A 60,948-nucleotide genomic window follows, 5' to 3' on the forward strand; every position below is an offset into this window, starting at 1 on the left:
CATTAAGTAAGTGCAGTAAACAGACTTTCTGCAGGGTGTTGGGAAACAAAACTCACTTTTGCATTTTTACAGTTATGTGGGCATTTGTGGACATTAAAGGAAGATGAGAGTGGCGGCATCTGTTGTGGAGATAACGGAGCATGATTGGCTTGTCCTTGAAGCGGATAAGAAACAGCTACAGCTCGTACTTGATGCTTCTAGACTTTTCATTTGATGCTGTTTGTACTTGGTGTAACTTGTGTGTGACTTTCTCTGCTGTCTAACTGTTGTGCCTCACTGCATGCCGAGCGGTTCATGTCCTGGGTAGCATGCATTAATAATGAGCTGTGTTCAAAAGTAGAAAGCGACAAAGGAGGGGAGTACAAAGGGAGATTTTTTTTTTCTATTGTTTTCATTTTCATTATATTCTAGAGCAAAACTGTTACTTAAAAAGAACCTGCTCACATTTCTAAAGAGATATCACAAAGGATGAATCAAAAGAACTTTTCAGTTCACCTTCAACGTATGCTGTCCTCAGAGAGAGTCACTCTCTCAATGTCAGCATCTAAAACCTACTTCTGACATAATACAAGCACAGAATGAAATGAAGAATTCAGCTGCTGTAACAGCTACATGTTGTATAATGTCTGGATTCTGTAGTTGGGCTGTAATTTTGAGGAAAAGTGATGCTTTCCATGATTTATCCCAGCGCGATCATTCATTCACGCCAACAGAGCGGTAGCAGAAATATTAGCAGTGTTGACAGTCAGTTCTCGCTCAGGGTTTATTCAGCCCTTCCAGGATTGCATGATGTTACAATCGCAACTATTCATGCAAATTCAGCCAATCCACCAGAATTCTGCACGACCTTGCAATTTTGTCCAATCACCACAAATTTAACCCTATGAAAACCGACCTCTGGCGGTTTGCATGATCCTATTTAAACAAATCTTAAATAAGAACCATAAATAAATCATTCATTTTTTTTAGCAGACAGGTCAGGATTCTGTCTTCCCTGTCATCACATCATGTTACCTTACATTATATGCCCTGCAAAGGTAGTATTGTAATATAATCTCTAACTTAACTTTGTAACGGCTGTAGGAGATCGTAGTTTCCATAAACCTGTATATCTCGCCATAAAAATTAAGAAATAATAATAATAACCGGAGCATCCATTGTTTTTCCAGCTGAAAGCGAAGGCTTGAAGGCTTCTGTCTCTCATATATACACTTCATGACCTTATGTTAAATTACATGCAGTAAAAGGTAGTATTTTCTGTAATTATGGCAGCATTTTCCCTGGAAATTCTCACTGACAGCCGTGGGGCATTGTTATTTTCAAATCATATATCTATCTATCTATATATAATCTATCTCTCTATCTATATATATATATATATATATATTTATATATCCATTTATCCCATTAAAGCACACTGGTGGCACCAGAGGAATAAATCAATTATAAAACCACCTTTGCACTTTGCTCATAAAAATAAGCATGGCTCAAAACACAAGTGATGTACATAGTTCATACAACTTATGGAGTGTTAGGAAGAATTATGTTTCTAAATATCCAATATGTTTTTTTTTTATTTTGTTAAATTTGTTGAACATTTTTTTAAAAGATTTTTGTATCGCTTGTATCGTATCGCTCCTTCATTTGTTTTATTTTACGACAATATTGGCATCATATCATGATGTGATCCCATGTTACTGTAACTTTAAAAAAAAACTAAAAACTTACACACTCACTGATGGAACAGCCATCAGGAGAAATACGGGTATCAGTATCTTGCCCAAGCTTGACATGTTAACTTGGAGAAGCTGGGTATCGAACGACATAACCTTCTAGTTAGTGAACAACCTGCTCTAACTCATGAGTCACAGCCGCCACAATGCACTGCTGTGCTCCTACTGTAGTCACCAAACACTGCAGTAACGTACTCCCAGTAAGTCATTTCCATGAAGAATTATTTCAAGGAATTGTCTGATTTAACTCGTAACGTCACATCATGGAAGCTCCTCTGTTTCACTGTGACTCAATCAATGATTTACAGCCCAAAGGGAACACTTTTCAAAAGCCTCTGAATGTGGGGAAGAAACTGAACGGGACTGAACAACTGGTCTATTGCACAGATGTGTGATTCAATTCCCTGACCACTAGATGGTGACAGAATTCAATTTTTTGGTAAAAGCACTGTGTTTGACATTTTCTTAAGTGTGCAGGAAATAGTCATCAACTGCAAAAACAAAGAAATACAGCTGGTTTATTTCCAATGGCTGGATTACCTGCTAACATCATTGCTGTGTAGTTTGACCTCAGTTAAACAAGGATGAAAGCACCCAGCATTTCTGTCTTCATGAGACATAACTTACCTCGCCTGCCAGTGAAGTGTACAACTTCCTTCGCTCCTTTCTACTGAGTCGTTTTGGAGGCATGTTGACTTCCTCTGATTGGTATGTACTGCAAAAGAAAAAACAGACAGGTCAGAACAGACAGAGTGTTAACGTAACAGGCAGAGATGGTTGGGAAGGAAAGGAGGGACAACAAAGATTCTGAGCTGACTTCAAACCCCACACACCATGGTGTGTCTGTGTCCACTAAAATTCCATTAAACCAGCTGCTAACATCTATTCTATTTTGCATAGGTTGTATAAAAAGTCAATTGTGTAGGATTTAAGGGGATATACTGGCTGAAATGGAATATAATATAATCAGTTTGTCTTCTTTAGTGTATGATCAACTGGAAATTCAACAAAAAAAAAATTTGGCGTCGAGGATCAAGGATCAAGACATCAGTGCAACTAAAGCCCAGGACACAGGCGCAGCCACAGACAGGACCACAGCCATGACCACGATCCAGGCGCAGCCACGATCGGAGAGGAAACGAGGGCAAAACCACTCCGCAGAAGAAGCCGAGTTAGTGTTATGCAGTAACAGAACATGAGTGTTTCAGAGGAAGAGAGTGAGAGAAGTAACAAGGGGCTCAGTGTATCACAGGAAGTCCCCCAGCAGACTTAACTTATGTCAGGCTAACTAGGGGCTGGCCCAAGGCAAGCCTGAGCCAGCCCTAACCTTAGAATGAGCCATTCATAACTACATTGGGAGAAAGTCCTTGTGTAAAGAGATCGCCATGTTGCACCGCCATGTTTGTACAATAACCCAGAGGGGACAAACCAAACACTGGCTTCAGATAGGGACATTTTTATTTTTGTGTCAGCCACCAAAGATAGGAGCCTGCGGTATCTGTAAAACACTGATTTGGAATATCAAACTTTTTTATCCAGTGTTCAGGGTTCATGTACAGTTTTACCATAAATTCCCATGACTTTGAGGCATATTTTAAAAACTATACATTCTCTGAAAGTACCATCAATACACCTTATCATTTTTATTATTACGTAATAGCTTTTAAAATATACTATTTAAAAAAGGATTAGAACTGACTAGATATAACTTAGGGACTGTTCCTCATTTATGACAAGATAGGGGGTGGTGCAAAAAAGGGGGAGGCATGTCAAATGATTTTTTGAAGCACTGGGGAAGGACAAACAACTTTAAATGGCTGTACTTTGTAGTTATTTTACTGACATTTTTTAAAGAAAACATTTTTTAAAAGTTGTATCGATATTTAAAGAGAAAAAAAATTATATCTTTTAAAAATGTCAGTAATAAAACTACATAACATATTTTTTTCAGGTTCTCTATGACTGCAAACACTTAATTTTTTGGTTTTTTTTTTAACCAGTTTTAATCAGCTGGTCCTTTTGTTTTGGAAAGGAAGAGACCTCTGTTGATAATTCAGTTCCTGGTTAAAACCTCCTGAAGTACTGAAGTAATTCTAACCAGGAGAAGTTTCAGCTGACTGTTGTAATCTTGTTGTTGCTGTTGTCATCTCTGTAATCTTCACCTCGAGACACCACTAAATCCCCCTGAATCTGACAACCTTTCATATATAAGTCCAATGCAGAACAGCAGCTCTGTCTTTGGACACACAAAGTCAGTATCCATGCTCTTTACAGGATGTACATCATCAGAGAAGACGTGCTCTCATTACAGCTCAGTCTGCTCTGTTTAACCCTTTGAAACCTGGATCGACATCAGTTTTTTAATGCTGCATTCAGACACCTTTCACAAGCTATTTGGCACTTTGCAACCAAAGCAAATTGGTTTGATTTTCTATAACATGGGGGAAAAAGCCACATCCAGCTAAGCTAACTTGCTAGTAAAATGTGACAAAAAAAATACCTAAAAAAATGGTTTAAAAAAGAGTGGAGTAGTTTCAGAAAATTATTCAAGAAAAATGGAAATGGAAATGAAAAAATGGATAAATTTTATAATTAAAATGATGTTACAGAAAAATAAAAATGTTTAGCATTTATTTAGGATATTTTCATGTTTGTTTAGTTTTTGCTTGTTGTGTTGTGTTGTGTTGTGTTGTGTTTTGGGCAATGTCTTGTTACATTGCAATTTGCCTTCTCCTCATGGGGGATTGAAATAAACCTGTCCGGTTAACTGATGGTGTCTGCACAGGAAATACAGAGTACAGTCTAACATCTCTCCACTGGGTGTCATCAGAAGATAACAAACCAGTGAATGGTCCACTGTGCCATCAACAACAGCATTGTGTGTTTGTGTAGGAGCAACATATTGACAGACATTCATGAACCAGCAATAGTAACAGTTTGATAGACACAGTTAGCTCTGTGTGAATCTGTTCCTCCACTCCAGCACTGACTCATGTTTTTAACATCTTTCCCACATGGGCCTCCTCCAGCAGAGGCCCACACTGCTACAAGCCTCTTACAATACAGTCAGGACTGACAGCCATCAGCTGCATCCAACAGCAGCAACTGCACACCATAAGTGAAGCAACTTCTAAAAACAAGCAATCCTACAGTCATAGCTACCTCACTCAGTCGCCCATTTTAAACTATCTGTTAGAGGTGGTAATATCACACTGTTCTGCATATATCATAGGATCATGGAAAGGGGGGACAGAATGTGTTGCTATAATTAAAGGGACACTTCACCGAAAACTATCAATGATTTCCTCTAGACATAATACCACACATGTGAAATTGGTTTGAGACTTACTGGGAGTTAAAGCCTCTGAATCTTTACCCCAGTGATGTCATCGGAGTACACTGAATACTTGTGCTATGTTGGTAACAATTCACCTATTTTGAGCATTTGCCACTTCATTTCCTGAATTCTGGTGAAGGTTTAGACACCAATTTATAGCAAACGAATACACAAAGTTTACGTGATAGGTGTCGATTGCTTGAGTAATTTTTTTTTTAAAGATCATTGTCTTAACCATGCAACAGAATGACATTCTCCTTCAACATCTGTAGGGTTAGGCATGGCAAAGAACTGTCTGAAGTGTAACTCAAGCTTTACAAATCTCTCTCTCCTCCACTCAATGTTTCAGCACTATGGACGCTCCATACGACCTGCTCTCATTTAGTATTTCCATCAGTGACATGTCCAGCTTCACATAGACAAAAGCTCTGGCCCCTCTTGAATTTAAAAGTAGACTACAATTACCTTTATTCACAAATAATAAACAGCTTCAATCTAAAACGGACAGCTCCATTTATAGACAACCACTACCGAAGTTGAATTATCTTGTGGCCATGCATTATTATATCAAAAATAAAAACAGCCTGCACATTAGTGCACCTTTACTAAGAAATACTGGCGACTTTCTTTCACAGGAGTTAAGCTATGTCCAGGGTGTCTTAACACTAAGGCTATGTTTAGATGAGAATGGTTCTACTAAAAACAGAGAAGTCTTTCTTTTGCATTTTTTTTTAAAAAATGTGCATTCATATGGTAACATTGTAAAAGCAATCCTCGTGTCATCACTGTTCTCTCGTGATGCACACATTGCCAGTTTACACTCTGGAACCCAGTTCCAAAAGTTTGCATTTTCAGGCCCTGAAAACAACATTGTTGTGTGAAGGAAAGGCCAAACCACATACAAGTTTAAAGTTTTATGCAAGAACCGTTGCTGTGTAAATGACCTCTAAGTCAGCAACGCTGCCAGCGTTAATACAGCTTTACAATGAAAGTAGCTGCTAGCTCCAAAACTAATGAAATATCTCCAGATGAGGTAATGCACTAATTTGCATATTTATGACATAATCGCAAATTTATTTGAAATAATAGAAGCATTTACAACATTCCTGAATTGGATTCAATAGAAAAAATCTAAACAAATCATTTGTAGCTAGATTTGTCACTAAACATATTTTAGAAATAAAGTTGCTAAGACGGTCTGCAAAGTTGCTAAATCTAACGAGAAAGTCACAAAGTTGAAAACTGCACCAAACATTTTTCTGCCGGGTTTATCCTGCTGTGCTGTGACCCTAAACATAACCTCTCTGTCCAAAACTGACCACCTCTGACGATGAGGTACAAATCACTGCACACAGTCACAGTACCGTAGAGCGGGAAAACACGACACACAATGTTTGATGGGTACATTCGAGCATTTCAAGGTACAAGGTAGATTTGTCTTTTTTTTTTTAAACATGGTTTTTAAAAAATGAAATTAAAAATTGTCCCTAAATCCTGCTACATCTTTGTGGTAAAGGAGCGGATACTTCTGTGTCTTTTTCCAGATGGCAGCAGGGTGAACAGACTGTGGCTGGGCTGGCTGCTGTCTCTCAGTATCCTCTGGGCTCTGTGCAGACACCTCACTTTACCGAGGTCACTGATGCTCTGTAGATGGGAACCAGTGATGTTCTGGGCAGTTTTAATCACCTGCTGTAGAGCCTTCCTGACCACAGCAGTTTGTGATGTTTCCAGTCAGTATGTTTTCTATTGCTCCTCTGTAGAAGTTAAGCAGGATCTTGCTCTGGCATTTAGGCTTCCTAAGTTTCCGTAGGAAGTAGAGCCTTTTCTGTGCTTTTTTTTAACCTAGGTGGTGATGTGTGATGACCAAGATAGGTTCTTAGTGATAGTGATTCCAGGGAAACTATAGCATTTAACCTGCTCCACCTCAGCTCCACTGATGTAGACAGGAGTGTGTGACTTTACCTCCTTCTTTCTAAAATCAGCAATCAGCTCCTTGGTTTTACTGACGTTGAGCAGTAGGTTGTTCTCTGTGCACACAGTTAATTTCCTTCCAGTATGAACTCTCATCGTTTGTAATACGGCCAATGATGGTGGTGTCGTCCACATACTTCACAGTAGAGTTCTCCTGATGTCTGGGAGTGCAGTCATGGGTGTACAGTGTGAACAGGAGGGAGCTGAGCACACAGCCCTGGGGGGCTCCAGTGTTGAGCACTAATGTAGAGGAGGTGAGACTGCCAATCCTAACTCTCTGGGGTCTGCATGTGAGGAAGTCCAGTATTCAGTTGCAGAGTGTTGTACTGAAGCCGAGAGTGTTACGTTTTCCAATCAGCTTCATGGGAGAGATTGTGTTGAATGCTGAGCTGAAATCAGCAAATAGCATCCTGATGTAGCTGTTCTTTTTCTCCAGATGAGTGAAGACTGAGAGAAGAGCAGTAGATATAGCGTCCTCCGTGAATTTGTTGGTTCTAAAAGCATACCGGTGAGGGTCCAGGCTGAAGGATGTTGTCTTTGATGTGCTGGAGAACCTGTTTCTCAAAGCACTTCATCAGGATGGGGGTAACAGCCACAGGGCAGTAGTAGACTAGACACAGCTGACTTTTCCTGGCAGCAGCTGTCCCATCTTCTCTGTAATCACTGACACTGAATCTTTTAGTGGTACAGAGGAGCAGACTATACTGGCAAACATTCAGCACCACTTCCATCAGCATGTCCTTATTTTATACCATCTGCTCTAGTTTTGGTTAAGTCTGATATATGATGAAAAACTTTACAATGTTGTTTGTTTTCAAAATTAGCTGACGACAGTTTAAGCCAGCCACTAACTGATGCCCTATTAAGACAGAGATAGCGCTGTAGAGCTGACATCCTTCTTTACTCCTACTTTGCATGTTTACGCAGAACCAAGCAGTGGCGGCTTCATTCCACTCCAATGTGTGGATTTAGATTGCACGCTGGCATCCCGTAAACCAAAGAGGTGTGAGAGGCGTGATGTTTGACACAACGGGGTTGACCTTTCGTGTGACTTACATGTCAGCAGCGCTCTCTAAATGGCATTACATGGCTATAACAACCATCTACCTTCTGTGTTGTATATGCTTACCCTTGGCTCAGATGGTAAGCAGTAGGGCTGTACCCAACTCAGAATTTTGTCAGTCAAATCGGATTTGGCAGTTCAACATGGTTATTTGACAATTTGTTTAGTTTTCTACACAGTTTAAAAGTATAAATGGGCTCAGCAGGACATTAATTGTGACAGCAGCACTCACATCATATAGTAAACATGCTAACAGCAATAACAACGAGTCGCAAATGCACACCATTTTTTGGTGACACTAGATATCAAACAAAAGCCAGTGACTGTTGCCTATTAACTTGCTATGAGCTGTAAAGTCACCTCTACAGTGCGGTCTCTCTCCTCCTCTGTGCAGCTTCCTGCATGTCTGCAGCTGCACATAGCAACATGAAAGTCAAGAGCACTTACACAAAACCTGACATCCAAAACGTCCCCAGAAGTACACTGCACAGAAACAATCAACTGCTCCAGTTGAAGTAATCTCAGTCGACTGAGGGTCTCTGACTGATGATTCAAGACTCCGACTTTAAAGAGGCGGCCCTAGTAAGGGGCGTCGGAATGGGACTGTTTTCACAGTTTTCGGCTGCTGCGTTTCACGGCTGCTGTTCTTCGTTGTCCAATTAGCCACTAACAGCTACCCTGCAGAAAAAAAACTGCTTGACCAGTTTAAGATGGTTAAGATGGTTCTCAACATTTTTGATGGTTTAGCTGCTCATATCAGCTTGTGATGGTCACTCTAGCTGGTTTATCCATTGAAGTCCCTGTAAAATTGAAACCAAGTCAATACCCTTGAGTCTGGAGAAATAACAGTGTCACGAGGGGGAAGTATGAGCAAAGGACAAAAATCCGTTCAGCCTGCTGTCAGGGCATATGCATAAAGATAAATGTGCGCAGCTTGACAGGCTGGTCACACCAGCATGTCCAGCTGATGGCCCACCCAGCAAGAACTTGGTCAGGAGCATCTAAGGTCATCTTCAACCAGCTAAAACCAACTAAAACCAGCTACCAGCATAAGCTCGTTTTTAATTGTTTTTTTGTTTGTTTGTTTGTTTATCAGCAGGGTTAATTCTGCACATCTATAAATTTGGGAATATTTGCTGACATTCAAAGCATGCCGAGAGGCTGAGATATAACGACATCCGTAGAAGGTCTTTCACTTAACTCAAATACACAGGGCCCTTCATTTCCCACGATGCAACTTGAGAGCACCTCTACATAGCATTGAGAGACACAGGAGACATTATAGTCCTGTTGTCACAGGCTAAAATGTAATGTGTCGAATAAGAGTGTCATCTGAACCCTCAGGGCCCACTTTAACCTTACACACACACGCATCGCACAAAATGTTCTTTTCAAGATCAAGCTTTTGAAATATTTTACATTAAAACGATTTTCTACTTTCATTGAATTTTTTTTTTTTTTTAACCAACCTCAGTCCTAATCACAATATCAGATATTCATTAATTTTTAGAATTTTAACCCTTTAAATACCAGGTTTTTTTCATGATGCCAATGCTTTTAGATGAAAAAAAAAGTTTTGCTTTGTTTTGTTTTGTTTTGTTTTATTATCACAGCCAATGAGCTGCAGCAAGTGAAAATAACATGTTTTTTTACATGCTAAATATGGTAAAAATTACATCATCAGGTGGAAAATAGTCAAAATTACAAATTCGAAGTCAAAAGCCCCAAATGACACTCAGAAGTAATACAATGCATGCTTTCATGCTTTGATGGCTGTTGGATCAAAAATGTCAGTTTGAATGGGTTTCAGTGGACCATTTTTTGTCTTAATGTAACAATTTAGTTTCCACAGTGTATTTTAGACTTATTGTAGAAGCTGAGCTGGAAATTCACTGATTAAAGAAAAATGCACAATCTTACCAAAATGTATGCCATATGCATGAACACAGCCAAAATTATTAAAAAAAAAAAAAAAAGTGAAGAATGAAAAGTGCCTAAATTGTGTCAAACAGTCCCCGAGGGTCAAATAAATCTAACTGTAACCACAGCAGCAGCATTTACTACAGCTCATTCAGCGTCCACTCTGTCCTGAGACTGGCATCAAAACGTGACCAACAGGATACAATGACTGCTGCTGGCTAACCACAGTGTGTGTGTGTGTGTGTGTGTGTGTGTGTGTGAGTGACTCCCACAGGTAAAGGTGTAATGCACACAGGTAAAGACACTTTACTGCAGAGTTCATCACCTTGCTGAGCCTCCACTGTGATGAAGACAGAACAAGTATTTCCTGAAGCTCCCCGACACTCTTCCACAGTGTGTGACAGTGACACACTGCTCCACGGTGTGTGACAGTGACACACTGCTGCACTTCCTGCCCGCGTGAACCGACCGGCGGCTGCTCAGCTGAAGGACACCGGGGAGAGAGGCTCTAACTTACCGTGGTCAGCTGCAGGAGTTTGTGCCGCCTCTCGGGGCTCTCAGCCGGTCAAACAGCCGCAACAAATTGCGACACTCTGAGTAACAATATCCGGTTTGTGCCGTTATCACATCCTCCGGTCCCACCGGCCCCGACAGCTCCCCGGCTTATCTCCTAACACTTTTTCCGCATCTTCGGTGTTTTAATTACCGGGTCCTCAGTGGTGCATGCATGGGGGTTTCTATGCTAGTACGCATGCGCGGATCAGGTCAGTGTGAAGTGTGCTGAGGTGAATGCTGCCTTCAAGAAGAGAGTCAAGTTAAGTAAAACAGACAATCCCCCGAAATACAACTCAGATGTTTTTAAACGGCAGGTCTGTGCTGGTGTCAACATATTACAGAAATGTGGAGTTTGAATAGATTCAGTGCAGTTCAGTTACTTTGGTAAAAGTACGCTGATAATATACACTGCTGTATAAAAGTCCTGCATTTTAATTTCTACTTAAATAAAATATAGTCAGAATGATTTACTTAAAGTAAAAGTAAGTTCATAATGCAAAAAACACCTCAAAATTAAAAATTAATATTCAGTTGATTGAATATTGATTGAATTGATATTCTGCCAGTTGGTTATTTAATTAACCCTTTAAAACTTGAGCAACTTGATCTGATTCCTTTCAGGAGCATCAGAAAAAGCATCAAACATTTTGCTACAAATTCTAAACACAGTGCATCTGTTTCTTTTGAATAAAGCACATTTCTATTGCTACTGTGATCTCCATATCATACCAACTAAACTTAACAAAACTAAACTAAACTAAACTAAACCAAACCACACCAAACCAAACCAAACCAAACCAAAACTAAACTAAACTAAACCTAACTAAACCAAACCAAACTAAACCAAATTAAACTAAATGTTCCAAAAACCTGCAAGAAATTAGTAAAAGTTAAAAAGATTTCCTGAGGATAGAGATAAAAGCAAGAGTAAAAACAAAAAAACAAAGAAATGACCTAAACAGAATTTAAAATCTATTATAATAATAACTTTGAATCTAATTTTCTAGTCGAAAATTTAAGTTGCTCATTGCCTTTTTTCCATGTTTTCAAAATAAACCAATCAGTTTCCCAAGGTTTCAGAGCTTTAAATGCTTTTGAAAGGTGTCTGAAAGCAGCACAAGAAAAGTGATCTCTGAACAGGTTCTAGAGGGTTAATCAACTAATTGTTGCTTGGTAATCTAATTTATAACAGAAAAAGGTATTTTATAAACTCTTCTTGTGTTTTTGTTTTTTATTTTAAACGCAAATCCTTATTTGTAAAGTAACCAAAGTGATCAGATTAATGAGGTAACTTAAAAATATTTCTCTTTGAAATGCAATGGGGTAAAAGTTACAGATGGAATGAAAAGAAAGTACTTAAGTAAAGTACTGGTGTGTCAATATATAAACTTAAGAAGAGGACTTGAGTAAATGTACTTAGTTACATTCCACCACTGAGTAGAATATGGAACCTTTTCTTAAATTCTCTTCCACGTTGACAGACGTTAACGTGTTGTCCATAACAGACATTTGTGTTCACAACTTTGTAGTAGTTGCTAAGTATAATGCTCCTAGATGTATCTCTCCTAAAAACAAGAAACATGAACATGCAACAGGATTTCCTTTGACTTGTAGTTTTAGAATTTCAGAGCTTAGATTGGACAGTGAAGGCAGCATTGTGTGTGATCCTGCAGCAGTAACAAGAGTCCTATTCACACACAGGCTGACTCAGTGTGTGTGTAGTGTCCGTTTACCATCACAGCAGAGATGGAGGGAGCAGTGGGAAGAAACCTTGGCAGGCAGCTCAAGTGTCAACACTGAGACGTTAAAGCTCACAGCCCACCACACACACTGTGATCACAGCTTCTCATCACAACAACCCCCACACACACACATACACACACACACACACACACACTGTTGACAGCTCAGAATATTAAGAAGTATGCAAGCATATGGTCCTTAGAACACACATGCTGCTTGTTTTATATTAAGAAATACAAACAAATACACCGTTAAATCAATTCATGTTGAGGCCCGACTATAGATAGACTCTGATCAATCAGCACTGGAGAATTCTCTTTATTATACCATGGTGTGGGCGAATGCTGGATTTTGATTGGCTGCAGGATGTTCACTAATTTATGGTATAGGACATCTTCTCAGTAGTCTTAGTAGGTGGGTTTCCATTAACCCTAAAACTGCACAAATTGAAATCGGGAATATAAAATACACATAATTGGAAACATGTCAATTTCGAAAAAAACCTTACAAATTTATTGCAGAATTTATTGATGTAGCAGGCACTACAAAAGGTGTTATTGCATCATATAACTCTTCAGAAGTTGAGCAGATCATCCGGAGGTTCTGAATCCACAATTCCTCTGTGAAATGGTGGACTATCACCTCCCAGAAACCCCTCATATGTGGCCGCTTCCATGTATGAGGGGCTTGCCTTTCTATTATTTTAAATTATTCCAATTATATAATTGGAAATAATGACGGCTAGCGCTGTGGCTGCAATAGAAATAAAGCTGCTAATGTTTTCAACATCTATCACCATGTTTCTTGGAATGTTACCGCCAGAGGAGAAGTCAACATCACTCAGTGGAAACGCAGTCATCACGCAATTGTGTTTTATTGACATTTCAAAAATATCTCTTAAGTTTGGCACAAATCTGCAGTGGAAACCCGCCTAATGAAATTGTGGGTGCTTCTCAAAGTCAACAATGCTTCCTTGGTAGGTCCTTCCATGTCAGGTCCTACAGAGGCCTAGCAGGACTCCTTCCCAGCATTCAGTGAACACACATTGGAACAGGCTAACAAGTGCACAGGTGTGTATCATTGAAGACGCCTTCAATTCAGCGCTACAATTTAAAAACGTGAAAGAAGATGGATGGAGCATTGGTGATTGCTCCTTTTCAACCTTTTTGTTGAAATGTTTTTTTAAAAAAAATAAATTATCATGCAAGTTAACATCAGGAATTTATCCTTAAGAAAACCAGTAAACATGTTATGACCCCCAAGCTGGAAAGCACTGATCTAATCAATCCCTTTATCCACGGCTGACTCATGTTACTGCTGTTTTCATAATCCCCATTATCACGAGTCAAATCTGTGTATGTATGTAAACTGCAGGGAGTAAAGGAAGCAGGCCTATTTCTGTCTACATGTGAATGTTTGTGTGTTTGATCACTTATGGAATGAAAGTTGATTAACCCTTTAGGGCCCGCTCTAATATCACACTTGTATCACTCTGCATACAAAATGCTCTTTCCAGAATCAAGCTTTAAAAATATTATACAATACTATTTGCTACTTTCATTGAGTTAATGTTTTGAACCAACATCAGTTCTAATCATAAATATCAAATATTAATTAATTTTCAGGTTTTTGCCATGATGCTACTATGTTTTTAGATGGAAAACAACACAAAAAATGAATTAACCATAATAAACTACATGCTCAGGAGATTTTTTTTCATTCTCACAGCCTGGGATATCTATGGTTTTTTCCTTATTTTCTTTTTCAATTTTTGTGCAGTGTCAAATACCCACAATCATACCGCTTTGTTCAGATAATAGGCTTCTTTTTTTTTAAAACCAACATCAGTCCTAATCATAAATATCACATATTAATTAATTTTTAAAATGTTAACCCTTTAAATGCCATTTTTTCCTGATGCCACTATGGTTTTAGATTTTTTTTTTTTAAACACAAAAAGTGAATTAGTTTCAATATACTACATGCTAAGTACATATTGTTTGCTGATGACACCCTGGGATATGTTGATTATTAGCAGCAACATTGATTGTGATAGTGCACCTAGTGGAAATAGCATGCATTTTCTCCTTGTGCCAAATATGGTAAAAATTACGATATCGGATGTAAAATAGTTAAAATAACAAATTCCAAGTCAAAAGCCCAGAATGACACCCAGAAATAATACAATGCATGTTTTTATGCTTTGATGGCTGTGGGATCAAAAATAGCATTTTGAATGAGATTCAATGGCGCATTTTTTTTTTGCACTTTACAATCTGAATGCAACAATTTTGTTTCCAGAGTGTATTTTAGACTCATTGTCTATGCCACAATGTTTGCCACATGCACGAACACAGCCAAAGTGGGGGGAAAAGAAGATGAAAAACGCTTAAAATGCGCCAAACAGTCCCAGAGGGTTAAAAGAAAATGTGTCAGGCCAAATGATGAATCTGGCAGCGTGCAAACATTTAAATACAGCTGGATTTGTGGATCCAAGGAAAATATTATTCTTGTCTTGGTAAATGTATGAACTGGCATGTTTGTGGCTGCATGGTGGCGCTGCTGATCGCAGAGGAGGGACCTGTGCCAGACCCGATCCTGGATTCTTCCCAGAAATGACGGTGGATGGCCAGCCTATGGTGAATACAGACCAGTTGGTCGTGACAGAGCCATGCGAATATGGAGCACGTCAGAAGGATGTCATGATAGCTGCATGTGTGCCAACATGTGCCAACACGCGCTGACATGATGTAGCGCGCTTTCTTCCCCCCGAATGTGCAAAGTGACATTTTCACTGGCACTGTCAGCCTGATCCATCCATTGTCAGTGTCAGCAGTCACATCCATATTCCGTCAACCAGAGTCCTCCCCAGTGCGCCTGCGCTCCCTCTCCTCTCCTCCTCCTCCTCCTCCTCCTCCCTCCGTCAGTCGGTGTGGTTCGGTTCTTTACCTGACAGCTCCTCGGAGGACCTTCACAGAGTCGAGCCCCGGGCTCCTCACTAGAACAGGAAAAAGGGCCGTGCGGGTCTCTGCGTCGGGAGTGTGGGCTGGATCCTGAGCGGCTGTAGTACCCGAGCATCCTGCTCCTCGCGGCGGCATGGAGCGCTCCTGATCCCGGCAGGACAGCTCAGCCTTTCTTCCCTCGTCTCATCTTGGATCTGTGTGGATAAATGAGCGGCCCGACCATGTCTGCGAGAGACAAGGGGATCCTGACCAAAGACAGCGTCAGCCTGCTGCCCTGTTTCTATTTCGTAGAGGTGGGTTCACTGCATGCTCTGTGTCCCCATCACACAGCAGCAGCGCGCGGTGAGGATGGAGGCTGAGCTGCTGGTGTGGAACTATCAGCAAACATCCATCAGCCTCACCATACATCTGTCTGTGTGTAAGATGGGCTCAGGGCTCCACTCATACGACTTCTGATATGTAGGTCACAGATTATAGTGTCGATATTCAGTACAAAAAATGTGCATATAGTGCGATCAGGTGATTTTCCTCCACTATAAGCCTATATGACACATCCCATAATTCATCTGTTACCTGCACACTGTAGTCAGCTGTGCTCATAATGGAGAGAAATGGCTGGATTTACAATAGTATACAGACACAGTGCAGTGCAGATTTGTGAATTTGTTATATGTTGCTTTTCTAATCAACTATTATATACGTCCCCAAATAAACTGATATTAACTGTGTGGTAACAGCTGCTGGACCAACCAGTGGAGGAAGAAGTAGTCATATCCTTCACTTAACCCTTTAAAACCTGAGAAAAAAACCTGCAAAATTATTTAAAAAAAAGAAAAGAAAAGAAAAAACGACCCAAAACCAAATTTCTTAAAATAATAAAAAACAACACCCCAAAAATTACAAAAAAAGGAGAAACATCTAAAGACACCTCACAGTTAAAAAAAAAATGAAAACTACACCACCAAAACTCAAAATTATCTAAAAAATAATAATAAAAGAAGACTTAAATGTGTATGAAAGTAATAGTAATTTTCCAGTAATTTTCTATGAATTGACTGATTAATTACTCAATGGATTGTTGGAGCTGTACTTGTATGAACTGTTCTGCAGTTGAATTTCATAACAAATGTCATATTTTATAAACCTTTCATATGTTTTTTTATGCAAAAATATTAATTTTAAAGTAACTAAAGTGTTCAGAAAAATGCAATGAAGTAAAAAAAATACAATATTTCCTTCTGAAATGTACTGGAGTAAAAGTATAAAGTAGCATGAAAATAAAAATACAAGTTCCTGGAATTTGTACTGAAGCACAGTATTTGAATAAATGTACTTAGTTGCCACCAGTTGGACCAACATACTGTAAATACAGGGACACACAGGGTTTGTGTTGTCATGAAAAACCTGGAATAGTTATGGAATTTTCAAATGGCCTTGAACCATTTTGGAAAACTAAATATACCCTGAAAGTGTTGAAAACGGATAGAATTTTGTTTCGCAAATCTGTACAAGACATGATGTATTCAAGGATCGTCGGTCATTTGAAAATCCAATGATAACTGCCGTTTTGACAGTTTTTGACTGTGATAAATTGTGTCATTTTGGTGATTTTTAAAGAAAACATGCCTGGAGCCTGCAGGTTTTGAAGACACGTTTTAGCTCATACTGTAAGGCTGCACATAACAGTATGAAGGTTATGTGCAGCATGCAAACATGAACTGAACGACTTCCACTGTCAGGTATGTGAGTGTGAGGTGACAGGACAGTGCAGCCATGAAGCATGTGGACTCCTCACTGACAGCAATGTCTTTTAGAACGAGTCCTCTGCTGATTTGCTAAATTTTATTTGTAAGAATGTCAGTTTTAAAGGTCTGTTGGGAAATAATTCAAATGATTTCCAACAGTTAAGCAGAGATTGCATGCAGCTTGTGGTGACTGTCACTCGTTCCCCCGCTGTGCTCTTTATACATGCTCTAATTCACCTCTCGCCCGTGGCTCTCCCATCAAACCGGCATCATATATTCCAGAGCTGCCTCTATCGCCGTGTCATGGATGCTGCTGGGATGGCTGCTTCATTCCCATGGATTCCTCTCGCAGCACTGGCTTGGTGAGGGGATTCCCTCGATTTTTGTTTTGTTTTTGAAACCTTTCATTTACATTTCGATGCACTCTCAGTACAATTAATGTGCCTGAACGAGGAATGTCAGCCTTGAGCTTTTTAAAATCGCTGCGGCTCCTGTTCACTGAAGGATTTTCAGGCCGCTATTTTTACAAACAGCAGTGAGCATTTAAACTAGGCCAACGCTGGAAGTTAATTCTACTCAGTGAACTACAGCACTTGTGCATATAATTAGGCCCACTCAGGCTCATTCCTTGAGCGTGTGTGTGTGTGTGTGTGTGTGTGTGTGTGTCAGTGGCTGGTATGCAGAGAGCCGAGGTGGTGGCCCGTTTAGCTCAATCCCATCCTGCTCTCCTGTCAGCCGTGACTGCAGTGTCCCACAGTAGATGTGGAGGAGAGATCACAGCGTGCCAATCATTGTGTCCACCTCCCCACAGAGATTTAGCTCTGCAGGCAGGATTTGCGGCTCTTTACCTGACATATGAAGGTTTAATGCTGATAGCTTCACAGTCAGAGAGAAGCACATCAAACACCAAACCTAAATGTCACTGGAGTATAAAACTTTTTGCCCTGAAATAAGGGTTTGGGTTTCATCATGAGCTGCAGGCCTGAGCTGACATCAGCCGTCCATGTTTGTTTTATGCGGTTTTCAGACATTTTTAGAAGTTTGTTGTTGTTTTTTTTTTTTTTACAGCATGATTATTCACTGTCATTACACTGCTGTTACTCAGGTTGGAAAAACAGACAACTGAAGGTTTGTAGTCAGGATTAACCCTTTCACACCGGGGTTCTCAATCTTAATATTCAAAAGTTGGAATCGCAACAATTGATGATAAACAAATGTCTTTTATTAAACTTGGTGATAACTGAATCTCTATAACATCTCCTGTCTCTCCTGTCCCTCAAACAGAGACTCAACTTCCTCTGCATCAGAAAAAGACTTTTTGTTTCTGCCCAGCAGCTGGGCCACTCAGAGGAAGGCTTCAGCAGCTCTCTCTGCTGTGTCACAGATCTCAGAGACAACATGTGTGTTGATTCAGAGGAAGATTTTAACTCTGTTTGAACTGTCTGTGCTTTGTGTCATAGTGGCGTTTAACATCTCCACTCTTCACAACTCCAGCTGTCTCTGTGCAAATCAAACACACAGACTTCATGCTGGATCGGGGCAGAATGAACACATATTTCTCCATCCACTCGTCTTTGAAGACTCAGTTTTCTTGGTGAACTTTTCTTTTCTTTGCACGTTTGGATGGTGATATCCTCACCGCATTGGCGATGTAATTTACACTGACAGAAGATGCTAAAGTCTGGCTTTCTTTTGCCCGCAGGACAGAACATGACTGCCCGTTACCCGTTTAACTAATTTTGAACGGAGGCCTGTTGGCCGACCCCTAAACTCTGACAGGTGATGACTTAAACCTCATACGCTCGCTGGCTGACAACGTTACCATGACAATAATGTCAAACATGGAAATAATTATATAGAATATAAAATATAATATGTAGAATATATTCTACAAAAGTAACTTATTGAGTTAAGTACTTATTGATGAGTATAAAACTTCTTTTGAGTAGGAAACGTCCACTTTATTACAATGTATTATTGCATTCCTAATACAAGATGTGCGCTGGGTCCAGATTGACTTCCTGAGACTTTGAGAATGTCCGATTTGTCACCTGAAATCAGTTTTCTTGTGCTGCATTCAGACACCTTTCAGCGGCATTTAAACCTAAAAAATTGTTTGTTTGTTTTCAAAAACAAGGGAAAACAACATGGCAATAAATTTCAAACTGTAAAAAAAATAAAATTATATATATTTACATAATTTTATTATGATTAATTCTAAATATATAATTCTCTCAATTATATATTTAAAATTGTGTAACAGAATAAAATGTGTTGGATTATTTTTTGTTGCACTTTCTCGAGGTCATTTTATTTCTTTTGTTGTTTTTGTTTTTACTTTACTTTTTTTGGGGGGTAATTTTCTTGTGACTTTATACTGATTTCTTGCTAATTTTGGGGCCATTTCCTCTTCCCATGATTTTGGAGGGATCAGGCCAAGTTGTTCAGGTTTTAATTTGCCTATTTTCACCCAGCTTTGTATCAAAACTATGTGGGTAGTACGTTTAAATGAAGATCGAGATATCCCTGCTACCCTCACAGTGAAACTCTGCTGGAGGTCATGTGGCGGTGTTTGGCTAGCTGTTGGGTTGTTGCTTGGGCTACAGGCTGAGCAAAAGCATCCTTTTTCTCTGTTTTCTCTGCTCATGTAGCACCAGTTTCAAAAGTAGACAGCCTGGTTTTATGTGAGGACACTCTTTATATTGGTAAAATACTTTTCTTCTCATTACTACAATATCTGTGCCCACAATATGGCAAGCAGTATGTTGTTGTAAATTTACCTAGAGCTGAGGTTTTTCAGGCCAAGAGCCCCAGAGCTAAAAGAGACAGAGCAGGGAAGCCCTAACACATATTCTATCAAACTGAGTCATGCTTGAGCTAATTCTCTGAATTTTTTTGGGTCTTGTCTGGTTTACCTGTAGCTGCAGTCAGCAGCAGTTGTAGCACGGCTAGCTGCGTTAGCTACGCTGGCTGCACTTTCTGTGCTGTTGCCATTCTGAAATGCCACAGCCTATGTCAGGATATCAACAAAACAGGGTTCTCACACTCATAAAAGTCATAGAATTTCCAACTCCTGTTTTCCAGGCCTGAAAAGGCCAAGGAATTAGTAAGATTTTGGAATGAGAATAGGCCGACATTCTTAAAGTCATGATGAAAAATTAACAGTGCAATAAGTCATTCTGGAGAAAGATATAGTTGATCATCAAGTGTCATTCCCTGGTTGTTAAATACTTGGTTTGGTAATCTCTATAAAGAGATTCAAAAGACATACACTCTGTAGCCTGTAGGACAAGATTTTGGTATTGGTAGTGTTCTGGTTTCTTTTTGTATCCTGAGCAGTATTGACCAGTTACATTTGAATGATAGGTTTCAGAACTCATCTGCTATTAGCTATTGGGATTTTACGCCTTTTTTTCTGTTGATAATTTTGGTTGTGTTCATACATATGGCATACATTTTGGCAAGAATGTGTGTTTTTGTGTAATCTTTGAATTTCCAGCTTAGTTCCAAAACAAAAGCCTTGCATTTAAAGGGTTAAATGGAAGTAGAAAAACATATGAAATTCTAATATTTTTTAAAGCTTGATTTTGAAAAGCACATTTTGTGCACAGAGTATAAGTATATGCAATATTAAAGTGGGCCCTATGAGATAAATTCATGTGCACTCACATGCGGATATCTTTTTATAGAGATTAGTGGCAATTACCAGCACACGGAACAGGAAGTCTTGGCTCGGGTATGTGCTGGCTACACCGGATTAGCCCAATATGTTGGCACTTTGGGGCTTTATCATCAACAAACAGTAGTTGACAGGTTCCAAGATTGTTGGGTTGGTGGTTTGGTTGCCAACCCTGAGTCATTGTTATTTGACGACCTGGGAATGAAACACAACAAGCAACAATTATTCCCCAGAATGCCACACTGCACCTTTAATCAGCTGGATTGAGTGGACCTTTCAAGATATGAGTTTAGTTTAAAGTTTAGTAAAGTGAACTACTGTATTAACCTTTTACTGGTGATCAATATGAGCCAGTTTTGTTGATTGTTGCTGATATATGCATAGAGCAGCAGCTGCAGATCAATGGGTGTGCTCCTGGAACAGGCTGGCTGCTCCACTTTAGTTTGGACTGAGTGCTGAAGTGCAGTGAGGCTCCACTGTGAAGCCTCAGGCTGCTTTTCCTCCAAAGTGGAACAAATGGAAGCATGAGGAGGGCTGAACAACTGTTATCTCAAACTGGGGGAAAACAAAAGATGAAATCACATGTCTAATTGTAGGCAGGGACACGGCCATTAGCCTAGATAAAGGACAAAGCAGAGGGTGCATCTGCAGAAAAGGTTAACACTGGCTTCTGTTACCCACAGACTGTTTATGCACTCAGCTCCTGTGCTGATTGAATTATAACTTTGTGAGACACAACATTTTGGTCTTTTGAGATGGTCTCTGTTTCAGATTAGAGGATGATTGACCTGCTGTGACCTGCAGAGTGATGTCAGACCACATGTTGAACATCCTTAAACCACAGCTCCTCTGGTTCATGTGTTTTCTGATGCTTGTGTGTGTTTTCAGACAAAAATTGTGAGAGAAAAGACATCAGTCAAAAGGAGTGACAGAGCGAGGACTCCTCTCTGGAGTGATCAGCTGATCAGTTTACGTCACTGAAGAATCCCTCAGTTCAGTTTCACTTTAATCCATATCAGCATCAGCATTTAAATCAGGTCAGTTTGTGAATCAGGAGCTGCAGAATTTTGAGAGAGCTGGTTAAGTACAGGAGGCTGCATCTGATCACTGGATGTGTCACATCCATTTAACCCTTTGAAACCTGAGCAAGTTGAAATTCTGAAATTACCACAAAATTAGAATAAATAAATACAAATTTTAAAAAAGTAAATAACTTCACAAAAGTGCTTTAAAAATTATTTTGGAGATGCCATTAATTAATTTGGAAGGGAGAGAATTTGGTAACATTAATGTTGATTTTGGATGGTTTATATTTTAGTATTGTTACATGTTTTTTGTGTTTGTGTTTTGGTATATTAATATTTATTGGTTTTATGATCACAGGTTTTTGGTAGAATTGGGTCACATGGATACAGGAAGTGACATTCATAAACTATACGAGTATCTGCCTCTCAACAGTGTTGGGTTGATAGAAGACAGAGCGAAGTGGGTCGATGTATTTTTGTTGACCTTTGATCGCTGTGTTGACTCTATGTTTGTCTCTTGTCCATGTTATAACAAATAGATTCCTTTTCATTCATAATTTCTTTTAATGTATTTTGGATCTTAGCAAATCTTTTTGCTGATGTGTCAGACAATAGATCAGCCTCAGCCTTTCAGCGACTTTAAGTTTGTTTTCTGTAGTCAATACAAATTAAATAATAAATTAAATTAAATTAGATAAATTATATCTTGCAGTTCATGGAACATTTCTTGCGAAGCTGCTCACTGCACTTTCTTTTCATGCTCTTGAAACAAACAAAACCGATTTTCTTACGTTTTAGAGATTAAAATGCTGGTGAAAGGCATCTGAATGCAGCACAAGAAAACTGATCTGGATCCAGGTGTTATAGGGTTAATATATTCATATTTCATATATTCTGCTGCACATCCCATTTTCAGGTCAGACCTACAAGTTGTGAGCTTTGATTAATATGTAGAGTTTCTGCTTTATGCTGAAAGGTTAAGCTCATAATATCTGATAAGCGATATGAAAGGAGTCATTTTGATAAGTGGATTTGAAATTAGATTTGAATTTGAGAATATTCTATTGAACCCTGTCTCCTTGAAGAGAAGAAACAGCCTCTGTGAAAGTGTTGACAGTGAGGTCTGTGTTTATGCAGATCAACAGGGACAAAGTGAGAAAATATGTCTGCTGTGATTTTGGATGAACTGACCCTCAAACCTTTATCTGACATACTGTGACCTTTTGACCTCTGCTGCCGAGGCTGTTTCTGCTAGGGGCTGATAAAACTGTAGCTTTTCAACTAAAACTCTGAGGACAAAGATATTCAAAAATATTCTTATGTGCTATTTTTGTCAAAATCATAAAGCAGTGCTGGGGCTGCAGCTATTGATTATTGTAGTAATTGAGTATTCTATTGATTATTTTGGCAATAAATTGAGTAATTGGATAAGATATTTGTATGCACAACATTTTTAATTACATTAATTTTGCCTTATTAAAGAGCAATATGATATATAAAAGAGAAAATAAGACAGGTCTCTTAAATGAACAGCTAATTTGTTTATTTTTTCTTTAACATTTGTATTGTGTCAATTGCAATAATATCTGTCTGCAGTGTACACTAAAAAACTTAACAAATCAAATTATGCATCTGCAGCTAAAACTAAAAAACAGTCCTGGCATACAATAATTGACTATGTTAAATGGGTGCCTTCACCTGCTTTTTTCTACTCACTGCATACACATTAGAATGAATATACACATTAGATACACATTAGAATCAATAATAATACAATGTATTTTATTATAAAATGTATCAAAAGACCTGAGAATAACTCTCAGAAATCAACTTTCAGAGCCACTTAAACAGTGTGCCCACATCAAACTTGTATAGTGCTGCTTAAATTGTCCACCTTAATGCACACTGGCTGCCTCTCCTTTCTATTTCTCCTGTATGTCAGTTTTCTCTCTTTCAGCAATGTGTTCTGCTTTCTTCATCAGCAGAAGGTTTTATAAAGTTGTTGTGTTTTTTTTTTTTTATTCTGCTGTCAGAGCTGCTGGTGAGCTGCGTGTATAGGAGGCTTGTTAATTATTGTCCAGTCAAAACCATCGTGCACCAGAAGACATCACAACGATCAGCTACACTTACAAGTTAGTACAAAACAACAGCATAAGTGGAGCTACATTAAATAGGAGAGTTGGTGTCACAATCAGTAAACATTCACAAGAGGAACACAATGCCAGAGAGCAGCTCTCTCTGCAGAACATGTGAGACAGCAGATGGGAGGGGAAGAGTGAGGGGAGACTGTCCTCCATCAAAAGCCTCATTAGCTCACAAAAATAAAAAAAGATTTGCAAAAGTGTGTTGTCATATGTACTTTAGTGGCTTTTAATACACCTGAGCCATCTACATGTGTGGGAAAAAGTTGCATGTAAAGTCTGCACAGCTCCAATACTTGGAAATCAATATGCAATGGTGGATGGGAACCCTATCCTCGCTATTTTCTATCTTTCTCCATAATTATTATTTATGTAAAAAATGGGTTAAAAGTACAGGGAAATGATCTGAAATTATAAGCTACCATGAAAAAGTGCTTAAAATATAATGCTGTAACATTATTTTAGATTATGTAATTATTATTGAATTATAATAATCATATAGTTTTTTCGTTTGTCCCTTGACATTATTTTATCCAGCTTTTTTTTTTTTTTTTTAAAAAAAAGTTCTAAATCTACTACTTTATTACAATTTGTGGAACACTGCTTCCCCCCAGTGTTTTAAAAAAAAAATGAATGAAAAGCAGAATGTTCGCTGTGAGTAACTATCAAAAGTAATTTTACGATATTAAATGTTATTAAGTATTGAAAATAAAAATAAATTCTGGTAATAAAAAAGCAAGCAGGCAGAACTTGAGAATTGTGATGTTTACTTATTTATAACATACACCGCGTTAAAAATGTGTGTGCATTACACCAGTGGAAAAACAAGGTCTTTTTACAGCTGAAATGTACTGAAATTTACTGATTTAAAGAGCAAAATCCAGTTTTTCCTTCTCTTCAATTTCTTTATTTATCCCTTCCCTACCTCCTCTGTTCCTCCTTAGTCAGTAACTAAGAAAATGTAGTGGAGTAAAAGTAAAAGTAAAAGTTGAGAGAAATACTCATGTACAGATACTTCCAAAAACTACTAAAGTACTATAATGTAATAATAATACTTTGTTACATTACACCAAAGCAAAAACACTTATATGTGGTGCCACTAAAAGTTGATTAGTCAGTAGATTATAAACATCACTTTTAGTCTGACAGTGAACACATAGAGGAGTTTTAGGAGCCAGTGAGTGATGTCATTATATAGCCTCCCTCACATGGTGGTGATTGGTCCTGTATGTGTCTGACCTGGTTACATTTATAAGTTCTCCAGAATGAAATCTTGAGGTGAAAACTGTAGGATGTAGTCCTGCTTTTGCGATGCCTTTATTTGCACCTTTGATACAAAAATGTCTGTATCATGTCTGGCTTTAACTGTGACCTGAGGGCAGCAGACAAACAGCATGAAGGGGAAGAGGCTGATAGTGAGATAGAACAATATGTGACACAGATTGAGTGTGTTTGCGTGTGACAGGAACAGAGGGAACGAAGGCGAGACAAAGAGAGTGAGACACAGAGAGGAGGCTGGCACCGAGCGGCAGCAGATATAGGCCAATAGAGCATCTCTGCTAAGCTGAACCCTCCCAGAGGAGCCTGGGCTTTTCAGAGAAAGAGAGCGTAAGGAATACTAAGACGTTCTGCTCCCTGATTTATCACTCTGCTTTTCCTCTGTTCTGACTGCACTGTTTGCTCTGTGAGCTGCAGTAGATTTACTCGTCACTGTCAGGAAATCAGACATTTGGTTTATCAGGCAGTCAGTCAAACAGTCATCCACATACTTAAACCAGCCACTCACTCAAACACTGTAGCAGTCAGACAGAAGCACCTTATTTGCAACACATGAAGGCAGATATATATTTTTTTCTGCCTGAGGCACAACATGTTCACTCTCTGATGCTTCACAGCAGCTACTTCTGTCAGTTTTTTGCTTGTTGTGTTTATGTTGATTTGTGTGCATGAGAAGCTCAGTTTCTGTGTTTTTTTGGCAATCTACAACCAACTTTTTTCTGTTGTCTTTACTAGGCATGTAATATTTCATACCTTCATACCTTCTAGAAATTTCACAGGGTTTTTCGGTATATGGTGGAAAAAGAATGTGGATCTAACAACCTGCACCCAACAGCAAGTGTACTACTTACTTTCTGCTTTTCAGACTAATAAATGCACATAGAAACCCAAAACGTGTAGAAAAGTGATATTCTAACACCTTTTTTCCTTATTAAACAGAGAAATACAACTGTACACTTCCTGAATTCAACTTTATCTCGGTCACGAAAGAACTCATAAAACACATTTCATTCAAACTCTACAGAAACAAAATAAAACTCACCCAAACCATCTTGATCCCTCTTGTTAGTATTCTAGTTAGTAAGTCCACTGTTCCAACAATGGCCAGCTCTGGTTTGGATGAAATAAATCCCTAATTTAACAAGTTAGATATAAAAAACATGCCATTATTCCCCATGCTCATTCTCTGCCTGCTGGCCACCAGCTGTTTACAGTCCGGGAACTTTTCATGCTGGCTTTCAGCTAAGCTTCCTGTTCCACTAGTAGAGACCGGAGACTGAGCTCTGGTGGAGCGCTGTGCACTACATATGATGAATTTAATAGAAAGAGGAGCGCCTGTATTCGTGACAGTACTGAAAAAAATTGTGATTTCTAAATACCCTGTTAAACTGTAATACCATGATCGCCCAAGCCTTCATGTTTTTTTAACTATCAGTACTTTGCCTTTTTTTTTTTTTTTTTTTTTAAAAAAGCCACTTTATACTCTTACTCCACTACCTCTCACAGGGAAATATTCCAGTATTTGTTCACCATTATTTGTCTTACAGCCAGAGGTTTAAGTTGTGTTTCAGATCAAGATTTTATGACTTTATAAAATTAGATGATTTTTTATAGATGCAACAATATATAAAACACTTAAAATGAGCTCCTGCTCAGCTTGCTCCACCTTTAAAGTACTGTTTTCATGTTAATACATCAATAATACTACTCCAGTAACATCAAGGAAAGGAATGAGCACAAGAACATTATACTATAAATTTATCACAAATGCAGCGGAGCTGACAGAGAGCCAGATGGAAGCATCTGCGCCTCATGACATAAATATTCTGTAACACAGTAAATAAACATTTAGATCACCTTTAGGCTAGACAATAAATTCCATTCCATTTCAAAGTGTCCAATATTAGAACAACTTAATGCCACCAAGCTCTTAACCAGCAATTAATACTATATTTATAGATGGCACTTTACATTTACATTTAATACAACTAATGATCAGTTATAAATATACACTTATCTTCCTCTGTGTGATTAGAATAAAACCAGTGACCTATTTTTCTACTTTTTACATGGAATGTATTGCTGTTTTTTATTTTTTTTTAATGTTTTTATGTTCTTAGGGTATGTCTTTTATATATTTTATGGTAAAACTGAGGGCAGATTTTAACATTTGGGGACAATTAAGTTTTCCTAATTTGTGATATGACAATGATTATTGTCTGAAACAGCAGAAAGTCCTCACACTCCTGGCTGAAGGTTCAGTGAAACAGGAAATCGCTTCCGGTGGATCCATTATGAGAATTTCATCTTGAGCCAGTGTGCACCTGTTGCTCACGCAAAATCATGCTTTAGTTTTATGAGAGGGACTTAGCGTGCTTGCTGGGTGGTGTGTTACATCAGTGATTTATTAGCTCAGACATGAAGCTCTGCTCTTTGGCTGCAGCACACACACCAGCAGCTCATACTCTGCTGCTGATTTAGCTCATTCTTTCTGTTCTATTGTTTTTATCAGGACTTTTTCATCTGACTTTGAAATTAAGTTAGGTACAATACTGGTGATAAACAGTACTTGCGTAAAAGAATAATGTTTAAAAAATCAGGTAAAAAAACACAAGTACAAATACACAAGTGAATGTTAACTCTGCCACTCCTGACAGCATCATTGTACAAAACTTCTTGCCAAACTCGTGCCCTCAACAGCTGTGCTAATTAACTGACTGGGGAAGGCAGCTAACACCTTATTTGGTTAAAAATAGGCTTAGACAAGTGATAAATACTATATATTTTCAGAACTTCATGAAATAATATAGCCCACAGGTGGCAACATTGTTTTGCCTGCATTTTTTAATCTTGGTAACATCGGGAGAATCTCAACTCCGTAGGCTTTCATGACACAGTGTCCCACAAATTTCCCAATCAAGTTGACAAATATTAACTTGTGCCATAGATGCGAAGACACTATATTGTGTCTTGGCACCATGTCTGCTGTGTCACCCCAAACTCATACTTGTATTAGGGCTGTTGAACAATTTTTAAAAAAAATCTTAATTAATAACAGAATTTCAATAGTTAATCAACACATTTTGAAATCATGTTTTCAATAACATTTTTTTGCATTTTGAAACAATTTTTTTTAATATATTGACAAGGTTAAGCAATTTCTATCAGACTGTCATGGATTCTTCTGCCTGCATGTCCGCAACTGCTTGTACCTAAGAGCAGTGTGAAAGTCAAGAGTGCTCATTCTGCAGCAAAATTTGGGCACCGAAATATCCCCAGTGGTACACTGCACAGTAATAATAATAATAATAATAATAATAATAATAATAATAATAATAATAATAATAATAACGACTGCTTGTCTTGAAGTAGTCTCACCCAAAGAAGTCAACTGATGATTTGAATCTCCAACTTTCAAGGGGATGTTTTTAAAAAGATATCTCACTGACAGGGATATCTGCCTGTTTCATTAACTACTTCAGGCCTGAGCACTTCTGTGTCCATAGCAACATACTTATCCAAAAGTAAGAGTGAATGCAAACTGCCTCTAGACTGCAATGGGAACTCGGTTAATGAAAGCTGGACTATCAGCTGATATTAGTATAAAAAAAAATGCATGATTACCATTTTTAAATAGCTGTTTTTAGCAACCGCTGGCAGCTTTCCCTCTGTTTCCCCTTTGTTTTATCCAAAGCATTTCCATGTGTTGATCGAGTTTACTTCACAACACATTTCATTTTCTACTGAGAGACTTGAATCGTTACCAGTCTGATGCCTCAACTCACTGTAGAAACTTTGTGTCTGTGCTGTTGGCCCGGCACCCAACCAAAATAACTGCCAGCTAAAGCCCACTGGAGCCTGCTTTCCATTTCTACACATCTATTATTCAAAGTGCACCGCTTCTTCTGTAGTCACTGAGGTCCCGCCAGGAACACATGGCAGCCAGCGGAGGGATTGTTGTCAGGAAAACTCTCAGAGGAGAGTTGTATGGCACAAGGCTCAACACTTATCCAAATGTAAACACCCAAAGAAGTCAGTGCACAAAGTTAAACACAAAATCTACATTCTAACTGCACTATAAGATAGATACTGGAAACTGAAGTGAAGGATCATGATCATGACTCCAGGATCATTAAACCAGACAGTTTAGTGTGTTGTGTTGTTTAGTGTTGGGTCAACCAACATAATTTTTTTTCAGCTTTGCTGAAAGTCTTGGTGAGTTCTTCTGGAGATATAATGTAAAGCTGACCTAAAGGTAATGAAAGGATCATCATTAATCAAAATTGATGGGTTTATCCACCATGGAGCAGGAACAGCTCTGCTAATTTCACTGCAATGGGTCCAGTAGAGTTGGATATATCTTATTTATGAGAAGTAATATCAGCTTTAGTGGCGCATGGGGGATTGGGGGGGGGTTATGATTTCATGACACTGTCACGTGTTCCAGTTCAAGTTTCATTATTTATTTTATTTATTTTCCCCACACAAGAGGAAGTATTATGAACCATCAGCAAAAACAGGAATCATCCTTTGAGGTAGATGGGAAATTTTGATCTAATGGTGGCTTTTGCCAGCAGAAACTTTTACTCATTGATCCCACCGGGAGCATGTCGATGACATAACATTTGTGAGGCTGTTTTGCGCCGTCCTCCCCAGAGTGTTTGTGAGCATTTCAGAAGTGAAGTGTCCTGCTGGCTGATACTGTAGACTTGCTGAGACTGTGCTTATTTTGTCATTATCCTTGATTTTGTGGTTATTTTTGCCTTGATTTTTGTGATTCTACCATGGTTGAGTAGGCTACGTAAACAAATGCTTTTCTTTTCTGTCAGTTTGAATCCTGTTTATGATGTTAACTGATTCTCCAGTTCAGGGAAATGACTGCTTTGATATAGTCATTAATAATATAGTCAACAGTATATCATGCAGTAAATTATTGTATCACTGCAGTGTGTCAGAGCAATGCTATTAAGTTTGAGTATTTTTCTGATCAGGCATATGAAAAATAGGGTCTATGATAATAATAAAGATTATTATTAATATTGTTACAGCAGTGATGTGGACATGAGTTTAATTTTGGCATATGCCACTTTTATCACTGTTTTTAAGAGAAGATAAGTTAATAGAATATTATTTAATTATTTACATAGAAATGAGCCTAGACACGTTTTTATTACTTAATTTTGGTTAAATTTTTTGATCTTTTAATAGAGTAATGAAAATCTGATCTTTAGAGTATATATATATTTTTTTTAATTAATCATTGACAAATCAGAAAAATAAATCATTAGATTAATCAAGAAAAAAAAATGGGTGCATCAAAATCTTGAATCTTCATAACAAATCCACTTTAATTTGGCTAAGTTTTGGACATACAAAGCTGCTGATATCAGGGCAACAAATAGTCATGCAACATGCAGAATGTAAATGCTATTTGTTGTCTGAAATATTGCTTGTTGATGTTTACTGTGATGTGAGCAGCACATTCAGTAATCTTGATGAGACGGTAAATGACTTATTTTCTGTGAACTGGTCAGTTTCAGCATTAAATGACTTTCCTCACCACAGAAAGGAGTCATCAGCGTGTGTACGGACTGAAGCGTATCAAATGCGATTAGCTGCTACTGGCCTCAGCAGATCACGCTGCACTTTGGAAATAACAGGATGTGACATAAAATATCCTGCAGAAATCTCCTTTGAAGTAGGGAGCGTACAGTATTCCTCCCGGAGCAGCTTCATCTGCAGAGGATGAGCAGCGCGAGTGCTGACACCACTGACCTATATTCCTCATTTCCACAAGCTGAGATGCTCGGCGAAAGGTGGAGAGGCTGATGGTGAGCCAAGAATACAAACCTGAGAGAGGGGAGGAGGAGCTGAGTGTGTGTGTGTGTGTGTGTGTGTGTGTGTGTGTGTGTGTGTGCGTGCTCGTGCGTGCGTGCGTGCGTGCGTGCGTGCGTGCGTGCGTGTGTGTGTGTGTGGGGGGGATAACTTCTACATGCATGTTGCTTCATGCATTTATTCAGCTACTTAACATCCTATACATAGCTTACTGCCTTTTATGAGCATCCTTACACAAGCATAAATACAATGTATCATTTCATCTCTAAGGAAATAGATTTCTTTCCTTCTCTTTCCATAGCTATCCTGTTGCACAAAGTGATCACACATTAATATCAGCAGTTTTTTTGGAGCCCAACATACAGCACCTGTAAAATGAGTGTTCTTTTACACACCACATTCATGCATTATCGGATGTTCTTCAAGCAGTCAGTCATTTTGGGATCAACAGTTTGGTTTTTATTTTGCACTTGTGGTCACACTTGGAGTGAAGTTCTCACTATCAACAATGGACTTCCATCAGTTGGATCCCACAGAGGCAATGACATCTCGGGGAGTGTGGTGGAGGGTGGTGAGCAAAGCCTTTTTCAAACTTAGTGTGCAAGAATCTGCTCATCGACATGCATTTACAGGAATCACAAACACACATAGCTATTGTAGTTCTACTGCACGTGTCTCTGTGTAATGCATTTTTAACAAATAGAAGCATACAGCTGCAGTGGGTATAAAAGTTCTATTTGCAATTACGAAAAGCAAGCAGGCTAAGACACTGAACCAAGTGACATGTTCTATCTGTCTGTCTATTTCAGGAGTCAGTAACCAAAAACGGCTCCAGTTATCACCTTTTTAATGCATCAAAGTAGTTGTGACGTTACCAGCAACACAGCTCTTCATCAAACTAGAGTGACACTGCAAAACACCATCTTAAATACATTTGTGAATAGTCATGTGACCAGTCAGAACAGTAAATAAGTGAACATTAAATAAATGTCTGCAAACCCCATTTTTGTACAAATTATCCTTGAAAAAGCATGCCAAGTATATATACCCAAGAAACAGAAGAGATATAAAAAGAGGAAGACACCTGATTGGGTTTCCGTTACCATCTCTGGGCTCTGAGGCCAACATTCACTACCAAGCAACACTTGACCCCCCAATCGCGACGGTCTGCATTGGTTGCCGTGTGCTATTGTTTAAACATAAGGACCGTGCTGCTTTATCCCACCATGTGCATTTGTTGACATCACTGTAACAGCATCCCAGAGCGTAAACAACTCACACAGAAGGATACCTAAAACGTCATAAGTAGATGCAGAAGACTCTGTCACTGACAGAGTGGCACCATGTGACGAGTTTGGATGAGCATGTTGGTGCTACACATTTTTACAACTGGAGAATGGAATAGGCCTACAAAAATGTAAAAAAAAAAAACCCCAAAAAACCCTGTTATTTTCATTTGATGGTTTTGTCAAAGCCACTGGAGAGAAGCTGAGGAGCCCCATGTAGCTCTGAGGCTGCAGGTTGCCTCTGGTGTGTCCATCTGCTTTGCTCTGTTTCAGCACTATGGACGCGCTGTCCGTGGTTCTGAAATAACAACTTAAATAAATTAAGAGTAAAACCATGGCATTATCGGCCTGTTCTCTCTTGTTAAATACCACCAGTTTTATGGTGATGCTGGTGTCAGACACAGATGCAAAGAGGCAGTTTTTGCTGTTGTATCATACGCACCGGCCAACAGCACTTTGGTACCCACCGGCAATACCTTAATATAAAGAGCTAGTAAGTCTCTATAGAGTGTACACTGTGCAGGAGAGAGTTGGATAAGTCCAGCAAACCCCAGACTTTCACCTGGATTCCTGCTGTATGGTTCCCATATTAAGCCAAACCATGATGTTTTCAGCAAACCTATCTCCATGCTTTTGTTGCACAAGAAAATAAACATAAAATGTTATACCAATGTTTTAGGTTTAATTTAAAAAAGACTTTGCATATCTATCGAACAGCGTACATTTCCTGTGAAAGCAGAAGTTTATTTTGAAAATACAGTATGCACATAACAGACATACACTCACATGCTTCCTGGAATGTCAATAAAAGATGCAGGAGGAGACATAGCGCATCATGTAGATGTGGTTGACATTGACCAAGCAGTGTTGTTTGACAAGTTGGGATGAGCATGTGTTGCTGGTGTACGGGCTGGCCTGGTTCCCGAACCCTGAGGCTCCTGGCTGCAGCTACACAAGACAATGACAACTTGGGCGCTGGCACAGTCCTACAAAGCAGATAATAGTCTTTTTTTATGCCTCCCATCTGCCCAAATGTCCCTCCTGTCCTGAAATTACCCATAATCTAAAACAAACAAAAAAAAACTGATTGGTTAAACTCAATGAGAGACTTCTCTCTTTATAGAGGAGGAAAGAAAAGAAAGGGGGGGGGGGGGGGTGATAGAAAGCCAGGACAGACACAAGAAAAGGAGTGTGTTAGTGAGTAACCCCTGGCAGAGATGTGAGCCTGATAAAACACAGGAAGTGTGCAAACAGAGGCCCTCTGTGTGGTTGTGAGTGTGTATTAGTGGCTCTGCTCCCAGCAGGAGTGTGTTGACTTGAAGAGATCCCCCTGTGTCAGGCTCCTATTGGGGGCCTCCTCCATTATGTTGCTCTACTTAGCATTAGCTGAGCGAGCACTGCGCCACTGTGTACCAGTGAATCAGAGTATTAAGCTACATGATATGGCCCATGATGCTCTGGGCCACATTGAGCTCCCACTGACACACCTCGCTGCAGTCATCTGTGGACACTTTACTGCCTTCAATTACACATCCGCTTTTTGCCTTCACATGCACCTCACTCCTCTGTGGCGCTCTTTAATAGGACACCACAGAGCCTCAGGGGTTGTTAGAAAACATTTGGGAGGGAGTTCTGACACAATAGAAGGACAGTGTTGGGCTGTGAAATGGAGTCGTCGATACCGGAGTTTTCACTTTCTTGTTAAGTCTCGGTGAGAAACATCTCCAAGCAATTTGAGGTGCTTACATTTGTCCCAGGAGATGAGCAGCGTTATTACCAGCCTTTTATTGACTTGAATGTCTCATTTAGTTGACTCAGTCGTGCCATTTCAGTCTATCCCTCTCCTCATTATATGATGTAGGCTTTTTTTTTATAGGAGGCCATAAAACAGCAATATTGTTTCAATACACAGATGTGAGAGCTGATTTGAGGGACTGCCCAAGAGGAAATTCATTCCAGCTGATTGTTTGCAGAAAGAGAAACTTTTAATTGATGCCTCAGAATCGTAGCAATTAACAGGAGCTCATGGAAACACACGAACAAACACTGTTTTTTTTGTAGCGACATAATTTTCCTCCTGCTGCATTCAGATGCCTCACACAAGTATTTAACCCCATGAACCCTTTTCTTTCAGAAACATGGTGAAATGGCAATTAGCAACTTGGCAAGACATGTCCCACAAATTGCAAGAAATTCATAAATTTAAAATATTCTTTAAAAAAAAATGGGAAAAAATCATCAATCAAAAAATCAATTATAATCATTGTAATTTAATATTAAGATTTTTTTTCCACAGAATGTCTAGAGTTTTTAAGCATTTTTTCCCCAGGTCAATTCCTTGTTTGTTTTTACTTTCCCATTTTGTTGTTGTTGGGTTTTTGTTGCGAAAAAAAAAGTTTTTTGGGGGCTTTTTGGCCTTTAATTTATAGGACAACTTAAGTGAGAAAGGCGGTGAGAGAGGGAATGACATGCAGCCAGGGTTGGAGGCCAGAATCAAACCCCTGGCCGCTGTGGCGAGGACGTAGCCTCTGTATATGTTGCACCTGCTTTACCAACTGAGCTACTCAGCACCTCTTTTCTAGGGTTTTTTATAGGGTAGTTTTTTACTAATTTCTTGCTAATTTCTGGGTCATTTAGTAGCCTTTTTTCCATATTTTTGAGAGAAATCAAGCCAATTTGACCAGGTTTGAAAGGGTTAAAGGAACACTTCACACAGAATGATACATCTATTACCCATTGTGTGTGACAGAGCGAGAGAGTAGCATCTGTATTTACGACAGTATTGATAAACATACCTTTAGGATTTCCTAATCCCCTGGTATACTTTAATACTGTGATTCTGCCCAAGCCTTGTTTCAGAGATTACACAGACTCAAAGCGGCAAGAGAGAACATTCTTTTTGTGTATGCACTGGGTAAACAGCTTTCATTCAAATGAACAGATGCCATCTTTATGTTTCTAGTTTTCCTCCTATATTTGTGTGATTAGTAGCTCCACAGTACAGATTTCCATAAGTGTCCATAAAACAGGCCAACAGTGTGAATTTGTGTGTCTTCTCAGTTCCACAGCTCTGCTCTCTCAGTGCTCGTGAGGACTGGATGTCCACTAGTGAAATGACAGTGTAACAGGTCAGTGGTGAAATGGCTGCAGACAGCCATTCAACATGTCTCAAGCAAAAATATACACAACCAGAGGGGGCCTCTGCAGAGTTGGCCCCTGGCTAGCCTCCACAGACCACTGAAGCTTTTTGATTTACCCAGCTGAGAGATCAACAGCAGCTTTATTACTCTCTCTTTATTTCATGGCTGGAATTGAACCGCTGTGTAATGATTGGTCTTTTATGATTTTAAGACCTCCAGCCGACTATAATAAACATGAAGTATCTGTTTCTCACTGCATTTGTTGGAAGGAGGAGGATTCATATAGAAGATCTGAGCTGAGCTCATTGGAAGCACTTGATGTTCAGAAGAGCAATTAATTCCACATGCCATCGCCCATCACCCTCAGCACCATCCTACACCCCCCAGGTCATGAAAAGTATTTTCCATGCCTTCGTGCTCATTATCAAATCAAATTAGCATGGTCATTGAACCATCGGGTGATGGGGACATTTGCAGCAGTGACTGCCTGTTTCTCTATGTATTTATTCATTGCCAGGCTGTTGGAGCTCCTCCTGCCTCTGCTGTTTATGACTTTGAACTTCATTAATTCTTGTGTCTTCTCCTGTTGTGTCCATCAACAGCTGCCCATTCTGGTCTCATCTGTGGTCAGTCTGTACTTCCTGGAATGGACGGATGTGTTCAAACCAGTGAAGTCTGGCTTCAACTGCCACGACCGCAGTCTGAGCCTTCCCTACATCGACCCCAACCACGAAGTTATACCCCTGCTGATGCTGCTCAGCCTGGCCTTTGCCGGACCCGCCATCACGGTAAGGATTAATAACATGACAGAAAACTAGATCACTAACCTTAGATCAGAAGGATTTCATAGACCCGTTCAGAGGTGAACAAACTATCTGTGCAGAGGAAGTACTGACAGTGTCTGATTCTGAAGACAGACAGCATGGACATCAGTACCTGAAACATGATGCTTCAGTAATAACATGTTGAGTAAAACGCCACAAAGTAAGAGGTTATGAGGTTGTAGGTATGAAGCCTGTATAATTTTTTTCTTCAGTATTGTAGTTTGAGTCAGCAGCACTTGCTTGTTACAGATTCAAATATCCTCCATCATATTTTTATGCCTCTGTGCCGGCAATAGCTGAGGCCGGAGGCATTACATTTTCAGGTTGTCTGAAAACATAATGCCTTTAGGGAATTTCTTCAAATTTAGCACAAACCTTTACCTGGACTCTATGATGAACTTATTTGATTTTGGTGGTTATAAGTCAAAGGCCAAGGTCACTGTGACCTCGTCTGTTCAGTTTTTGTCAGCACAATATCTTAAGAACACCTTTAAGGAATTTAATCAAATTTGGCACAAAAGTTTGAGTGGACTCAACAATGAATTGCTTAGATTTTGGTGGTCAAAGGTCACAGTCACTGTGACCTTGAATCCGTCTTATTCACGTGAACACAATATCTGAAGATAGCCTTGAGGGAGTTTCCTCAAATTTGGGGTAAACATCCTTTGGACACAGTAATGAACTGATTAGAATCTGGTGGTCAAAGGTCACGGTGACCTCATAGAACATGTTTTTTGGCTATAACTCACACAGATTTCTAATAGGATAGAAAAAGTGAATTCTTTATATCCAAGAAGTCAAAGATCAACTGTGACAGAATATTGTTCTGCAAAAACACTTTTCTGGCCATCACACAACGTCATAAGTCAGGAACAGAAGGGGAGATAATTGTTTAGATACTGAATTGGTGACACTAATACCGATACTGTGCTGACTGTAGAGATCTTCTGTGCTGCCGGGGGGAAGATGTGTGTGAAGCATCCATGTTTTAACAGATATAGATGTAAACTGCTAGAGAAACTCAAAGATATAAATGGAAACACAGCATCTGCCGAAGGTTCAGCTCACAGACTGGCACCAGTAAGGAAGGCTCTTTTGTTGGCTTTGAATCCAAAATGTTTTCATATTGGTACAGTTTAAGTCTTTTAAAGAGATGAACTCTGTCATGTTTCCTCTCATCACTGCAAAAAGTAAACAATCATGGTGTTTTGGCGACTGCTGAATCATGTTTCCCCCTCTGGTAAAATCTGATCTCTTCCATGTATACAACATTGACTTAATTATGCTGTCATATATCTTATTACTAATGTAATTTCAGTTGGATTTAGTGCTGTGACTACTTTTAAAATTGCCAGAACATGACTTAATGATATATGCCAGTTAAGCCAGTTTGCATTTGCCGGGTCACCGGAAACAGACTCAACTTTGCAACATACATACTGTATACGCAGGCTTCAGTGATGGTATTTACATTTATATGCTTTTACCTTTCTGGCTCCTATTTGTGTCCTATTCTCTACACAACGCCTCAGTTTTCTTTGGGAAACAATACAATTATTTTTTATAATTAAAATTACTTTGAGACCCACCTTGGGGACAGCGTTTCCCTTTTGGTCAGGCTATAGAATCAAACATTAACCCACAAACACACAGTATGAAAAGCCTTCTAATAGTCCCTTCAGAACACACCAACACATGTCCTCATAGTGTAGATGTGGGGTGTGAGTGGAGCTGTGGGTCAGGAGGACAGGCCCCTGCAGGCTGAGAGGGCTCGCTGACTGCTGATCTATATTATCAGCTATGATCCTATCCACCTCAGGCCACACGCACTCTCAGTGCATGCACATTTATTGTGCAGGCATGTCATCACTTCCTTGGAGGCTTCTGAAAACAAGCCATACACACACACACACACACACACACACACACACACACACACACACACACACACGCACACACACACACACACACGCGCACACACACACACCAATGCATGGAAAGTTGTTTTCCTGTAGCTAGTTTTAACATTCACATAAAGGTTCTTTTTGTAGTGATTTTGTTAAGGAAGACTTTCAGAGAATACAGCAGAAGCAAGAAGAGGATTTTTTTCATATCATGCATTGCCGGGCAGAGTGATGAGAAGTTCAGATCCTTGATCACAGAACTTTTGGTTCCCTCTGCTCTCCTGCTCACAGTCACAACTCAGAGTTGACTGCCCTCTGCTCAAACCACTCACAGCTCACTCAGTTTTTCTTTTTGAAATTATTGTGTAAACTGTATACATTCTGGATCAGGTATACTGATACTATAGTATTCGATGTTTTTTAATCAAAGATTTTTTTATCCACGTTATAATTTCGGGCAAACAACCTACATGTGTCTCCTATAAAAAAAATTGTTAGTTTTTCCATGAGGAAACATGTTGTGACAGATTATATGGAAAGTGTATGCTGCCATGTTTCAAATGAAGCATGTGAGTCTGAATTGTAACAATGTGAGTAACAGTTGTAGCACAGCTACAAAACTGAATCAAACTAAAAGTTTTCATGGCTAACTAACAATATTTTAGCCAAGCACCGGTTTCTACAATGGTTTCATACCAGGGATGTGATCAGATTATCTATTAAACATAATGATACTAAAAAAAGTTACTGGATGTAGCAGTACATAACATAATTCCATTGATGGATTATGAAAACATCTTACAACCTTTATTTGATTTAGAATAGAGCTGAATGAATCTGACTGAACACAGAGAGCAGGTTAGGGAGGCCTTTGAGTACACTGACCCCCGAAGGGTCAACGAAGCGACGTGTCAGTAAGGTTTACAGTCGGAGCTATACACACACTCCATTTATATCTGCAAGTTTTATCGACAAACAGCCAACATACAAGCTCTACATAACTAATATTTTATATAATTTAATGAATTGCTCACATATATAGGCAATTAAAAACCTAACTTGTGTGTTACAAATGAGCTGCTGGACGCACATGTGTTTTGGCATTCCTTACAGACCACAACCAGCAAGTGTGACGTGAACGCAACACATTCCTATCCCAACTCATCACATGGTGCCGCTCTGTCAGTGACCTCTTGCATCCACTTTAGGTATCTCTCTGCATCAGCTGTTTACACTGTGGGATGCTGTCACTGTGATGTCAGCAAATGCACATGGTGGGATGACGCAACTCTGCCCTTATATGTACACAACAGCACATGGCAATCAATGCAGACCGTCACAATGTTTAGGTTTTACGCAAAAGAGGCACATGTTAAGGTATTAAAAAAAGCACACATCCATGAGGGAAGTGAGCTCCGGACATCCACACAAAAGGTCAGTTACCCCACTCTATAAGTGCACTTGCTCTCATCATATTACGTGGTTACCAGCAGTGTTATTGCCTGACACTGTTTTTCAGCCTTTCATGTGCATGCGACTGTTTCTATCCAGCCGGTTCTCAAGTGACGCTGCGTGTGTGCTCTGCATCTGGATGTGCCCAGTGCTGTCGGGTTTCTACCGGTATATAAAAAGAATGCAACCTGTTCTGTCTGAGAGCGTTCTCATCTGAAGCCGTCCAGCCACATTCTGGTTGGACACATAACGTGGCTTTTGGCATCACACTTGCTCACTGAAAGCATTGACAGAGCGGACATATTTGACAAGTTCAGAGGATGGGGAACAGATGCATGCTGAAGGACATGGATTTTAGCTTTGTAACATGCAAATACAACCTTATAATCAAAAAAATATCCCTGGGTCTTAAATTTCACTGAATTAGTGCTGACTGGTTTTCCTGCTGCTTTCTGTAGAAAGGATGAATCCTGTTGATATTTCTCAGAGATGTTTACTGCTGTACTGACCACATGTCACCCTGATGACATTCATGTAGCTAAAGAAAACATGCGTGTTACAACTGTAACGTCTTCGACATAAGGGGACTCCATCGTATAAGCTAATGTTGTTCTAACAGTGTAATCAATCTGCATCACCCGCTACAGTGTTCATCAAGTCACACATTTCAGATCTGGACTACAGCTGCTCCTCTGAAGCTGAGCATTAAATGATTTCCTTATTCAAACTGCGGGGCATGTTCACACTAAGCCGCTTTTAGAAGGAAAATCACTAGCTCAACTACATTTTGTGCTGACAATAAAACAGGCTGAGCTTTAAATACTTTGTCTCCCAGATGACTGTGTCTGACACACAGCACACACACTGTTCTCCAGCGCTGACACACTAAGTGCTTTTACTTTGTGTTACAGTAGAAGAGAGACTCTGCTGTTCTCTGAATCCTGGAAGATTGCGGGACATCCAGTGAAATGACCCATAAAGCTGACTTTGAAGCATTTTTCATGAATCATTTGATTTTGCTTATTTTTCTCTGGCAAGATAAAAAAGAAAAATAGGAGAACAAGATTCATCCTTGTCTTGATTATTTGCGACTCTGAATATGTTTACATGAACAAAATATCCCATTATTTTTTCCCAAAAAGGCAATAATTCTACAAAGATGTTTTTATGGCTAATGGAAATGAATATTCCTTTAATATTCTAGTTTAATTGCAGCCATACATACTCTGGTTAACATGCCCTAACACAGTGGTTCCCAACTGGTGGGCCTCAGCCCAAAATTGGGTTGCAGGTCCATTTAAATGGTCCACATGAAAGTTTGTAAAAAACACTCTTTATTTGAAATAATAATTTATTTCTGGCACAGAACTTTTATTCTGAAGGGCTGTATTTTTTATTCTCCCAAAGTTTTTATATTTTTATTTATTAGTACTCTAAGCCATTATGTTGTTTACATTTTGTGAAATAAAATTGAATATGTTTTGATAATCTTATTTGTGGGCCTTGGATTAATGACTAAGGAGAAATCTGGACCTCGTGGCTGGAGCAGTTAGGAACCACTGCCCTACAATATTGTATGTTATTATTATTATATGAAATAGTGGAATGGCTGCTGCCTGTGCCAGAATTTTTTCAAAGATTTTCACCACTGACGGACTTGTTGTTCCCTGCAAACACAGCATCCTTTCATTGCCTCATCCATCTTCTTTAAAAAAGGTCTGTGTTAAGATATTTGCACATATCCAGAAAAGTCTTAATAATAATTAAAGTCAGTGTGTTTCTCTCTCTGACTAGAAATGTGGTCTTTGTTTTTGGGCATGCACTGCCACATCAGCTTTCAAACTGTTGGCAACATATCCATGACAACACACAGAGCTGACCATAAATAGAAAAGAGATTGTCCAATTCTTTGGACATGTGTACAACTGAAGTTTTGACCGCAACTTGCAACAAACAAAGAGTCAGAAAAGAGTCAGAAAATTCTACATTTATTATAAGACCTAATTTGGAAAATTTAATGTAATAAGCTATTTACATGACCCGTGTCAAATGCAGAATATTACCACATTCGTAACAACCTTATACCTTATAATGGAATATCAGTGTGCATAAAAATATACCCACTGAGCATTATTGGGCTTTTGTTAAATATTGAGTATCAACATGTGAGGTGTAACGGTTCTGTTTGCTATGATATAGTGGTGTCATATGTAGGTACGATATTCATACAGCAAAAAAGTAGAAATGCCAGAGAAATTTCCACTTTTTTTCTATCTTTTTTATTTCATTTTATTTTATTTCATTTATTTATGAAAACTACCAACAACGATGGAGCTATACTCGAGTGACCCATCTCCTGGGGTATCTTTTTGGTAGCATATAATACAAAAGTTTTTATAGGCCTATTGTTGTTGATTTTGTTTTTATTGTATTATTTATTCTCCCCTGTGTACCAGGAAAACAAAGAAATCTACACTATAGAAAATATCTGAATTGTATGAAAGTAATTGAAACCTTCAGCACACTACCTTTGAATGAATTTTTAATCATAAAAATTAATGAAACAACCTTTACGATAACATTTCACATGAAAACCTTTTTTTGAAAAGACAACAGCTTCTGAAGTCTTTTTAATATACATAATAACATAATATCTCATAAGTTCCTCACTAATACTGGTTACCATGTGCCTTTTGTATAAACATAAGGACCTACGGTGTCATCCCACCAAGTTGACATCAGTAACAACATCCTGGAGTATAAACAGTGAAAGGATACCTTAAGCATCATAAATAGATGTAGAGGGTCATGACAGAGCATCCCCATGTGACGAGTTTGGATGAAAATGCTTGCCAATACATATATTGTTACAGCCCTAGCAATCATGTCATGGTTATAATATAGTTTTAGTATGGATTTAGGTCCACAAAAATAGGACATTGTAAGGTTGTATCTTCCTCTGCTCTGCTGAATCTGTTCAATCTGTCATGAAGTCTATTTGAAACAGGTCCACACTGTCTGTGCAAAGCGATTACTCATCATCAGACTGATAAACAAGCTGCTCATGAACTTTTAGAAGTGAGACAACAGCCAAATGGCAAAAGGCAGACTGATGATCAGCGGGAGTTCACTCACATCACCCCATTTTCTTTTAATTGAACAGACTGCTTTAGTTAGTTGTCTGAAAAACGAGGCGGACGTGATCCTACTTTTTAAAATCTGTTTACCGATTCATGTAGCATTTGTGCATAAATCCAATTGAAATAATTAAAATGTTATTTGAACAAAACAGAAAAAGAAGGATTTTTCTGAGAGTGGTAGCAGCTGTCAATCATGTGTTTTGATGTTTTAGAGGTGGAGTGACTCTTTGGCTTTCAGTGGAGACTTTGAGTTTCATTACAAACAAGTATACACAGTATTAAACAGTGACAATAAAAAAAATATCATATGTGAAGGACTTATCCCCAGTCTGTAAACAAAAGAAAGATCTCCCAGATAAACCATGCTTTACTGAGACTTATAAGTCCAGTGTGTCGTTTCAGTGTTAAATAGATCACTGGAGGATCTTCTGAGTACCCATAATCCCTCTCTCAGGCCATCACTGTAAATACCTTCCTGTTCCCTCTCTCCATCCATGTCTGGGATGAGGGCCGAGCAAATCATCTCCTGAAGATAGAGCATGTGATGTAAAGGTAGGAAAACAAGCTGAAAATACATACAGAGTAATTAACACTGCTGACACTGTTGTGTGCTGGACAGGGACAACAATGTTGGTATGTAATGACTGACTTTAATATCAGAGGTCTAACACATTACAGTCAGCCTTAGAACGCATAATTCTTAGGCCTCTGCCTCTGTGCAAACATCCACTTGGACTCAATAATGAACTGTTTAGATTTTGGTGGTCAAATGTCAAGGCCACTGCGACCTCATCTCTCTCATTTTTGTAAAAGCAAAGTCTCAAGAGTAGCCTGAAGGACTTTTCTTTGGCACAAATTTGGCACAAATGCACAGTTGGAGTCAACAAGGAAGTTATTCGATTTTTGTGGTCAAAGGTCAACGTCATTGTGACCTTACATTGGTCTCAATGTTGTCAACGCAGCATCTCAAGAACACTTTGAGGGAATTTCTTCAGATTTGGTACAAATATCCACTTGGATTCAAGAATGTACTGATCAGAGTTTGGTGGTCATGGGTCAAAGCTCAAGGTCACCAAGACCCTGGCTGTCTCAATCTTGGGAATGAGATATCTCAAGAACTCCTTGGGGAAATTACCTAAAAATTGGCACAAACATTTGAATAGAATCAATGATGTGCTGTTTAGATTTTGGTGGTCAAAGGTCAAGGTCATTGTGATCTTGCATCAATCTCATTCTTTTTAGCACAATATCTCAAGAACACCTTGAGGATGTTTCTTATATTCAGAACAAACGTTCACTTTAAGTCACAGATGAACTGATTAGAATTTGGTCTTCAAAGGTAAAGGTCACAATGACCTTTTGTCAGTCTCTTTCCTATTAAAATCTCAAGATGGTCTTAAAGAAGATTTATTTAAAAAAAAATTGAAAAATAAATTGAACTGATTTGAATCTGATGGTCAAAGGTCAAAGTCATAACTCAAGAATGTATATGCTGATTCTACGAAACTTTCACACAAATGTCTAACAGGATAAAATGATGAAGTAATGTCAATATATATACAAGGTAAAAGGTCAGATTTACTGTGACATCATAATGTGACATCATAATGTTTTTGACCATTACTCAGCATCATGAGAACAAAAGGGGCTGGAGATGTATGTAAAGCATCCATGTTTTCACAGACATGGTTGGAAACTCTAAGTGTAACCTAACTGTGTAGTTGAGGTATACAATGGAAGGCTACCATTCTAGTTAATAGTTGATAGACACAAAGTATGAAATTCACACGCATGAGCAGTTAAACTGAAGGTACGACTTGCTTCTCTCTTATTTATTCAACACTACAGACTATAGACATACACAGATTTTTTTTTCCTCCGTCCTCAAGTGTTTGCAGAGATCTGTGATCCTACACAGTTTCTGTGCAGATTGCCAGGTATCCCACTGCAACACCACAGGTCAACCTGGAGGAGTGTGTATTTATGTGTATCACACAGGAAGCAGCTGTCCTGGCCAACACTCTTGGCTTAAAGCAAAGCTTAGAGGGCCATAGATAGGCTGTGCTGTGGGACACTGTGCACACAAAAACAGCCAATCCCAGACCTGCAGGTTACAGGGCTCTGAAATTCAGATGATATTGTTTACACCAAGCATGATGAGAAGATGAGTCAGTTAAATATAGAAATATGAATATTACAGATAAATTACACAAAAAAACAACAGACTAGCAAAGGTTCAGAGTGTAGCTTGCCTCTCATTGAGTGCATGCTGGTATCACTCTGCACAGAAAAAGGCAGTCGTGGAAATGCAAAAGTTGACGGACACAATTAGGATTTTGGTTTGCCCACTTTTGCATGTGACAGGCGTGTTGTTGTGTCATGTGTTCACAGATAATGATCGGAGAGGCCATCCTGTTCTGCTGTCTGTCTCGGAGGAAGAGTGGAGCTGGGGCTGAAGCCAACATCAATGCCGCCGGCTGCAACTTCAACTCCTTCATACGCAGAGCTGTTCGATTCGTTGGTACATGGCGTTTTTTTCTTCTTATTTACTGGTTTGAAACCATGGAAACTTAATGGTGACCTTCTTCTCCAGCTTTGTTCTCATGACTCATTTACAACAACAGGAAACTTAAATTATTGACAGCTGAAAACTGTTTAGATGTTTTAACCCTAGACAGACTATTATAGCCAAAAAGTATACTAAATTTGTATACATTTGTGTCTGTGTGTGTGTGTGTGTGTTTGTGTGTGTGTGTGTGTAAGAAAGAGACAAAGGCAACTCCAGCTTGTTTTCATATGTCAAAGTCGTCAAATAAATATGTCAGTGATTTAGATGCAAGATACAGACGGCAAAAGCCAGCTTTCACAGTGTTATGACACAGCGGATGGCTTGCAGTTATATGATATGGACTGGACATTGTCAGGTTGAAACACTGCCAATAGTGACATAATATAAGGAGCATGAGGCTCCTTATAGGGCATGAGGGATGGTGAATGGGTCCAACAAACTCTGGACTTTGACCCAGGAGCCTGGTGTTTATTCTGTTCTTGTTGCAGCATCCCATTTTGTTAAAAGCAGATGCAGGTGGATACCTAGAGTGTAATATGAAAGTCCACTGACAAAGCAGTGATGTGTGACGTCTTGGAATGAGAACATGTTGGAGAGTCTTCCCTTCAGTGTAACTGCTCATGTGTAAACTGTGTGTCTATCAACTATAAAGCAATGTCACCTCTGTCTGTATGTTCAGCGTGTTTCCCAGCCTTCACATAACATCCTCTGTCCTCAGGCGTTCATGCTTTCGGGCTTTGTGCCACGGCCCTCATCACCGACATCCTCCAGCTGATGACAGGCTACCCGACCCCCTACTTCCTTACTGTGTGTAAACCCAACTACACTACGCTCAACGTCAGCTGTGAGCAGAACCCCTACGTCATGGAGGATATCTGCTCAGGGGCCGACCCTGCTGCCATCATCCAGGGCAGGTAAGACGAGCAGAGACTGCCTCTGAAAGCTCCTGGGAGCCACACAGGCGTTTACAGAATACAGAAGTTTTTTACTCAACAGAAGCATTTTACTTAAGTGCTCTGAGATGCAATGCAAGCAAGATATGTGGCAATTAATATTAGACGGGAAAGCAAAGAATACATCTTTGGCCAGGCCTACCCAATAATTCTCAAATATCTAACTTTACTTGAAACATACATGCATAAAAGATGGGCTTCTGCTTTTATTAATTTAATTACTTTTAATGGATACATTTTTTTCAATGGTCTAAATAATAGTATATATTAATCTACTTGCTTATTTTACATTTTTCAAAAGCATTCCAATATCTCAAAAGGCGTTATTCCCTCTCATCATATAGTATTTTACAGAAATACGAAATGTGCACAAGAAAGCGAGAGCAGCAGATGATGTGTATGACATGACTGTTGTAGTACTGACTAAATTAGTGCTGTTTAAATCTTTATGATGATGAATTTATCATGTGAATATAATTCTGCAAGTGATTCTAGATATGATTAGGCCTTTATAAGCCTTATTTTCCATTGTCTGTTCATTATCACACAGATAGCTTACTGGCTACTAGGGGTGTAACGGTTCACAGGGGCCACGGTTTGGTTCGTACCTGGGTTTTGGGCTCACGGTTTGTTACAATTTCAGTTTAAAAGGAAAAAGCAATTACTTTTAGTAAGTACTTGAAGCTGGGCTCTTCTACCACTGAATATGGGTGCATAACTGTGGATATGTATAGGCCGATAGCCTCTGTAATGTCTTTGCCCCTCTCTGCTTTCATTTCTGGAGACTTTTTAAAAGCAGCAGGGATAAGGATAGGGACTGCCAGTAACAATGTAATGGAAGGAGCTGCAGGGCAGGTGGTAGTGTTGGATGGGTCCAACTAACCCCCACCTTTCATGCAGGAGCCTGGTGTTCGTTTCCTGTTGAGCCAAATCATGATTATAAACAGCACTTTGCAGGGTTTTGATGCCTTATAATACCATATGTGTAGCAGTTAGCAGGTTTGGTGCCTTGATGTCTGTGGAAGGATTGTCTTGATTGTCGGTTTACTGTTGTTGCTGGATTGTGTTCCTGAGCAGAATTATTTTGGTAACAGAGAGAGGAGTAGAAGGAACGAGGAGGATAGCCTTTTGATGTTGTTGTTAATGAGATTACAAAGACAAACACTGACATGTTTCCGTGATTATGCATGGATTTTGGAGAGAACCAGTTCATTATGATGCTTTCCTCTCAGCATTGAAGCTCGCTGAAAACAAAGAAAATGTAAAACCATGACCTCAAACTGAGCGATGACAGAATAAGAGTACTTTACCCACAAAATGACCAATTATATATCAGTTATTCATACCCTGGTGCCTCGAATTCGTGAACAAAACTTTTTCTTACATGCCTCCAGTGAATGAAGAATCATGAAACATTACTGATAAATTGAAAATAACAATCTTCTTTGCTGCTGGGGTAAGATATTTCCATTTCAGTTTAAAGTTTATGTGTAACATGCACAATCATGCATGTGCAATACACAGTTAAATGCACCTATTCTGGTTAAAAATGTGTGTGTGCGTGTGTGTGTGTGTGTGTGTGTGTGTGTGTGTGTGTGTGTGTGTGTGTGTGTGTGTGTGACACATCCATGTTTTCACAGACTTGCATGTAAACTGTAAGAGGAACTTGACTGGTGTGTAGAGACATTACAATTGTGTACTGGTCATTCTAGTTAAGGACTGATTCAGTAGGAAGGCTGACCTGAAATGGCGCTTTGATTTGACAGTGACAGAGGAACTAACATCATTCCACATGTCTAGGCTCTATCTGAGTCCTCTGAGACAGCCAGGGCAGACAACAAACAGATGCAACCTGAAATATGCCCAGCAAAGCCTCTGTGAATCAACACTAGCTTAAGTCATCAACACTGAGTCTGTCTATTTGTAGCTCTCTGCAACCTGACTGTCTCTGATTAGACCAGACACCTTAATGGAGATTGGTTTCTGTGAGATTTAATGGAATCGTGTGTCTGTGTGTTTGTGTGTGTGTGTGTGTGTGTGTGTGTGTGTGTGTGTGTGTGTGTGCGCGTGCGTGAAGGGGATGAGGCTAGCTTTGACCTCTGCATTTGGGACACTCACAGGTTTTGGCTGCAGACTGTGGGGGTCTAAATATAACCCAGTGCTCGTGGCATAAACACAGTCTTCCTCTCTCTCTGTGGCAGCTTTAGCTTCAGTCTTGTTTTCAGAGCAGCTGTTTTGCTGCAGCAGTTGTGCACCAGGGGTATTATTAACCTATTTTAATAGCAGAAGCAGAAGGACTAATGCCTGATTTCTGCTGAATGGTCGACTGGATTCGGCTCACTTTTGATACCAGGTTCTTTCTCTATTTCTTTTTTAACTGCCGATAGTAATCCCTAGTATGCTGGATTCTCAGCTGATCATTTTGTCCAATTGGTAACCTCGCAATCAATGGTGCTGTTCAGGATTAGTTGGACGGGTGTTTTGGCCAGAACTCAATACCGGCAGAGATCACTACTGGGCAGACTTTGTCTCCAAATGACCAGCTCAAGATGTTGTGTCCAGGATATTATGGCTTACAGTTTTGTACTATTCACAACTCTTGCTTATTGAAAATAAAAGATGAGCAAGTTAAAAAGAGTAAAGCCAGGCTGTACCATGCAGTAGAAAAGCAGCACAATTGACTAATAACAAATGCCATATTTAAGCTCCTCATTTAGCAAGAAAAAAAAGTGCCTTTCCAATGAAAGAGATTTATCAGGAACCTTTTTCACTCAAGAACATTCTAACTCCTTTTTGGCTTTGGGAATTTAATTCCTGAACCACATTTCCTGGACCCCAAATCATAACCTCTTAGTACATTTGTAATACCCACATAATAATACCTGCATATTAATTATTAGGGCTGTCAAAAAAATATTATTTTTAATCACAATTAACTGTTGAATTTCAATAGTTAATCATGATTAATCCCCTTTTTAAATTGCATGTTTACAATTCCATTACGTTGTATTTCAAAACACTTTTGAAGTCCATATTGATGAGGTAAAGCAGTTCTCACCAGGCTGGTCTTGGTTGGGAATCAAATGACAGCACTTGTCACTTTTCAGGAGTTCCAGTTTAGTTGCTTTCTCTGATCCTGAAATAGTAAATGGTGAATGGACCTGCGCTTTTCTAGTCTTCCTACCACTCAAAGGGCTTTCACACTACATGTCACATACACCCATTCACACACTGGTGGCCGAGGCTACTATACAAGATGCCACTTGCCACGCATTAGCCATTCCCAAGCAATCACACACTGATGAAGCAGTATCGGGGGCCATTTGGGGTTCAGTATCTTGCCCAAGGATAATTTGACATGCTGACTAGAGGAGCCAGGGATCAAACTGTTGACCTTCTGATAGAGGCACAGCTAACCCAATACAGGTCCTGTATGTGTGAAACTATTGTTCCCCATGATAGTAAGACATATGATTGGTCACTACATGCCAACCTGAGGACGTCCCTTAGACCTGAGTCTTCCCCCATGGTGACTGGTCTGCAGTCACTTTTCACCTTTTCAGCAGTGCTGTATTAAACCTCTTTCATTTATTTTCCTCCACAGCTCTGTGGCCATTCACACACTTCAAAATAATGCTTAGCTGGCTTTTGTGCTGCACCTGGGTGCTCAGCTCATAGGTGCAGCAATTACAAGATTGTTTAGGAACCCTGATATGCAGAAATATTCAAATACAATAGGGGAAAATGATATTTATACTGCATGCGAAAGGCTGCATGTTTTCCCCCTAAATTGCATGTGACCAGCATAAAGTGGGCATGTATGTAAAGGGGAGATTCATGAATCTATTTTCATTCAGATATATTGAGATCAAATGTCAAAGTGACCCCTGTGGAATGGCCTTGCTGTTTTTCCTCACCAAAATTTAGCTTAACTTTGGAGTGTTTAGCCCATTTCCTAAGAAATTATCATGACATGGTTGATACCACTGGATTCCTCGGGTCTTCTACTTTGATATTGTATAACATGATGCTGGTATTATATGAACTCAGCCTGCTGCAGCCTCTTAAAGACAGGAATGTCGGCCAGGATTACCTGAGATTAACGCAATATATATACCATGTTTGGACAGTAATTGCATCACCATTAACACCATAATTATAACAGATGCACAATAATATAGTCAAGTCAATTTTATAGAACTCATTATCACAAAACATGGTTTGCCTCAGAGGGCTTTACAGTGTACCACATCCCTCTGCCCTTAGACCCTCAAATCACCCAAGGAAAAACTCCTGAAAAAGAACCCCTGTAACAGGGGGGGGACCTCAGGAAGGGCAGAAGAGGATGATGAGGGATCCCATCCTCAGATAGGATAGAGCCTGACCATTTATAGCTTTTTAAGTAAGGAGGAGGATTTTAAATTCAATCCTGGATTTCACAGGGAGCCAGTGCAAAGAAGCTAAAACAGGAGAAATATGATCCCTTTTCTTGCTTCCCGTTAGAACACGAGCAGTGGTGTTCTGCACCAGTTGGGGTGACCTAAGAGATTTGTATAACAATAACTTCAGTTTTGTCTGAATCATCCAGGCTTTTACGTCCTTCAGACATGTTTGAAGTCTAGATAGCTGATCAGTTTCATCTTGTTTCATAGACAGATAGAATTGTGTATTGTCAGCATAACAATGGAAATTTATAGTGTTTTCTAATTATGTTGCCTAGAGGAAGCATATATAAAGTAAAAAGGATTGGTCCAAGCACAGAACCCTGTGGCACTCCGAAGCAGACCTTAGTATGCGCGGAGGATTGATCATTGATGTGAACAAATTGGGAACGATCTCATAAGTAAGATTTAAACTCGGCTAATGCTGTTCCTTTAAGGCCAATTAACTCTTCCAGTCTGTGCAGTAAGATTTGATGGTCAATGGTGTCAAATGCGGCACTGAGATCTAATAGGATTAAAACAGAGACCAGACCTGTAACAGAAGCAATCAATAAGTTGTTATTAATTTTTGCAAGTGCTGTCTCTGTACTATGATGAACTCTGAAGCCTGACTGAAAGTCCTCGAATAAACTATTATCTTTGAGAAAGTCACAGAGTTGATGAGCAACCACTTTCTCAAGGATTTTACAACTAAAGGGGAGATTAGATATCAGTCTATAGTTAGCTAAAATCTCAGGATCGAGAGTGGGCTTTTTTAGAAGGGGTTTAATGACAGTTACTTTAAAGGACTGTGGTACATAGACTGTTAATAAAGACGCATTGATTATATCAAATCAAGAGTTGTCTAATAAAGGCAAAACTTCCTTAAGTTGCCTAGTTGGGATGGTGTCTTGCAGGCATGTTGATGGCTTAGATGCAGAAATCAAAGTGTAGAGTTGATGAAGGTCAATGGGGGGAAAACGGTCCAAATACATTTCAGGCCTTGCTGCCATGTCTAGGCTACCTGTGTCATATATGTGTATAAATGTATGATCATGTTGGTTATTTCGGTGCTGAAAGTGGGTCAGTGCAGTCAGAAGCTCTTCTATGAGTTCTCATTTGGGAATTATTTTTTTATGATTCCACAGATGTTGTAAATGCTTGTTTAAGGAGGAGAGCACACAACTGTAAAGCATGCACACACACACACACACTCTCTCTCTCTCTCTCTCTCTCTCAAACATACAACTGCATGAATGCACAACAACACACAGTGCCACACATGCTGAGTCAGGAGTAGATGAAGGCTGGTTGGAGGAGAGAGTATCAGGAGCTGTCAGAAGTAGGTCATTGGGTTGGAGGTGGAAAAACTGGGCTACAGGTTCACTTTCATTATGTATTACACAGTCAAGCTCCTGTTGCTCCACTGCAGTGCAAGACTGTGGATCTGACATGTCACTGGTACTTTGCGATATATCATTATGTTTGTGTTTTGCTGGCTGTGGTTAAATCCTCTCTCCACCTCCTTTTGACTCACACATCCACATGTGAACATTGACTGGGTCTATTTCTGTTCTTTCATCTCTTGCAGAAAATCCTTCCCATCGCAGCACGCTACCCTTGCATCCTTTGCCGCTGTCTATGTTTCGGTGAGTAATAGTTTGAGCCCACGCAAACACTTAACCCTGCTCACCCTGCCATGAAGCGGCTGATGATAGAGTAGAAGCCAAATATTGAGTGGTGGATGATGGAATTAGCCCAGATTCACTTTTTTGCATGACTCTTATTTGGGAGTATTATAACCTAACTATGTAAAATCTACTCATCTATAGAACGTCAACTTTTCAGGAGAAGAAAAAAGACTAAGTGGCCCATCTGACTGATAATAGCAATGCTTTGCAGGCTAATTAGCTTGTTGGCTGCAGCACAATGAACAGAGCATTGGAAACTCGAGTTCAAATGTGCACTTTGATCAGATTAGATGCTAAATGGTGTGGCCCTTATTCTTCAAAACAGCGCTACTAAGACACTGTCTGTTCTTGCTTTGTTAACTACAATTTACAATCATCAATTAAATCAATTAAACATGTACACCGGATTCCTACTCAGAGGCTGAATTAGCATTTTTGATATACATTGTGTTTTTTGCTCAATTGTAGCAGTGATAGATATTAATAATATAGTCATTAAGTATCTAATAAAACAACAAAAATATTTTGTAAAAACGTTAATCACACCCACATCCCCTAGTATTTGTATACATAGATATATGTCCTTATTAAAATGCAACATTTGTGCTTTTGTTCCCATTTTTTCAGAGGTTTAAGTTATAGATCTGAGATTTTCCATACTTTTAATAGATATTTGTCTAAAAAAATATTTTAAAATATGTTTACGGCGTGTCCTAAGTAGACAGCCAGTGTCAGTGACTAAATCCTCTTGATTACATTATTTCCTACTGAACTCTCCTAAATTACCGCGAGTGATGCAGAGTGCTGTTTTGAGCCACACTTTTGTCACACGCCCTTTTTCTATTTCATTTCTGTCTCTTTCATTGACTGCACGGCAACAAACAGACATATCAATAACAAATATCTCCATTTGTCTAAATGTATTTATTCTTTAAGCATAATTTCAATGGAAGAAGACAGTACATTTTTTTAGTAAGGGAGTCTACCATGTTTCCATTTTTTTGTTGGGAAAGAAAAGCTCAGTGTGAACACCTAGTGCTGCTAAGTCCAGCACTAGGCATGATGGGAATGTGGGCGTTGCTACAATAAGTTTGCATCTTGCTGAAGGGAGATTGCCACGAGCTAAATGTTTCTCTAAATTCTGTGTGGGATGCTAGCAAACTAGCTTGTTTTATAAAGAAGAGGTGGTGGTATGATATGGTGTGATGACCACAACAGTGATAGCTTTACGTCACCTGCAATAGTATTGTTGTGAATATGAATAATGAGGAAGTAAGTTCCCACCCATCTTTTCAGTGGTTATGTCTTTGAGTGTGCAGCTAATAGGTAAGTGGTTTGTTAAAATAAGATGACAAAGTTCCATTTTGGTGGATGCGGTGTGGATGCATTGTGGATCCGGTGTGTATGCACAGCATACGATATATTGCAATATGGCGCACAAGTCTGACACTCGCACCCAGTTGGGACACGGTGTTAGTGAGCACCTCTCCTTTTCCAAGACAGTCCATCTACCTTACAGTTGTGGCATATCAAGATGCTGAATAATCAGCATTATTACTACACAGGTGTGCCTTGTCACAATAAAAGGCCAATCTAAAATGTGCAGTTTGGTCACACAACACAATAACACAGATTTCATATAGCAGGAATGTCCCATAAAGCTGTTTCCTGTCAACTGGATGCTCATTTCACTACCATAAAACATCTCTGATGTTGTTATGATTAATTTGCTAGTACATCCAACCAACTTCACAACCACAGACCACATATAACCAAAGCAGCTCAGGACCACCACATCGGGCATCTTCCGCTGCAAGGCAGCAGCGAACTGAACAGCTGATGCAGTACTAGAGTGGTGAAGGGATGACGTATTTTTGTAGGCCAAACAGGAAGTAAGCATCACACTGGTTCCCTCATCAAAAGCCTTATGGGATTTTTGAATGGGATTTTCAGTTATTGCCAAAAATAAGTTCTCTGACGAACACAGGTTTATGAGATGTACATGTCTTGTTCAGCGTGATAATCATCACAGATGAATACCACTTTTGTGAGTTTTGAAGCGTAAATGAAATCGCCAGAAGCAAAAAGCTATTGTTAGGCTGTACATGAATTACACTGAAGTCGCACAACTTAAACATCACAATGAAAAACACATTAAAACACGATCGAAAAATATTATAAACAAATAAATCTACAAGTTCGAGTGTGACTCTGTTAAGCTATGAAGGCGTACGAGTGGGTTTATTGAGTTTCTGTGTCTGGTGTGATGACGTCTAACGTCCCCGACAAACACTGTAGTCCCATTTAGCCACTTGTTAGCAACCGCTTTCTCTAAGATGAGTAAAACCTTAAAAGTTGAAAAAAACGGGTTTAAGCGGACATATTTTATGTTGCAGAACAAAACGTCTAAATATCTCAAGCCTATGTTAATCACAGACCTTATTGAAGGCATTTTACTGAAAACCCATTCGAAAAACCCATAGACTTTAAGACGAGGGAACCTGAAGTGCTCAAAGGCTAACAGACTTCAGTGTTTTAGGACTCATTACTTCACCACACTATTTGCACAACCGAGGAATTTCTGCACAAATCATATGAAACCATCTTAGAGGAGCTCTTTTGTTTGTTGTCCTCACCAGGGTCTTGACCTGACAGCAGCTTTTCCATCATAACCAACTTGTGGGACTGTGTTCAACAACTATCATCCTCCTTCACTATGTTTTGTATCATTTTGCACATATTGGTCTCAAATTTTTTTGGCAAAATAAAGTCAAAAAAAAAAAAAAAAATCCAAATCTTTACTAGAGGAAGCAGGGGTCATAAACACACTTAGGCGACAATGAAAATCTCTCATTTCTGACGTTTGAATAAATAAGGGCTGATTACTAACTGCAAACAGGTGAGTGAAACAACACGAGGCAATCAAAAAAGGTGGGAAAACTCAGGAAGTGAAAGTAGCACTAAACAAAATGAGAACACGTATCAAAATAAAACAGGAAGTGGACACAAACACATAAACAGAAAACAGAAAGAATATTACAGATATATCACACCTGTCAGGTGGATGGATTATCTTGGAAAAGGAGAAGTGTCTGATAGTACAGATTTTAACAAATTTACAACCAAAATTTAAGAGCAATATATCTGTTGAGCGCATGAAAAAGGTCTTAGACTTTGAACTACAACCTGTGAACAATGGGAGCAAAAACAAAAGTTTTGCATTCAAAGGTGATGTAGTAGGATTTAGGGTCAAATTTAAATTCATTTTTTTCTTAAACTACATTTAAAGAAAATGAAAAATAAATCTGGCTTGTACCTTGTAACTCATATGTTACATGTAAGTATTTGGAAGGTATATACTTACATAAGTACTTAAATAGTAAAATTGTTTAAATCTAAACTATTTTAATTGCTTCAGAATATACCTTTTATATTGGTCAAAACTACACAGAGAAAGAAGACAGTTAGATTAACACTGTAGTTCCTGGACAAATTGCTGATTTGCAATAAAGATCCTGAGGTGATACTCATAAAGGCAATGGAAAATAAAGATAACGTGTCATGTCTCCACAGATGTACTTCAACAGCACTTTGACAGACTCATCCAAGCTTCTCAAGCCTCTGCTGGTCTTCTCATTTATTATCTGTGCCATAATTTGTGGGTTGACCCGGATTATTCAGTACAAGAACCACGCCATTGACGTCTACCTGGGCTTCCTGCTTGGAGGAGCTATTGCTGTTTACCTGGTAGGGGCCAGTCCCACCATCAGCCTCCTTTCCAATGGTTTCCCTGTTCCAGCCCCGGCCAGCCTGGAGATTGTCTCTGTCTCTGGGTTAAAGAGCAGCACACCTCCATAGTAAAAGCCAGTAGTATTTATCCCTAGGAGTACCAAATTTTATATTAATTTATCAAAATAATTGATGAGATATTTTGGTCTGGCTCACAGTGGTGGATTTATTAACTAATAGTAGTTGCCCTGGTAGAGACATGCTGCTGGCATCTCTAAAGTTTTGTTTCTAATTTTAAAAAGTACAAGTCTGTAGAAGTTCACACAGTTGCTGTCATGTAATTTGTGGCCAGTTAAAGATAGGGGTTGCAGTGAAAATTGATGCTAGGTCTTAACTGTAGAAAAGCCATGCCATTCTCATTCCAAAGTTGTCAAATACTGCCACTTTTGCAGTGATGGGGTATAAGATCCCCACGTCAAAAGCCACCTTTCGCATACCCATGATACGCTGCTGGACGGCATCAGCTGAGAACACGGCCGGACAGAACCATTCCCAATGTTATTAAAAGAGTTGACAATGCTCCCGTATGGAAACTATTGTGACAGCATGATACCCCGCTGGCATTCATCAGGTTGAACTGCTGCTGGTGATGATATAATATAAGGAGCACAAAGGTTCCCATGGGGGAGGTAAGAGGGTTGCTGGATGGATCAAACAAATCCCAGACTTTAATGCGGGAAAACGGTGTTCGCTTCACATCTTAATGTGATTGTTTTTTTTCTACACCTTATCAGGTGCCTCTTTGCCTAAACTTAACCATATGTGGCCTTCTTGCCTGATCCTGACTATCCATGCCAGCATGTGCTTTTGTTGATGTCCTAGTGTTGGTTGTCATGTACTTTTGTTGCCTAAAGTTAACCATGTGCTGCCTAATCGCACAATGTATTTGTGTTGACATCACGCTAGCGGCAACCCTGAACATCAACAGCAGATGCAGAGGGATACCTGGAGCATAATATGTAGACACCAAAGTCCACTGCAAAGTGGCAACATGTGACAATTTGGGATGAGAATGTGTTGAAAAACTACAATACATTAAATTCATATATAAAATTAAATCCTCCATGCACTCTATTTTGATAAACCCATCACATACACACAATTTAAGATGAACCACAGCAAAACAGAAATTATTCAAGACACTCAAGGTTTTCTTTAGATCTCGAGCAAGGGTCATGCAAAATAAATAAATGTTGCACTTCACTTCATGTTTCTGTTTCCTCTGTCGCTAGGGGCTGTATGCAGTTGGGAATTTTCAGCCAAGTGAGGAGGCCAGTACCAGTCCCCCTCCAATTCTACACCGCCCAGCCTGCTCCCTGCCCCACATAAGCCAGGAGGCTGTACTCCACCATCTGCAAATGAAAGCCAGCATGGCTGGGGAACCTGGCATACCCACTTCCCACTCTGAGGGCCTTCTCCACCGAGGCCTTCAACAGCAGAGGCCTGATGATAGTCTGAAGCGTTCTAGTGCAGATGTAGAAGTGATCTCCCCCCGTAGCCCCCAGAGCAAAGATGCCATGGTGACCTTTAGCCACACCCTTCCTCGGGTCCACACCCCCCAGGCCATGGCAGCGTATGAAGAAGCAGCCAGACGTCATGCCGCCACCCTCCACCATGCCTCCATGGATTCCAGCCGCTCAAAGCAGCTCCTGTCTCAATGGAAAAGTAAGAACAGCAACCATAAATGCTCCCTGCAGGTCCCTGACTCTTTCTCCTCCTCTGTAGATTCGTCATCTGGCCAGTCCTCCCAGCATCCACACCACCATGGTAGCATGGAGCTTCGATCCAGCTCTGAGCCGCCAGCTATGGGCCTGAATGGAGGCTTTGATGGTCATGCATACATGTCAAAGCTGGCGACAGGTGCAAGTACCACCCTACCAAGTAACTGTAGCGGCATCACTGGAGGGGCCAGGATATCCATGCAATCTAGACCTGGGTCTTCACAGCTTGTCCACATACCAGAGGAAGCTCATGAGAATTACAACACCACCTCCCCAAGGACAGGGGGAGGAGGAGGGAGTGAGGTAATGTCGACAATAAATAGCACAGTTCAGGCCAACTGGCAAAGGGCAGCAGAGAAGACTACAGCCTGCAGGACTAACGATAATGGGCAGAACACACAGCCACGAATCATGCAAGTGATTGCTATGTCCAAGCAGCAGGGCCTACTACAGACCCATTCCAAGAGCTTAGATGAGAGCAGCATAGGCTGTGGCAACAGCACGACTTGCCAGGGTTCTGCTCGCTACAGGGCGCTAACTGATCAAGACCCCACTGGCACCATGGGGCCCAGCTCACTAGGTAGCACCACAGGCAGTATTTCAGGGAGTACTGGAGCAATTGTTAGAGTGGAAGCCCACCCTGAAAACAACAAGCCAGTGATCCAAGCTCCGTCCACTGATGGAAGTGGATCATGGAGGTGGCGGTCCCTGGATCACGGTACTGGGGCAGGTGGAGGTACAGGGACTAGTGGAACAGGAGGAGGAACTGGTGGAGGAGGGAGTTTGAGGCAGTCCTTTGAGCTCAATGATCTAAACAGAGACTCCGAAAGCTCAGACTCGGTACGTGAAGGGTCCATTGACAGGAAGCGTGTCAATCACATTGTGACCACCACCGCCACTGTTAGCACCCCACCTATAGTTACTGTTCACACCCAGAACACTGGTCAGTCAGAGCACCGGCTCCACCCCCAGGGCCTCTCCACCATAAGAGTCACTCCAGGCGATGGTAGTGGCTCTGGATCTGGAGGAGGTGGTGGTGGTGGTGGAGGTGGAGAGAGTGCTTCAGAAACACCCTCTGTCGCCTCTAGTCGTGAGTCCACCCTGCGGAGAAAAGGCAATAATATCATCCTGATTCCTGAGAGAGCCAACAGTCCTGATAACGCCCGAAACATTTTCTACAAGGGAACATCCATAACTCCTGTTTTCAAGGACTAACCTACAAAATGATTGGAAACTTCTGAGAAAATGTAGCTAAAAATGAAAGACAGACAGATTTTCAGAGAACCCCATATCTGTGACAAGTCAGTATTACCTGCCATTGTATATTATCATAATAACTTCAAAAGAGAAAGATTTTATTCAGCATGAAATTTTTGTACATGTTTACACTAAATCACAACCTTTTAAGTGTTGTAGAAATAATCACTGTGTACTTTTGTGGTCACTCCAAAGGAAACCTATTGTAATGTTGATGCTGTGCCAGTGCTTTGGAACAGGAGAACCTTTTTTAAACAGTTCCATATGTTTTGGATATAAATCATCAGAAAAAAGAAAGAAAAAAGCAAGTAGCACAGTAACGTCCAAACTGTAGCAAACCACAGCAACATAATTGTATCATAGCTGTGGAGCCAGTGTTTACTTACTTGCACTGTAAATACTGTGTATGTTTGAAAAGGGTGCTACACCAGAAAATACTATTTACTATACAACCTACTGTATAATTTGAATAGATAAAGAATGAATTATTTTAGAGTGAGCAACAATGACATTAATATGTGACAGAGATATGTTTTGTATTTTGTCTCTTTTCTGTACAGAAACCACATACTCAACAGAATACTGTTTTGAACCATAAGTGTGCTTAGCATTCCTTCTGTAGCTATGAAGTCAAATATGCTGTGACTTGCACTGAAATATGTGTTTACTGTACCTTGTATAGTGTAAACCCTGACCTTATCTTTATATTGTGTATTTACATTTGGATTTCCTACCAATCTTATATCTACAGCACAAAAAGGCAGCAAAACAGTGGAATATTATGCTTCTTTAAACTATATGATAATCAGTAGGTTTCCCAAACTCAATGCAATACTTGACCTCAATCCACCTGACTGAATTAGGCAGGTCCAGTCTGCTCAAAAGCACTCTTTGTAGCTTTCAAAAGAACATTTTGAGAAATACACTTGCTGCTGTCAAACCCAAAACCAAATGCAAACATTATCAGACACACAAAGAGAGGTAGCTCTGAAAGAAAAAGGTGACAGGCAGTTTGAGCATGTCAAAAGTTGTGTGGAGATGGAAGTCTCCCAATGAAATCACAAAAGATGAATAGCTGTCATACCAAACCAAAAGAAAAGAATATTCCTTTGATCAGATCAAATGCTGAAATAATTAAATCAGATGGCCGTGGCATACACTAGGCTTGAGCTATATGTAATATTTCATACCTTAGTATATGACGCTCTAAATATGAGGCATTATGCACTTCCACCCCCTACAAAGGAAAGTGATAATCTCATCCCTATTTTCCCTATTAAACAGAGAAATACAACAGTACACTAAAAAAACGAACTAAAAAAATAGCCGCCGGCTGTTTACAGTGCTGTAACTTCTCCCTCTGCCACTAGTTGTCTTTCAGCTCACCTGCCTGTTCCACCAGTAGAGACCTGACACTGACCTCTGGTGGTGTCAGGTCTTTCGGATGTTAAAATGCCCTGGTATACCGTAACACCTTGATACCACCCAAGCCTAGCAAGCACCTATAGCATTACCGTATAAGGGAGCCTCTTGTGTTTCTGTGCTGAGAACATTGAGGATATCAAAAACAGAACATAAACAACTATTTATAGTGAAAACCATGACCCATCTCTGTATCACTTTTATCTTTGAGTTTCAAACTGAGATATCTGGTCAAAAATGTGTTTAGCCTAGCTTAGCACAAAGATTATGCTGCCTTCCGTCTTTGTGCCAAGGAGTTGTTGGTCCAAAAATAGTTTCTAAAGTTGCATAACACAGTTACAACTTTGTCCTGTTTTCAGTTTTTCATGTTGCTTGTCAACTCCACAAGTTG

General features: G+C 39.6%; 2 protein-coding genes across 2 annotated transcripts in view; one reads left to right on the plus strand and one right to left on the minus strand.

The window, feature by feature from the left end:
* LOC121960829 (phospholipid phosphatase-related protein type 5-like) overlaps positions 1–2,423 on the minus strand; it is a 165,536-nt gene extending 163,113 nt beyond the window's left edge. The window contains exon 1 of the mRNA XM_042510702.1: positions 2,361–2,423. Within this exon, the coding sequence (XP_042366636.1) occupies positions 2,361–2,423 (63 nt within the window). The remainder of the gene's footprint in view (positions 1–2,360) is intronic.
* Positions 2,424–15,293: 12,870 nt separating this feature from the next.
* Positions 15,294–60,734, plus strand: LOC121960364 (2-lysophosphatidate phosphatase PLPPR4-like). The gene is made up of 7 exons (XM_042510024.1): positions 15,294–15,578; positions 36,017–36,202; positions 45,126–45,255; positions 46,022–46,217; positions 52,269–52,326; positions 55,942–56,115; positions 57,390–60,734. The coding sequence occupies exons 1-7, from the start codon at positions 15,492–15,494 to the stop codon at positions 59,091–59,093; spliced, it is 2,535 nt and encodes an 844-aa protein (XP_042365958.1). The 5' UTR covers positions 15,294–15,491; the 3' UTR covers positions 59,094–60,734.
* The last annotated feature ends 214 nt before the right edge of the window (positions 60,735–60,948 follow it).

This window comes from Plectropomus leopardus, chromosome 21 (genome assembly GCF_008729295.1).
Source record: "Plectropomus leopardus isolate mb chromosome 21, YSFRI_Pleo_2.0, whole genome shotgun sequence".
Lineage (NCBI taxonomy): Eukaryota > Metazoa > Chordata > Actinopteri > Perciformes > Serranidae > Plectropomus > Plectropomus leopardus.

Bases quoted from the DNA above. Each gene is read 5' to 3' on its own strand.
- LOC121960364 (XM_042510024.1), top strand. From the start codon at position 15,492: ATGAGCGGCCCGACCATGTCTGCGAGAGACAAGGGGATCCTGACCAAA. The intron at 36,203-45,125 runs GTAAGGATTAAT...ATGTGTTCACAG, and splicing joins TTGCCGGACCCGCCATCACG to ATAATGATCGGAGAGGCCAT. The intron at 52,327-55,941 runs GTGAGTAATAGT...ATGTCTCCACAG, and splicing joins TTGCCGCTGTCTATGTTTCG to ATGTACTTCAACAGCACTTT.